Source organism: Etheostoma cragini, chromosome 15 (assembly GCF_013103735.1).
Source record: "Etheostoma cragini isolate CJK2018 chromosome 15, CSU_Ecrag_1.0, whole genome shotgun sequence".
Taxonomy (NCBI): domain Eukaryota; kingdom Metazoa; phylum Chordata; class Actinopteri; order Perciformes; family Percidae; genus Etheostoma; species Etheostoma cragini.
This window is the reverse complement of record NC_048421.1, coordinates 21524403-21596151: the sequence shown is the minus strand read 5'-3', so window position 1 is coordinate 21596151 and position 71749 is coordinate 21524403. Positions and strand designations below refer to the sequence as shown.

General features: G+C 39.8%; 3 protein-coding genes and 1 long non-coding RNA gene across 9 annotated transcripts in view; 2 read left to right on the top strand and 2 right to left on the bottom strand.

Annotated features, from left to right (window-relative positions):
• Positions 1-7360, bottom strand: part of LOC117957965 (NACHT, LRR and PYD domains-containing protein 3-like) — a 12700-nt gene extending 5340 nt beyond the window's left edge. For all 3 annotated transcript variants that reach the window (XM_034894119.1, XM_034894121.1, XM_034894120.1), the window contains exons 1-4: positions 7284-7360; positions 4514-4799; positions 4327-4419; positions 217-2083 (exon numbers count right to left, since the gene is read on the bottom strand). In XM_034894119.1, coding sequence (XP_034750010.1) covers positions 217-2083; positions 4327-4419; positions 4514-4793 — 2240 coding nt within the window. In that variant the 5' untranslated portion in view covers positions 4794-4799; positions 7284-7360. The remainder of the gene's footprint in view (positions 1-216; positions 2084-4326; positions 4420-4513; positions 4800-7283) is intronic.
• Positions 1-9129, top strand: part of LOC117957967 — a 12987-nt gene extending 3858 nt beyond the window's left edge. The window contains exons 2-3 of the long non-coding RNA XR_004659631.1: positions 4872-4881; positions 9013-9129. This is a non-coding gene — a long non-coding RNA (uncharacterized LOC117957967). The remainder of the gene's footprint in view (positions 1-4871; positions 4882-9012) is intronic.
• A 2856-nt stretch (positions 9130-11985) lies between these two features.
• LOC117958059 (oxysterol-binding protein-related protein 7-like) lies at positions 11986-40304 on the top strand. Of its 3 annotated transcripts, none has more exons than XM_034894302.1 (23): positions 11986-12110; positions 25578-25797; positions 26450-26593; positions 26792-26845; positions 26984-27097; positions 28099-28266; positions 28994-29135; positions 29308-29426; positions 29769-29858; positions 30002-30155; positions 30521-30654; positions 32004-32096; positions 33450-33630; positions 33718-33792; positions 34885-35099; positions 35198-35335; positions 35424-35487; positions 35574-35652; positions 36777-36921; positions 37017-37167; positions 37439-37565; positions 37664-37786; positions 40104-40304. In XM_034894302.1, the coding sequence occupies exons 2-23, from the start codon at positions 25630-25632 to the stop codon at positions 40210-40212; spliced, it is 2787 nt and encodes a 928-aa protein (XP_034750193.1). In that variant the 5' UTR covers positions 11986-12110; positions 25578-25629; the 3' UTR covers positions 40213-40304. The 3 variants fall into 3 exon arrangements, with proteins under 3 accessions (XP_034750193.1, XP_034750192.1, XP_034750194.1); XM_034894301.1 differs by lacking the exon at positions 11986-12110 and adding an exon at positions 23107-23371; XM_034894303.1 differs by lacking the exons at positions 11986-12110; positions 32004-32096 and adding an exon at positions 23107-23371.
• An 8212-nt stretch (positions 40305-48516) lies between these two features.
• The window catches only part of LOC117958060 (TANK-binding kinase 1-binding protein 1-like), a 25384-nt gene continuing 2151 nt past the window's right edge, over positions 48517-71749 (bottom strand). Inside the window, exons 2-14 of one of the 2 annotated variants that reach the window (XM_034894304.1) lie at positions 70801-70807; positions 64408-64645; positions 64013-64144; positions 59915-60019; positions 59313-59463; positions 55964-56157; positions 53592-53659; positions 53403-53509; positions 52712-52902; positions 52330-52611; positions 50725-50805; positions 50406-50633; positions 48517-49077 (exon numbers count right to left, since the gene is read on the bottom strand). In XM_034894304.1, the coding sequence (XP_034750195.1) occupies positions 48949-49077; positions 50406-50633; positions 50725-50805; positions 52330-52611; positions 52712-52902; positions 53403-53509; positions 53592-53659; positions 55964-56157; positions 59313-59463; positions 59915-60019; positions 64013-64144; positions 64408-64638 (1899 nt within the window). In that variant the 5' untranslated portion in view covers positions 64639-64645; positions 70801-70807 and the 3' untranslated portion in view covers positions 48517-48948. The remainder of the gene's footprint in view (positions 49078-50405; positions 50634-50724; positions 50806-52329; positions 52612-52711; positions 52903-53402; positions 53510-53591; positions 53660-55963; positions 56158-59312; positions 59464-59914; positions 60020-64012; positions 64145-64407; positions 64646-70800; positions 70808-71749) is intronic. The other variant, XM_034894305.1, reaches the window with a different exon arrangement.

Sequence of the window (71749 nt, the reverse complement as noted above, 5' to 3'; positions counted from 1 at the left end):
TTTTATTCAGCAGCAGTAAATGTGGTGCTTGCAGCAATAAACATGTGGACTATGAACAGGTTACAGTGCATTCCTTTTCATGGCTAAATGTATGAAGTGAACAGCCTGAGCTAGCAATGTAAACTGTGACCCTGCCAGGACTGTACAGTAAATAGCTATCTTCTGTCAGAAATTCATTTCATAAAGTTAAATATTTAATGTTGTCTATATACTTACAAGAATACATTAGAGTTCTTGACCACTGGCAGCAGCCTGAGGAGACCTTCTTCTGAAGCAGAGTACTTCCTGAGGTCGAACACATCCAGATCTTTTCCTGATGACAGTAAGATGAAGATAAGAGCTGACCACTGAGCAGAAGAGAGTTTGTCTGTGGAGAGACTTCCTGAACTTAGGTACTGTTGGATCTCTTCCACTAGAGAATTATCATTGAGCTCATTCAGACAGTGGAACAGGTTGATACATCTCTCTGGAGAAGGGTTCTCCCGGATCTTTTCCTTGATGTACTGCACTGTTTCCTGATTGGCTTCTGAAGTACTTATTGTCTGTTTCAGTAGGCCTTGTAGGCTATTCTGACTGCTCTCTAGGGAGAGACCCAGGAGGAAGCGGACGAACATGTCCAAGTGCCCATTTGGACTCTTTAAGGCCTTGTCAATAGCCATCCTTTGGACCTCTGCTATAGATGGTTTGCTGAAAAGCATCTGCACACTTTGGAACTTGAGTTGTTGTTGCACCATTACATTTTTGTTCTTGTTAATGAGTGACTGCACCACATAAACAGCTGCCAAGAACTCCTGAATACTCAGATGGACAAAGCTAAACATCTTATGCTCATCCTTGTCCTTCAAGCGGCGTTCCTTTTTGAAGATCTGCGTGAACACTCCTGAGTACACAGATGCTTCATTGAAATCAATGTCACTCTCTTTGAAATCTTTTTCATAGAAGATCTGGTTCCCTTTTTCCAATTGGTGATAAGCAAGTTTTGCGAGTGCCTGAATGTACTGAATGCTCTTCTCTGTGCCATACTTTTCTTTCGTCTGTCTGATGTGAAACATCAAGAATTCTGCGTACAACTCAGTCAGGGTCTTGGGCAGCTCTCCCTTGTCACTGGTTTTCAACACGTCCTCCAGAACTGTAGCAGTGATCCAGCAGAAGACTGGGATGTGGCACATAATGTGGAGGATCCGGGATGTCTTGACGTGAAAGAGGATTCTGCCACTAACCTCCTCATCTCTGAATCTCTTCCTGAAGTACTCATCCTTCTGTGGATCAGTAAACCCTCTCACCTCTGTCAAGATGTCAACAAAGTCAAGAGGGATCTGATTGGCAGCTGCCGGTCGTGTGGTTATCCAGAGGCGAGCAGAAGGCAGCAGTTCCCCCTTGATGAGGCTAGTCAGCAAGACTTCTACTCCAACTGCCTGTGTCACATCAATGGTAGGATTTTTGTCATCAGTAAAATTGAGCTGAAGGCGGCTTTCGTCCAACCCATCAAGCACAAACAGAAGTTTGAATTTACTCTTGTCATAGTTGGTGTTTCCTGAAGCCTGTAGTTTTGTGAATATGTAATTTAGATCCTCCTGCCGAATGTCTTTGGTTTCCAGAATGCATTTGTGAATGAGCTCGGCCAAACAAAAATGTCTGCCCTTCAGTAAATTCAGCTGGCGGAAGGTGAAGGGAAATGTGAGATGCACATCTTGATTGGCTCTTCCTTCAGCCCAGTCCAGGATGAATTTGTGTACAAGGAATGTTTTGCCGATTCCTGCAATCCCACTGGTCAGCACTGTTCTCACAGGTGTGTTTTTTCCAGAGGGGTGTGTGAAGATATCACTGGGTTGGATTGTTTGCCCTGTTCCCACTGGTTGTCTTGGTGCCATCTCAACCTGCCTGACCTCATGCTGCACACCGATGTTTACATTAATCCCATATGAGAGGGAGAGCTCTATGTAGATGTCATCTAGATGTTTTTTATCCATCCTTTCTGTCCACCCTTCTTGTGCACACATAAACCTGTCCTGGAGGTGTGATTGGAGTGTGCAACGATTTAATGCAATGAATTCTGGAGGGTCTGCTTCTGGCTCCAGCAAATCTATGCAGAACAAACAAACATGAAATTAAAACAAAAGTATCACTCTTTATATCAACAAACAGATCATGTTATATGGGTGAGGGAGACCGGTAACAAGGGAGGACCTAAAATGCAGACAGTTGAGGCAGCAGGATGACTTCAGTGGTCAGGCAGTTTGGGAAATTGTCTTATGTGTTCAGATGTGCCAGATGGGGACCCGGCTGTGCTCACATATGTGTTTCCACACTTGACACTTTAATGCTACCTGCCTGATCTGATAGTGATTGGAAATATTTAGCACAGACATAATGTTATTCCTGTGCAATAGGTGCATCCAAAATGGCACTTGTTCGAGAGAGAGTCATCTTCTTTTCTTTATATTTAAGTCTATTTAGTGGGAGACAAGAGTGTGTATTAGCTGGGCCCCAGCCTCTTGTTTTTATTGAAGACTAGCCACCAACAGAGCTAGTTCAGTAAAAAAAAAAAAAATTAATTTTATATACATTCTTCACATCCTTGATTCTATTTTCTCATGCATTGGTGTGTAAGTGACTAATGTTGACAGACATGAGCAAGAACACTGTAACAGGCAGCCTCAAACCAGGCTGCTATGTAATCCACTTTAGCATGGGGCTGGCCAAAAAAGATCCCAATGTGAGCCAGATCCAAGCTTGAAGCGTACAAACTTGACAGGTAATGCATCCTGGCATGATTGAATGACAAAAGTCGCAATGAAAAGACTGTATAACAACGGGCTAAGGAATCTAGGATCTGGGCCTGTGTGTAGAGGCTGATGAGGGAATGAGATGCAGATGAGGACAGGGGGCGGGGAAGGCCATGCAATATGCCTTTTCCCGACATGTTTTTTTGAAAACGGTAGAATAAAGTAAAGCATCCCCTGCTTTATTGTCTATTATTATTATTGTCCATAATTTACAAAGTGAACATACTGCTGTATTGAAGAAAACCTTTCTGAATAAGACCATGAAGTCATTCTTTTTGCAACCAGTACGCCCCCTGCTGGAAGATAGAATGTGGGTTTAAAGCCTCTGAACACCCATACAGGTGTTTTTAGTTGTTCTGGCTGATAAGACTCTGCTCAGGTTGAAGGTGGGTCAGAGCGTTAAACGGAACTTAGTAGATCCCAACTTCTTTCCACCAATAAGGATGATAAAGCTGGAACTTGTCTTGCGCTCACAGTCCACAATGTCCTTGAAAAGTACCAATCAGACAGACTAACTGAAAACACCTGTGTGGCTGTTCAAGGCCTTTAAGGCACTTGTACATTGGCTTCATTTTCAGACCCCAATTTTTTGTCCATTATTTTAACAGTCTATAGATGACCCAGGTAAAAGTCACCATTCTAACCAGCCAATGATCTTCAAAGAATGCAAAAAAAATAAATCAGCATTGATTTTGTATTGCAGTGTAGAGTTACTCATATTTTTATGTAAATAAATACATTATATTAATGTAATATAAACAAAAGTATAAAATGTTATTCATTCATACATAACCCTTGGATGATTTAGATGCTTACTATAAAACAATGTTAATGATGCTGCAAGTGTTACGCCTTTTTAAAGGGATAATACAACATTTTATGAAATAACACACACAGTAAGGGGCCTATTTAGACCAAAAGCGGCAACGGCACTGCTGTGCTCTGAAACCCATTGTTTCCAACAGGTTTTGTCATGACGGCAATTTGTTGTGTTGAGTAAATTTCCAACAAGCTTGTGATTCCACAGTGCTCAGGGGGCCATGGATGTGCACTATACCTAGTGATGAGCAGAGAGTGGCATTAATCTTATCATCTAACTTTCGCAAAGCAAATAATTATGTATTGATATACATAATAAGTTTTATAACATCAACATGCGTTCCCTCAGCTTGCCTATGGTCCCCCAGTTGCTAAAAATTACGATAGGTGTAAACCGAGCCCTGGGTACCCTGCTCTGCCTGTGAGAAAATGAAAGCTCATTTGGGCTGATCTGGGATTTTGCCCCTCATGAGGTCATGAGGGGCAAGATTTATATGTGCCGTAATAGCACATACAAAGGAAAGCTCATTGTGGGACTGGCTCTAGTGGCTGTAATTCTGCACCAAGTCTGAATTTTGGGCAAGAGACTTTAGATATGGTATCAGGGGACCACTAAGGTCTATTTAAAAGCATCTAAAGAGCACCACATATAGGGACCTTTAACTGCGCAGATTCGGATTCAGATGCTAATTAAAAATGCCTAAACTGAGAGGAGCTTTACCTTCAGTCTGGCTGTTGTTGGTGGAAGGGTGAGGAAGAGAAGCAGAACATGCTTCGCTGCTCTCTGAAATTCCTCCAGAAGCCTGCACAACTTCTGAGAGATGAAGAAAGAAAAAATTATCTTTGAAAACCTTCATTTTACACAAACTAGTAGTTTGGTTTGTTACATTGCAGATGTGATGACTTACGTTTGGGTCCTGGGCCAATGTTGGACAAATTCTGTACCAGATCATTCCTGTTGATCTTTGTTAACACTGTCTTGGTCACCTGCACAGACTGTTCATTGTAGGTCTGCACTATTAGGTCCAGTGTGTCCAGCTTGTCAGCCTTCTCTAGGCGGCACTTCGGGATGGCTGGCAAGTCTTCCAGGATTTCAGCCTGCTGTAGGAACCACTTGAAGATCTTTAGCTCCTCCTGTCCCAGATCGTCCAGTGTTTCCAAAAGCAGCTCTTTAATAGCCGCCATCATTGGTTCCTGTTTATTCAAAGGATGTTTTACGTCCAACAACAAGATGATCAAAAGGGAATCAATGGCATTGGACTAGAGTGTTTTTAATGTGTGGATTGTGTTTGTCACTGTAAGGCCAACGGTCAGCTGTAAGACACCTGCAAGGATTTTAGGCTATGTTGCTAAGATTGTGTACTGATTAAATATCTGTTGTTGTGTAGTCAAGTGGAGATTAAGAATGTATTTTGCTTTCTTTTTGCTTTGTCAAAATAAGTACATGTGTATTTTTCAGTTAAGTTCGCAAACTGGGACATTCCCTGTCTTCATTTACTATACTTTTATAAACTAGTAAAGTCCCTATTCTGACTTCAATGTAACTACTTCTTGAGTATGAAATAAGCAAGACCTGAATGCTTTGGGTACACTGTGGGTCAGGATGGCATAATAAGTGGTGCTGACAGCAAAAAGAGTGCTAACAACACCAAATTTCAAAGGGAGGGACTCACATTCACAAACATGATTGCGCGGTCAACCTGGCTACCATTGCAATGAATTATGAACTGTAAAAAATGGACAAAGCTTCCAGGTCTGAAAAGTTGTTGCAAAAAGAAGTCTTTTTCTATGGAGGTCTATGGGAAAATGACCCTTGGTTATCCATAATGAAATACATGATGTTGATTTAGTTAAATATGGTCCCATTTATTTTTAAAGAGCGGATAAAGCATGGGATGCTTTGAGGCATGGCTTCTTGCTGACCTGTCAATCATGACCCTCTTTACCAATTAGCTTATAACAACGCAATTGCGACAATAAACGACACTGGCTTGGTCGCATCAGCCTCTCCAGCTCTACTCCAAAAATCGAAATGTCCAGTTTCAAAAAACCAAGATGGCGATGGCCAAATTGCCCAACTCAAAACAGCAGTCCAAAAATCATTGGGTGACGTCACTGCTGCTACGTCTGTACAAAGATCCCCATTTCTTTCTCATGTTGACACTTTCCTCCCCCCTGTCTTCACCCTGTTTTTGCTTCCACCCTAATTACCTGAAAAAGTTCACCTGGTCACTCCTTCTCAGCCAGTCTTTTCTAAACCTTCATATGTGGTGGCAGCTGGTAAGATGTAGTTTGCGTTGCACTTTATTTCTTGATAATATGTCTGGCATTTGCATGAGAGCTTTCTTTATCAGCCTATTTTATGACGAACATGTAAGAATATTGACTCAGTTCTGATTTCTTTTGTTTCTTCCTAGATTTTCCAACCCATGTGCCTCTGTTCTGTTATACATCATTTTCTTCATTCAGTTTCATTAAATAAAACTTCTGTTGAATGCACGAAAACTTCTCTGTGGCTCAGTTCATGGATTCTGACCGATTCCTCATGACAATGGCAACCAACTCAAACTGAACTCTCCTTTGTCTTTTTTTTTTTTTCAAGTTTATGCAAAGGATAGACAAACTTTGATTACAAGACACATACAGTAAAGGGAGGGTAATTTTATTCTGTTTAGGACTACATTAATCCACTTGTTTGCTATGTTAATGTCTTGAATGCCCAGTTAACCACGTCACTGGCCTGAAAAAGTGTTTCATCAGCCAGCTTCACAAATCGATTACTGTCATTACATCTTCATACACATGGGCCTCTGTACGTGTGTACATATTCACTTTTTTACTTTATATCATATCCCTAAATCTCATTTGCACTCTCAGATTTAGATTCTGCTTTTACTTTAGTGTTATGTGTTTGTTTTTTTGTTTTTTATGAGCCGTGTTGGAGGTGCTTGAGACTTTTTATTGCATGAGACTACTTCTGTTGTGCACGTGACAAATGTGAACCTTGGTTGGGCGTAGTAAGGCATGTTCCTTATAACTGTCAGTGTGCAAGTGCTTTGTTTGCGGTTTACATGGGCAATTGCATTGCAGTGTTTCACATTACTTGTTTGTAATGGTTCAGTTTTATGTCAGCAAAATTTACATTTAGGGAAGTAAATCAAAAGGGAACTAAAGTCATTATTACAAAGTGTTAACTCAAATTTAGCAGTACATTTCACATTGTCTAATATAGGCTTTTACATGGTTGCAACTTAAAAGAAATTCTTAACACTATCAGCATATCTGCTGGACAGTCTAAGGTTAACACTGTACATGTCTTTCCACTGTGGAATCAGACAAACCCTAAATGTTTCGTAGAATTTGGGTGAACTTGAGTGAGCACTTTGCACAATATTAGTGGCAATGGTTTAAACACCCTTTCAGTCAAAATCAGAAATTCACTCATAAATTGGCCCACTTTGCGCTGTTGTCTCACATCTCACTAGTATTGTAACATGTCACACATTGTCTCCCTCATTCGTGTAACACCAAGAATAACATGAAAAATAAAAAATGGATTCAAAGGTTCTGTTTCCCAAAATCACAACTCAAATGAATATTTAAATACACATCTGCTCATGTCAACTTTATATAACTATAGAATAAATGTTAATTTGTTTATTAAACAAAACAACTTACACCCAAATGACAAGATTTTCATTCCTCATCTGTAGAGAAAATACGCTGCTGTTACTTCCTCAAAACCTCACTCTTTAGAGCAACAAGTTTAAAGTCTGAGGTAGACAAATACTAGTATTATTCCCTGAGTTCAGCCTTCTAGGCAATGTTTCCCTGCACGCTGTTTACAAGCCCTGCCCATATACTGTATAAAAAGTATTCAAAGTCTTGTAAATCTGCCATTTAGACAGGTACCTAACAATGTTATTATCTAAACCCTTAACCTAACATCTATCTTTTTGGACATTTTAGGCCATTATTGTATAGGACAGCTGAAGATGTGAGAAGGGGAATGACTTTCAGCAAAAGGCCGCATGTCAGAGTTTGAACCTGCAGCCGCTGTGACAAGGGCTGAGCCTTTGAATATGGGGCGCCTGCTCTACTGGTGAGCTATCCAGGCACCACAATCATCTCACTATCTTAAGTATTTAATTAGTATTTACCATTATTTATTATCTTGTTGAAGGGTACACAGAAGGGAGGACGTGTTGCCTGAGAGGCTTAATTCAGGGAATTACAAAAATGTGGAAGTTTTTTCTCTTTGTCCACCAGATGGGGAACTTTGTCTGAATCTTCTGCAGACTTAGCTTCCCTTTTATTCCTGTGGTGGACTTTTCAAACCTGAGAGCAATGTATTGTCACTGTCACATGCTTTCTTCTGTTAAAGAATTATGGTAATATTATACCCTTTAGGATGTGCTGTACTTGTAGAGTCATTGGGAGAAACAATACAATATTCTGAAACAGAAGAAAAGTTTTTTTTTGTATTTAACTCATAGTTAGTAGTTACAGTAAAATACTTGTACTTACACTATGAGAATTCTGTGTATATTCCAATCCATTTAGATTGAATTAGGTATTGATGATGCAAGCAACAATGGTAACTCCAGTGAAATTGTTTGAAACTAGTTAGTGAGGACAAGATTAGGACTGGATTTAAAGCTGATTCTGGTTTCCAACTTTGCCCCAGTTGTGTCTGTTAAAACATGGACAGAGACAACTTCTCTCTGTTGATGCTTTATTACAATCAAGCATCAGTACAAACATGGGCATGGATAGCTCTGCTATGGCTGTGTTTGTGTGTGGTTCTGCAAAGAATTAAATAACATTGCAAAGGCTACCAAACGAAATGCAGTCATATGCTGAATATGAAATAAATATGTTATTGTAAATAATAACAACAAACTCACCAATAATTACATTATTGTAATGCAGTTTAGCCTAACTGTTGCAAAAGTCCCAGATGACCTCCCAGTAGTCCTGATCATTCTCCTCTTATACCCGCCCAACAATGGCAGTATCACCAGAGAACTTCTGCATGTGTCAGCAGTTTGTGCCTGAAGTTCGCTGTACACAGGGTAAAGATAAAAGGGCCGAGCACTGTGCCCTGTGGTGCTTCTGTGCTGCTCATCACTACATCAGACTAACAGTCCTGGAGCCTCACATACTGTGGTCTGTCAGTGAGGTAACTGATGGTGGGGGTTAGCACCAGCTCCCAATAGCTTCCCCCAGAGCAGCGATGGTTGAATTGAATTACATGCACTGGAGAACTCAGAACCCCCAACCCTCCCCGTGTTCTCCAGGTGTGACAGATAGATAATGGCATCCTCCACCCATATGCCTGGCTGTTAAGCAAACTGTAGGGGACCCAGTTGTGAGTTAACCAAGGTTCTCAGGTTTTGCAATACAGTCCTCTCCAAGGTCTTCATCAGGTGAGAAGTTAAAGCTACCAGTCTGAAGTGGTTGATTTTCCTGGGATGCGCAGTTTTAGGTACTGGGACCATGCACAGTCTTCCACAGGACTGGAATTCGCTCCAGACTCAGTCTCAGGTTGAAGAATTGCAGGATGACTTCACGAGAAAAGGATGGGGGGAGGGGTGTGAAACACACATGAACAAGGAATCAAAAGCAGTGGACAGGTGTGAATTTGGGGATGCTGATGTCTCAGAAGCCCTAAGAGGGGACAAGGTGGTCCGCAGTGACCAGAGAGGAAAAGGTTGAGTCACTGACCGGTCTGAAATCTGATTGGAGGAAGGAGGAGAGGGGGTAGAATCAAAGTTATTGAAAAAAAGAATTGAATAACTATCTCTATCACGGTCACCAGAAACTAAGGCCCTCCCACTGTCTTTGTTTTGATAAGAGATTGTTTTCAGTCCCCTTCAGACAACCTTTGTGTTGTTTTTTGTTGTCACTTCCATACGGTTACTATACTAGATACCATATAGGAAAAACGTGATTAGTGGCTGTCGGACTGTCTGGAGAGGTCGGTGACTTGAGTCTGTTCGGTGTTTTCCATGCCAGTGTCAGTCGGAGGAGCCGTCGGCATCCGCTTTGTCCGTTTGGACTTGTTGAATCGGCCAGTGGGCAGTTGGACTAAATGACCAATCAGATTAGTGGAGTAGTAGCCCTTGACTAGCAAATCATAATTGTATTTTCTTCCGTTCAGCCAGTAATGACAACAATGATCCTTCTTGATTACTATCAACACTCTGTGATGAAAACAATGACTGATGACAGCATGCTCTGTTTTTTCTAGCTCTAAAAAGATGTTCGGTTGTCATTGTTTGGGCAACGATACAGATTACTGCCGCCTGCTGTTATGGGGACGTATTTCGTCTTGCGCATGCGCAGAACGTACGCTCAATTCAGCTGCTTCGGTGTGTTCCGAGCAATTTTTGGAGAGACGGGAGCCGACTGATCTGTCTAACTGCCTTTTCTGCCAACGGTCGGGCCATTGAGGAGGTGTGTCAGAGCCTTTACAGTGAAGTTACAGTCATTACTTGGCTGCAATGACAGAAACGCCAAGTACGCAGATGCAAAAGACTTGGAAACAGTGACCAATCAGAGCAGAGCTTTGGGCTTTTTCAGTAGAGGGGGGCTTAAAGATAGACGCTTAACAGAGTGTTTTCAACAGAGGGTGAATACACAAGAATGTGTCATTTGAATATTAAAACATTGTCTAGAAACACAAAATACAAGTATAAACCAAAAACCTAGCATGGTATGGCACCTTTAAGTAAGGTAAACCAGCCACGGAGTAATGTAATCTGATTATTGTGCCCCAAAGAGAAAATGAACTAACACATGCATACATCAGTCCAGATTTGTGGAGCTGATAGAGCAAAATACTGTAATTATAAATCAATAGGCTAAATATTTGGGGAAAATGTCCCATATGCTTCACTATATTTGCTTTCATTCTTATCTTTCATCACACGTCAATACAACCCTGTCTTCTGTCTTACTTAACTTACCACTTTTCGGTCTTTTCTCAACCTCGTATTAACCAGCCAAAGCCAGTACCTTTCTTAGGCCAATTATCCATGTGTTTCCAGGTAAAATATTTCTGCAGCTTCCATAAAGCTGAGATTCAACCCTCGTTCTATAACCTTTTTTATTTGTCTTTAATCTCTATCAAAATCAGTTTGGCCTATAAGAAATGTATCCACTGATATGAGATAATTTCTCCTTCCAACACATTAAAACATTTCATCAGATTTCAGTATTGAAGAAAAACAAATGTCCAAGTGTTTATGTGATCTGTATTTTTTTTTTATGTTTAACTCATAATTGAAGTTGTTAAATCAGTGAAGCAACACAATTGATAGGATTAGAAATTCGTTTTTCAATGCATTATCCCTAACCCTATTCCCCTGGTTGCTTTTTCAAATCAAAGTGGAGAAAAAAACTAAAATTGTGAGCTTTTAGGCCTCAGTACAAAAACAATTTTGGAGTGTGGTGTCATTTAATATCAGTTGTTTGTCAAAAACGTGGAGAAAACTGGCCTTTATCAAGTATGTAAAAACATGTTTGCTGTATGTTTCAGAGGTACTTTCTATTTAATGTTACTTTAAACTTCTGATCCACATTTTGGAAACCAATACAGTACTTTTTGTCCACTACTTAGTTTTTACAGGTAGGTGTTGATCCTGCCAGGCTCCAGGCCTTACACACCTCCACTGGTGCCCGTTCGGTTAGATGCAGGGCCATCAGCTGAAGACCATTGATTGATTGGATAACAACATAATGAGTAATTAAATAAATAAAGATAAATAATCACTGACTTTGCAAACCCATGGATTGCATTAAATTGTACAGGTGTACATTGGCCACCCTAGTTGTGTTTACATATAGCAATCAATAAAAAAAAAAATCCAAAGCAAGCTGAACAGAGATAATATCACTTCTTTTTATATCTGTCTGTCTTACATAAAGGCCATTTGTCTCTACATGAATGGCTTATGATGCGAAATCAATCCTGTAGCAGAAGTTGTCAGAATTTAACATTTAATATCATTACAACTTCAATGATAGTGGAAGTCATTGTTCTTATAGAATATTATTAGTGTATGTAGATTCAGAAACACTCAGGATGATGCAATAAAAAAAAAGATGATCTTAAAACATCTTTGTCTGATTTTGTCTTATTTCAAGTGTCATTTATTGTTTTGCCTTTTCCTTTGTCCTAGTTCTACCCTATTATGAGTGTTTAATGTTTTTTTTTAATTCAAACTCCGATGCTTATTGTTATAATTGTTGACAATGTAGGCTAATAGTGTTCCCCATTTGTTAATTTGAATTCCAAATTTTTTGTAAAAAAAAAAAAATGTTCCCATGATGCACCTGCCCTGCTAGTGCACCTGCAAAACTGTCATCTGTGCCACGCGCACGCACAGGTATCATTGCAGAACGCGGGCGGCAACCCACAAGGTCGGAGAGGGGTTCATTAGGTCAGCCGGTGGTTTCCAGTCGACAGGCCACTAACACGTTAAATTGCAATAAAAACAGGTGAGTTATTTTCACAAACTTAATCACAACATCATTTTACCTTAAGCGAAGTTGAATGGTTGATAGTCCTACGGTTTTTCCTTGTAAGCGAGAGAAAAGAGTTAATTTGGTGGTTTGGACGCAGGTTTTCTGGGTTCACGCCTAATAGCCTACGCTTCGTTTAGTTTGGAAGTAAAATAAGATGGCGAATGTTTCTAGCCTAGCTTTCTTTTTTAATTGGGACTGGCATGTTGGCGTTTAACGTTTTTTTTCCCCGTGTGAAACTAGCATAATGCCAAAAGTTTTAAGAGGTGGCTATGTCAGACATGTCTAAATCTTCTTATGGACTAAATGAAATGTCAGTGTTTTTCCACGTTGTTTCTATGGCGGTGTTTGGGGTGTTGTTTGCCTGAAACAAACCTGTTTAATAAGCCTCCTACCGACACACTAAATCCCGTGTGACTGGATGCTTTTCTCTTAACGAAAATTCCAGTTGGGAGTGTCGTCTTGTACGGCATATTTTTACGCTGCTGCTGAATTCTGAGAGATTTAGTATTACCCCGTTTTGTTTGTATTGCTAAACTTATTTTCAGAAACTTGCATTATAATCACAGAGCTAATGTCTATACGTATTTTTTTCACGAACACCCATTTACTTCAAAAACCCAGATGGTGGTTAAACAGTATCATTAATCTGAAGGTATTTCTAGTAACCTCAGATGCCCGTAAATATACACTTTTAACCAATTTCTCGAGTTTCTCGGCTGTGCTTCCTAACCAGTAGCTGGAAATTAGCTACACATTTCATTAAATCAATGTAACCATCAACGACGACTATGTCCCAATTGTAGCCTAGTATTTGATTTAGCGAGACGTGTGCATTTATGGCTGCCATCTTTGTTTAGACGAGGAAAAGAGGTGCAACTTTTTTTTTTTGTGCAAATATGATACATTCAGGTGGTTAGTTTTCTGGGTTTTACACTTGGTTACATATGGAGCTAGAACAGTGACAGTTGTCTTGAAATAAAATGTGTTACTAAAATATAAAACAGGCATTGAAGATCATTTTATAATATTATCCATTTTTTATTTTTTCAGTTTCAACTTTCTTCTTACTTCTACTTTCACTGGAGGGAGAGGAGGGAGTGATTTACATATGTCAACTATCAGGGTAAAATAAGTGACATGGAGAGAAAAAAAATCGGAAGATTGTTGTGGAAAAAAAAAACACATCAAAATGCAAAAGAAAATGTAATACCTGTTTTATTTTTAGTTGAACTTTCTTAAAAGCGAATGTTACTTTCAATGCCAAAACTTACTGTCAATGTTCCAGCTCCATAATTTGCCTATATGCCTTAAAGAGCATTGCACCAAAGCATCAGTGGCATGTAAATGCCATTACTAATCTAAAAAGTTGTGAGTTGTGTGTATTCCTCAAGAATGTGTACCGTAGGGTTTCTGTGGGGTCTTAAATTTCTAAATCAAAATTTTAAGGCCTTAAATTGTACATTTGCTGAATTTTGCTAATTTTAAACCGGTCTTCATTTTCCTACATCCATGTAACTCTACTTCTAATTCTTGTTGAAATGTGGATTTTGGGGCTTCATTTTGTTCTCTAAAACGGACATCACTGGCAACAGAATCAGACATACTTTATTGATCCCCGAAGGGAAACTCTGTGTTCAATTATGTAATGCTGTTTATAGATGCCTGGTAGGGCTGTGCATTTGAAGTATTGATACTGCAGTTCACTACCAAAACAATACTTCTTTTCAATACTTACTTAAAAAAAATACACAAGTTATTAACCTTTTGGTCTTCTATACATTTTCCCACCCATTGCAACAAGAATACAAAAGACATTGTAGATTATTGCAATTTTTTTATAAAAGCTCCCACAAAATAAGGCATTTTCTGTCGCAACAATCTCAAAAAGGCAGTGAAATCCCACAGCAACGGTTTGTTTGTTTTTTGCTGGTTTTTGAAACAGATATAACACAACTGTTTTTAAAATAATTATATGATCAATCATCAACCTTTAAAAAAAAAAAAAAATAAATAAATAATAAAAAAAAAATTATATGAATACAATGGTGTCATGCTAGTAAACCAGTGTATTTCTACCTAATAGGGCTTATTTACTTTGGTTTTAGTAAAGCATTAAAATTTAACAAAGAATGTTTCACATTTTATTTTCAATGTAGATGCACAAATTACAGCAGTAGGCGAGAATGATTTATTTCCAATTAGAGCTATTTATGTCATCTTTTAAAATTACTTTTTATTTTTTCATATTGCGATATGAAAAAAGAAAAAGTAATTTTGTAGTGTATTGCAGGGAAAAAAACATTGCAACGTCAGTTTTTTATTTTTTTTTATTTTTCCAATATTGTGGAGGCCTACTTTGCAGCCTTTTGTCCAAAAGGGTTTGAAAGAATATAATGGTAAGCGGTAACGTCAGTAACATACTTGAGCTGTTGCAGAGTTTTTCCTCCAAACTTAGCGTTATCGCTGCAATCACTGTAAATGCAAATGTCTGCTCCTGACTTGTTAACTGTAACGTTAAACAGGCCAACGTTGGCTAACTGGTAACGGTAACAAGCTAACAAACACTTAACAATGGTAATAAACAAAGTTGCTAGCAAGCTTACCAACTTTGGTTGTATTCCCCATTGCAACTGTTGTGCGGTCAGTGGCTGTGGTTTGCTAACTTTATTTAAGGTTCTAAAATGCAGCAATAAGTTATCCCACCAGAGGGAGCCATTGTACATTACTCTAACAGTCAATACTTGCGGTGACCGGCGTGCGTGTGGGCAATTGTTAGTTTTAAAAAGAACTGCGCACACTGCTACACATAACGTGCAGTCAGTTAACACTTTGTGTAGCAGAGCCTTTACGATTTATCAACAGTGACGATTCAAAGCATGGTTAATGGGGAAATTGGTTAACTGCTGCATCCCTATTGTAGTGTAGGCCATGAGATATTCACAAAAACCCCAAAAAGAAGTTCATGACCGACTTCTTTTGTCTCTTTTATACTGTATTGATACCCATATCATCAGGTCCTTTGGGAATTCATATCACCAGTTGTGTTGCCTGTCTTTTCTGAGAAGAGACTATAGGTTTTTTGTTTTAAGATTATTTTTATGGGGCATTTTAGGCCTTTATTCACAGGACAGCTGAAGGCAAGCACGGGAAAGAGAAGGAAGGACATGCAGCAAAGGACTGAGGCCCAGAGACTAGAGGTTTTGACTGCATCAAACACTTGAAAAAAAAAACACACCTAAAACTGTAGCAAACTTAAAGGGATCAGTCACATCTGGCCAAACAGCCTGTGCTGCTCTGGAACATTCCTGGAATGAGGGAGGCAGCAAAAGAGAGGATAGAAGTGGGCGAGAGAGAACCAGTCTCACATAGAAATAAAAGTGAAATATATGGTTTGGGACAGCACTGCTAGATTAGGTAGGGCTGCACAATTATGGCCAAAATGGCAATCTCGTCCAGTGCATGTCCTCGCAAGGAGCGGCTGAACATCGGAGCTCGGCTTCGCGGCTGAGACACAAATAAACTCGCTGTGTTGCATTAACTCTGAAACTTTCTCTTTGAGTCCCTCACATTTTGGGTTAGTCCATGCACGATTGTGTGGCATGCTGGTGCTGTATATTAACAAGTTCTTAAAACCTCAGCCCTCCATAACAGCAATGGGCCTCATATCCTAAGCAATAATGTCGACAATTCCCTCCGTGATATTAATTTTGCGTTTGGATGATAGAAGCTTAACATCCAGTGTCTGGGGAACGCTACCGTAGGTGCAGGAGGGTGCGCTAGTAGTTTATAAAATGATTATTAGACTATGAAGTATGCCAATTCTGATATGTTCATAAAGCCTACTCCAAACAGACAGGGCTACCTAACGCAGAAGAGTGAGCTTACCATTTTTAAGTGATATGCCATGTTTGAAGTTGAGCTGCTGATATGCAAACTGTTGCATGCAAACTAAACACTACCAATTGAATAAATATTCAGCAAACCACTAAACCGAGGCTTTCAAGTTCTTTCTTCAATCGGTCCCCAGTGGGCTGGGCTAATCAAAAAAAATGCCAGTCTAAATGGCCAGTTTTTGTTTGAGGTAGAAGATTGTGGGCCTTGTTCAGAATGAGGCTATTAATGCCTGAAAATATGCAACCCTTATTAATTTGAATGACGGCACAGCGTTGTGACTGGGATGTACAAAGGGTCTCTGGCAAAAGAATTCACTTGAACCTGGTTTGTTTTTTGGACAACCCTGAACTCAAACTTATGGATATTTTACTCAAGCTTGCTTGGTTAGCATTCAGCATTGGTGGCTGCTACTTGGCAAAGACAGAGTTTACTTAGGCGGAATTCCATTTCTTTATCTTGGCCCTTGAAACCAAGTGGTAAGGGCTAGGGGTGAAAACATACCCCTATGAAATTGGGCACCACTTGGTAACATCACCAAACAGTATTGATCTCAAACTTCCAAGATTCCGTATGTGTGTCCATATGTCAGTTGCGCGCATTTTGACAAGTGTCATATGATTATAATATCTAATTTAGTTATTTTATGTTCACTTTTGTGGTTCAGAGGCAGATGTTCTTATCTGTGTAGTACTTAGGTCCGTTTGCAATACATATGTGTGAACAAACACAGGGTTTGTTGTGTATCTGTTTCAGTTATCACAGTTTTGAATGTCATGTTCAGAAAAACATTTCAACAAATGTGTTTTTATTGCCCAATAAATAAACAACATAATAAACATAACAGGCAAATAAAATATATTACAGAACCAACTATTAGAACCATAAATTGCACACATAAAAATGCACTCAAATGTGTAAAACAAAAGACACAAGACCACAAACAAACTACATCTGTTCTGATATTCTAGACCAGTCTGATGCTTGTTGTTCAGTAACACTTCCCTCTCATTTCTTTCATCAGTGTCCCGTATCATAACCAACAACAATGCACAAGTGCTTGAACAGGAATTAATTACAAATGATTACAATACTACAGTACCAATGCAATAATGAATGGGTACAACATGAACACATGATTTAAGGAACTTTTGTTGTTTTAAGTTCAAAAGTGGATTGGATGTTGGGTTTTCCCTGGCGGCCCTGTGGTACAGGATATACTATGTAAAGCATTTAGTGCTGTCTCCAAAGCAAGTAGTGTTGTGCACTGATAGATTATCTGTTAATGGATAAAACTGTAGACATGCATTAAGTTAATTCAAGGCAGAGAAATGCAGGAGCGTTGTGCAAATCAACTTTAACGGTTAGCGGTTAGCGATTAGTGTTAGCAAAGCAAGCTAGCGATTTATTTTTTAATGTTTCAATTATGAACATGGTTGCAAGTGTATATACCACAAAACAAGACTGGCATAATTTTTGAATCAATTATTTAAGCCAAAAATACTTCCATTATGGGTCTCTCTGGTCGATGCGGCAGCCATTGTAAGCTCACGTCTTCGCTTGGTTTGAAGGGGTATACACCCTTTTCGTCTTAGTCTAGCCCTTATCAAAAAGAGTATTGGGACGGCACTAGGTCTAACGTGAATGCGCAAACCCTAAGGGGTAGTGGTAAGAGAGAAATGAGATTCAGCTTTAAACCAAGAATGTTCCAGAGTCACAACATTTCAGCTATTTTGGGCCAGTGAAAAGGTTGCCTTTCCCCAATTTCACTAGGCTCTGTTCCCAATTAATACCGTTTTGTTTAATTCTTAATTCCCCTGTAATGTTGTTGGTTATTGTTTTAATTTGTCACTTTATTATTTGACATAGTCCTGTTGAACAGGTTTCATAGGTTAATAGTGTAGGTTATGGTTCTGCCTGTGATGTAGGGAGTAGCTCAACTGCTCACCAATTTTAGGGGCGTGGATTACAGGTTTGCCTCTTGAGGTCTGTCCTGAAGGGAGGGGTTGGTTAATCCTAAAGTGAACAGTGAGTGAGATAGTTCTGCAGTAAAATGACATGTTCTTAATATTTGGAGTGCCTATTGTAGAGGCTATGTATTAATAGTAATGTTAGCACTAATGAATCTCTCCAAATGTAACAATGTCAGAAAACCTCTTCTGAAGTCATCAATCGAGACAGCACCATTGTTTCAAATCAATAGATTTGTGGCTGAAGATAATGGCCCCTTGAAACCTTTAGTGAGCTACAAGCAATGTGTTTACATACCAAATTCCATTACCGACCGATGACATTGTCTTGCAGTCGGTGAAAAGCAACTGCGCTGTTTGCGACTCAGAACTGTGGCCGCCTTGATCTTGTTAGGTTATCATTTCCGACGTGTGCATGACGTCAGAGCAAGTCGGGATCAAGTTGGACATGAATCTAACCGGCATGCATTGTGCGGCTATCGTCAGTGATAGATTCTGCGCAGACTTGACTCATCTCTAACAAGCCTAACATCAGATAGAGGACAGTTGGGGGAGGGGCATTGCACATGACTGACCGCATGGGGAAGAAGCTGGTTCTTAACCTGGATGTGTGCGAAAGGTTGTTGTGAAAACTCTGGCAAAATAGTAAAAGATTAAAGAACCTATAGCGTTGAGACCTTGGTAATAATTGCCTTCTTGAGTTCTGCATAGGGCTGTACCTGAATCCGAGTTAGTTTTTTTTTATGATATTATTTAGACCAGGGAAGACTCTTGAGCCTTTATGCTAGTAGTGGCACCACCAACCCAACCACAACAACAATGACGTGTTGTGCAATGTTGTATTCTCAGGAGCAAAGCTGGTTAGACTTGTCAACCTGTCTTTGACATTTTCTTTAATATTTTCCCGTTTTCAAAATCTTTTTTTCTTCCTCTAATTCACAAACATTATCATGCCATTGCAATTTGTTAGTCACAGTGAGATATGGCAATGCCAGTAAAGCAGAAGTGTGGTTACACTTTTCAAAACTTTAAACTTCACTTTACATAATACATTGAAGAGCAATTAAAAACAGACAAAAAAAGAATAATATGAATACAAGAATAAAAATGTTATAGTGAAGTGTAAGAAATGAATAATTTGCTTTTAATAAGTTGTAGAGTTGTGCCGATCTCATCGATATCGTGTGGAGAGCCGCCATCGTGATGCCACACCACCCACCCTGTCAGACACACTAATCCTAGTTGCGGGCGAGCGGAGTGTCTCGTCACACCCTTACTCACAAACCAAGCAAAGTTTGTTTCTTACTTGCTACCTGCTGGGTAACTTTTTGTAGGTTAGCTTTAAGGTAGACCATGTATACTAGCTTTAAGGTAGAATCATATAAATTTTGCTGTAGTAATGTCCCATGCAAATTGAGGGAATACCCTCATTAGTCATAACATTATTTGATTTATGATCTGTAATTAATGACTTATGATCCAAACCTTTTCACAAATGAGTTAAATTTTTAAGATAAACACTTGTAAGTTCTAAAAGTCCTGAGCTATGAGTTCACTTTAGGAACACTAAGTTAAAAATCCAGTTCACTCAATTTTTATACCTTTTTGTCCGGCAAAAATCATATAGAAAATATAGACGTGGTCTCCATGGCGTCAATCATAGGTTTCTGAAGAGCCAAAATAAAGCCCAAAGTGAGCGGCTCCTGGTGGCTTGTCTTTGCCATCTTAGCAGTGCCTTATGATTATCAGTCTAGTTATAGGAACTTCACATCGGGATTAAAACATATCAATTCACGTGACAAAACAGAACCAGTATTCTAGAAAGAAATCCCTGTCATTGTCCCTCATATGGGCGTACATCAACAATACAACAACACTGAGTTAGGAATGTTTTTTATATAAAGCTGTAATCCTACAACAATGTGTAGTGGAAAGCATGTAGTAAGTGTTTTGGCCCTCTTTCTGCTGCTCCTCCTTTGGTCTCAACATGCTGAAAATCTTCCAAGGACTAACCGGTTAGGCAACTAGGAAGTAATCTAAATGTTTCACAACCATGCCTCTGTTCAAAATTGCATACTCACATACTAGTCATACGCAAGGAATACCTGCATCGGATGCCTGGGTAGCTCACTTGGTGGAGTGCTCGCACATGTATATTGGTTCGCCTCCAACCTGCGGCCCGTTGTTGCACCGCATTCCCCTTTTTCTCTCCCTCTTCAAGTCTGGGCGGTACTGTCAATAATAAAGGCCTAAAAGAAGAAAAAGACATGGTTGGATTATATTAGCTAAAATTTCTGAGTATGCAACATGAGCCCACTGGATATATATTTAACGGCCTTAAAAGGCATTGCAGCTCCTCATACTGTCCAATGGCGGACTGCGGCAGATAGTTGAACTAATGAACCTTATGGATGAAATAATTACAAATTATAGCCAGTGACGTAAAGATACAGTAGATGAAAAACATCCAATGGCCAGGCGTTGCCAGCCCAAATATGTTGCGTTTATGTAACCTAGGCATATGTATTCCTTTCAGCACATTTTTTATAACAGTAATTTTTTTCAATTAAAACTGAAAGGGGAAGACTGCATCAGTTTAGGAATAAATTGTTTAATGGACGAATCGGTGATTAAAAAAATCTATTAAATCATGCCAAAATTTGCCACACGTGGGCTTATCACTTGCCCGCCTGCTGTAAGAGTTGAATTGTCTTAAACTTAAAATCAATGAACAAGAGATGATTCTTCAGTTTGTGTTCTTAAAATATAATCGCCCTCGTCTGTGGTATAACAATTCACACATTGTGTATTTTGGTAATGATTATTTCTCTTCTTACAATGCTCTGGGGTCTCATTTATAAAACTGTGCACAATCCTTACTAAAAGTGTACATACGGCCAAAACCAAAAATGGCGTACACCAAAAAAAAATCTGGTTTATAAAACCGTGCGCACGCATGTCTGTAATGTTCCCTTTATAAATTACAGTTTACCTACAAGTGTTAGTGTGTGAATCAGTCTCTTGTCCCGCCCTGTACACGCCCAATTTTAATCATAAATAGTCAATGCAAAGCACCTGCAAATGCTGAGTATGTTATTGACCCTAAAAAAACAAAAATCTCTCAGACTTGCAGTGAATTGGCAAAAATCAAATTATATTTTGGCCTGTTCTCGCACAGGCAAACCTGACTACACAGGCATTACAGCACACGGGAACAGCGCGTGTGTTTGTGTGTGTGTGTGTGTGTGTGTGTGTGTGTACACCCCAGATTTCCAGGTATGTGGTAAGATTTAACATGAACTATATTATATCCAAACAAGTCTTAGGAATAAAGTTAAAGATTATAATATTCATGTAAATACTTAGCTATAAGCCGCTGTATTTTGACTTGGATGACACGGTTCCAGTGCGTTGCCCTCTCTACTGAACCCAGTTCAGTACATAGATCCAAGAGCGCAGCTTGAGTTAATTAAATCGTCATATTAGCCAGTTGTCGTCATGGTCCCTGAAGTATCTTTCTCTTGATTCTTTCATTTGGTATTAGTTCTCCTGCCGCACCAGCCGTGCTATCATGCAACTTTACACACGGTGGGGGAGTGCAGTATTTTTTTTTTTACAACAACTTGTGATTGTTAACACCTTGCCAAAAGCACAGGATCAACTATATCCCCTACCCAGAGATGCAATTTGAAGACAAAAGTGTAAAAGGCAAATCCACTTTTCTTCATTGCAGGTTTTGTCATTAACTGTATTAAAGTTTGGACTGATAATGAGGACATTAAGTGTAACGATTGTGCGAGAGCTTAACGGCTGTATTTTCAGATTTTGACATTTGATTATGTATGCACAGACATTTAGTCATTTGGAGTGTTCGGTCGTTAACTAATGCTAGTGTATTTGATGCTTTCATACATGGAGTTGGGCCAACTCATCCTCCTGCGCTCCAATGTGACGGTGAAAGTGTTTATGGACCAATTATTAGTCAGTACAATTGAAAATAACACTGCTGGATTTATGATAACGTGGATGACATGGAGAGGAAAAATGTGTGTGAGGTGTCAATACTTGAAAATATTAAGAGTAATTATTATTCCCACGTTACAGTCTGACATCAGTTCACCCCCTTACCATCTGCGTTGCCAATTCCCATTGTCTGAAATGTGTGCACACGTGGGTCAGAGTTTGTGTGGACCGCACACTCTCTCATCAAGTTTTTATTTATTTTTTATTTTTATAATCACAACCTTTGCGTGGGAAGTGGTGTACGCACATTTTCAGCCCCATTTTGTGTGTATGCCACGTTCATAAATGAGACCCCTGGAGTCATTGGAAATGTTTAAATCACAAGTCAAACAGTCCTATGCCACCTAATTCTCCAAATAGTGTATTACTAAAATTAGTTAAGCATACTCTTTTCTTGATGATTTTAGAAGTCGAATACCAACGTTATGAATGAAACTTTAAAGCTGCAAATGATTCAGTACACCCCTAATGTTCTCATTGTCTATTAGTTACTGAATTTAAAGTTTAGAATACTTCTTTTCACCTCTGTCCAGAGGTAATGCTTTGTTGATGGTGAAAGTAAGACATGTGATTCTTGACTAGTTGACACAGTGCTGCTGCATGTAATAATCACCAATCTCTGTGAATTTAACACGACTGAGTTTTGTCCAGACACCGCAGCTTTACAGCAAATTTGACAAATAACCATTTTTTTCCGAAACTTCAAGCAATCACAACAGTCCCACGTGCCAGAACAAGTGGATGTAACGCGTACTTTGCCAAATTAATTTCCTTGTTTCTGATATGAGTCACATGAATGTGCCAGGCCAAGATGGGAAATTAACTCTTTACAATGTAAGCCTCAGGCAGTCACTGGCATCTGTTCAATTTCGAGTCATTCAATAAATACTTTTTGTCTTTCTAAATCAAGCACACAGTTGTTGCTACTGTTTGCCTTTTTGTAGGGCAGAATTGATTATTGAATGCAATTCAGAGCTTTTGTTTCTAGTGTACATCTGCTGACAACAAGTCGTCTACAATTCTAATCATCCTTGCTATGACAGAGCTGGCAGGCCTGTTTGGTCAGGTAGAGAGTGTTGCTCAACTTTCAGCCCCGCCCAGATACCCACTGGCTTTGATACGCACCAGTCTGACAAGCACATCATCAGTCAGGTGTGACATTGCTGTGTAACACAGGTTTAGATGCGGAAGGATTGTTCCTAGGCACATTTCATTTTGTGGTGTGATTTTTTTGTGACAAACATATTTTTTGAGGGGAGTTAATGCAGCTCTACAATTGTTCTCAAGGGAAAGTTAAAGGAGTTTCCTCTGTACCATTGGAGCTGCCGGTTAGACATCAGGCCAACAAAGGTGTGTTTCATTTCTTATTGTGTCACCAAGGCTTTCCTGATTCAAAGGTTGCTCTCATTAAGGTTTTATGTACTTTAATTTGCAACATTTTCATCTGTATTACCACTTTCTGTAGTTCACTTTTTCAGTTATATTCAGTGTACAAGTGGGTGATATAGATAAAAGCCTCTGTTGTATGACATTATACTTCCTGTAGGCCTACATTGAATTTTTTTTTTTTTGATTGACTGCAATCCCCTAATTAAATTTAAGATATTACGTACAAATTGTGTAGTAAGGTTAATTCATGTCATTAGATTTATATTGTCCAAATGTTGACTGAACAGCAATGTTGGTGTTGCTAAGTGAAAACGGTGTGTAGTTCCTTTTTGGCAACTTATAACCTAGTACTACTGAGTGTGTTCAGCTTTACAGACGTCACACATGTCTAATGAACGATACATTACACATTTTGCAATGTGCATCTCACATCCCTTTTTCATTCATTATGGCCACTACTAAACAGCGTGCCAAAATATGAACAATAACGTCACCATAATTGGACTTATTTACCTACGTTAGCTAATGCTGCGTCCGAAAAACCCAGCTGAAGGAACATTACACTTTTCCTTTTGGTTTAGAACAATATGCTTCCCCCCTTACCTGGAGGAAGTTTTTAAATCAGAACGTTTTATACAATGTGTCAATTTACACTCAATACAACATTGTCTACAGTGGGGAATCAGAGGCACTGCAGCGTCCTAGTAATTGGCACATTTGGGTGGGGATGCAGTTAATGAGCGTTGGCTGTGAAGCAACGGCGACACGTTGTTCTTGTCTGACCGGGATCCCGCAGGCAGGTATTTCAGCTCCGCCATTCGGGCTCGCCAAAGTATGAATGACAATTAGGTAAAATGATGATCAGAATTATATTGATATTGTGATCACGATTATTAGATTTTTACCTAAACAAATTTTATAGTCACATAGGCTATTTATAACTGCTTTCACATCCATATTGTTCTACATTCCTCGTATGTTGAAGTTGTATGTTGTACATACAGCTGCAACACATGTAAATGAAAATCATCTGAAATAATAGCCTAGGATAATAAAAAAAAATGAAATTGTCTCTGAGAAAGCTCCTTCACTTGTTTTCAACAATAACTGATTAAAAGAGCTAGCGAGAGAGGGGGCGGGGGGGGCGATGGGCATACTCAGAGTGACTGCTGACTCATTATGAAGGTGTCCAGCTGGCTCTCTCACATGCTGTTACGCTACAAAATGAAGTTGGTTGCATTCAATAACTTCTTCTGTATTCTCTAGTAGTAATAATAATAATAATAATAATAATAATGGTAAACCTTGAGACCGACTCTTTAACCGACTATCTGTCAAATTTTTCTCCCGTTACTCTGTCCTCTGTGACTGTCTACATCTAGAAACTAAGCTGCACGGTGCAGGGAACAACTCTGACTGGCTCATGATCAGACAGTGGATTACGGAGCTGTAGATGGGCTTTGCAAAAAAAAACTGTGTTCTATGAAATGACGCATTTAAAAAAAAAATTGAACGTGGGAATCCAAAATCAGGATTAAAATTTGATTAATTGTGCAGCCCCACTGACAATCCACTTGTTTTGGTGCATGTTGCCAATGGCATATGGATGATATTAGTTTCCAGGTGAAACTTGCACCTGTGAACTTTGGTTCCACATTACCTGCATCAACTGAATAACAGCCAATGATGATAGGCAAACATCTCTACTAACCGTTGCATCTGATCTATAAAAACAACTTGATGGGAGAATTTGAATTTTTAAGGTAATTGTGACCCGTGCATACAAGCCATGCTAGTTGAGTGACTTGCATAAGCATCCTTTTCATATGTAATACATATAAGCTGACCACTCAAATCAAATTTTGCTCAGTGTTTGAGCCACTGGTGTGCAATGGAGGGGCGCAGTGTGATGAAATTCTTTTTGGCTGTAGAAATCCATGATAGAAAAATAAATAATTGTAACAACTCATCAGTAGTTTATAATAGCAGCTTGAATGTAGAAATCTATGATTTAAAAAAAGCATAAAATTATTTTTGAGCATAGTGTCATCTTGTTTTGCAATAGACATGTTTGAAAGTGATTCCATTACAGTACATTTATTTAAATTTCTTTGTCTTCCTGATTGGTTTATCACTGTACTGTTGACACTTTTTGTTGACTTCTCAGTGCCGTGTACTTTGCCATGAGAGACAACCTGACCTGAAGGTCCTTTCACTTCATGCATCGCTTTCCTTATCACACTGCACCAATGGACCCTCAGGTGTGTCCGCCCCCTCTGAGCAGCAGCCAATCGGTGGTCAGTGGCCTCGAGAAATCCCCGGCCAGTACATTTAAACCTGGCCACTTGCGGAGCAACAGCACCGGCTCCTCCAAATATTCAAAACAGGTAACAAGACGGTGCAGAATCTGACTGTACTGTGGTGTTTTTAGTTTGGGGGGGTGAGTTAATGCAACACTCCGTACTGGCTGTATTAATCTCTATTTATTTTATTGTATCATTCCACATTGTTTTTTGTCTAGTTAATGTCCATAAGGCCGTTCCCTCTACAATTTGTATTTTTTTAGTAAAAGCGTGACAAAAGTAAAGATACTTCTACTGCTCAAAATCATGACTAGCTCATTATTTTGACCAGCTGTTTTTTTTTTTTGTTTCTTTCTCTTTACTTATAGGTGTCATAGGTTTCCTTTATGTCTGCCTATAAGCCTCCTTTATATAAAGGTTAAATAATGTACACTTAAAACTGACATTTGACAGAAAATGACTCTACATATTCAACTTTCATTTTCACACAATCAGAACAAACCACAGCTGAATGTAATGTCTTGGTAACTTTAGTCTATAGAGCATTAAATGCTGTTGAACAGTACATAGACAGATATTACATTTTGATAAGTTATTTGAGTTTTTAGTTTATGCATAATTGTCATATGTAAGAAATAATATCTAACTGAACTGCTATATACCAAAGGCCCAATGTTTGTACCTGTGTGTTCAAGTAATGTGGTGTATTTTTTGATTTTGTTTTTTCATTTGTCAGTCTCGTCACTGGGAGGTGATGGACGATTTACGGAATGTGGATAGGTCTTCAGCTTCCAGCTCTTCATTGGACCTCACTATCCCTGGGATCTGTGAGGGCTACTTGTTGAAGAGGAGGAAGTACCCACTCAAAGGCTGGCACAAGGTGAGCACAGCACATATTGGACAGCATCTTATGTTTTCTGCTTTTACCAAGGTTTTAATGAGATTGCTGTAAATACTTTTGGGATAAATTGATAGTCACGCTTTAGCAGAGCGGTTTTACCTTAACCAGTGCACATGCAATTCCAGTGTTTACTAGATTTTCTTTGTTTCTTTCTAACACTTAACTGTGATTTTTCAGAGATACTTCGTTTTAGAGAAAGGGATTCTCAAGTACTCAAAGACGCAGCAAGATGTAAGTCATGAACACAAATAGAGCTACCAAAACCACTTTCACACAGCAGTGATGGAACGTTGGCCACAAACTCTTCTATTGTGATTGTGCTCTCAACTGCTCTGCTTGAATTTTTATCATTTTCATTTTTTGTTTCAGATTCAGAGAGGAAAGCTCCATGGCTCTCTGGACGTCAGCCTGGCTGTCATGTCCGTCAACAAAAAGTCCAAAGGCATAGACCTGGATGCTGGGGACAACCTCTACCACCTGAAGGTAATCTGCACAACAGAGTTTAGAGAGATTTCATTAAAGACGCTTAGGGTTGGGTACCTAGACCCGGTGCTATAATAGCACTTTTACCTTAACGTCTGCCATCTACCGGCCCAAATGGCAATGCGGATTTCGGTGCTACTTAAATGCCTTTGCTACTCCCTGATGCTCCAAAACGGACATTGGCGGCAACAGAAACATTGCTGCATTTGAAGCTAGTTAAAACTAAGGTTAGACTTGTAATTAGGTAATGTTTACATTAGCCTGTTTGATAGTAACTTCCTTGAACAGGGTTAAAATGCTGACATCTTAACAATGTAGTGTGACTATATTTCACTGTAGAGGATTCCAACACCGGGGCATACAACAGCCTAGTTAAGTGAAGTTAAAAACACAAACTAGCTGCACTATGGCCCCTGCCAACTGTTTTCAGAAAAACAGAACAATGGTGCGTTTACCTGAAACTGGTAAGCCTCCTGGTGCATTCTAAGTTTTGTGAAATACCCATGTCCCATCTAGTGGTTGTTTTTGTTGTTTACCAGCAATTTACTGGTAAAATAAGTTATTACATTTCTACTAAATTTCAAATTTGACCACTTCGCCTTAACATTAAACACTTTGATGTCGACGACTATCATTTTGTGATTTTTTTTTTTCTTTCTTTTTTTTTTCTTTTTTCAGAACACAGTAGTTACTCAAAATTGATCATGGGTAAAATCTTAGACGAAGAAATCTTTATTGACCCTTTTGAGATGACTCCCGAGAGGAAATTGAAAATTCCAACAGCAGTTTTAGCAAGAGAATATATATATTTTTTTTAAATAGATAAAAAGGGCAGTATAAAAAACATAAATTTTTATCAAAGTGTAAGTGTTGAGTCTATAGGGTCCAAATGAAGTTTACTGCCAGACATTTGGATATTCTTTAGCCTGAAGTGTACTTAACATGTATTGCTTTCTTGTTGTTGCTCTTTCTTTCGCTCTCTCTCCTCTCCCCCTTGATAGGCAAAGAGCCATGACATCTTCTACATATGGTTGACCAAGCTCTGTGCCCATCGTGTATATAGGAAAAATGAAGCGATGAGTGTCCATCATGGCGTCCTCAACGCTCTCTCACTGAGCCCGAGCACCCTTCCAGCCATGGCCACATTTGCCCAGACGAACAGATCAATGGTCAGCAGGTCAACAGTTTCCACCTAAAGTTAATGTCACACATTTTATTATAAAGATTTAAAAAAACAAAAAACATTTTGAATACAATTTTGCTGACACAAACTGTGACTCCTCCACTGACTAAGTTGTTTCTGTGGTTTCCACCACAAATAATTGTGGTAGGAGGTTAGTTGTGTAGTGGCATCAGCTTTTTCCGTATTCTTATATATATTTCTATATTGTATGTTATTCATTTAACCAAAAATAGTGTTCTAACTTTCCACTTACAAAACTCAAATTAGTATTAGTAAGTAGGAAGAACTGGGGAACGGCTTCTACATGAAAATTCTTCCCGTAGGGAAATTTAGGTATCAGCCAAATTTACAAGAGGTCTAGGCTTTTAAATAACTTAATACTGATCAATCATTTTTTCAATTAATAGCTTACTTTTTCTTTATTTAGTTCTTAAATGCTTTTATGACCAGCTGTCAAAAAGTCAGGTCTTCTGTTTAAGACTACAGAAAATGGATATTTGCAGGTGAAATCTTGCATTTGTGAACTAGCAAATGTTAAGTATTTTGAATCCCTTTTGAAAATTGTAACTGATGAATTGGTTAATTAATTGTGTAATTGACAAACAATTGCAACATTTGAGAATGCTTTCTTGTTTAGAAGCAAAATAACTGAGCATGTAATTTTTTGGTCATTGGTATGAATTGCACTTTAACTCTGATGTTTGATTGTCCAGCCTACTTACTATGCCAGTTCAGCACCATTGTACAACCCAGAGATGGGAAGCCCCGCTCCTGCCGTCGGCTCTAACCCAGGGGTGAACAGCAAGGTGTCAGCGTGGCTGCAACAGACCGAGAACATCGATGCAACCTCCAACGGTGTGGCGCGTCTGTAATCTTGAGCTACAGAGTGAATCCTTGGTTCATATTTAATAGTGACCGACTCGTATATATTGTTACATAAACATCTGTCTTGATGGTTTTTTTCTACTTAAAACCTTTTGGCACATTCTTTAAAATCACTAAACTGTGACCTTTGACCCACTGTCAGACCTGGCTCGCTGTCAGACTGAGCTGACACAACTGGCTCAGCTCATCCAGCGACTCCATTGGCTGGAAGGTGGGCTGCCGATCACTAACAAAGACCTGGAGATGCGAATCAGCATGCAGGTGAATACTCCCAAGTCCGGTAACATCTGAATTTGTCTAACTCATTGTATTTCAGTGGACAAATACCAGTGGCCTGAGATGGTTTGTGTTATGTTCAATGCAAGCTAATTAGTTGTATAGCTTTTATGAATCAATTGACATAATGTTGATTTGAATAAGTTAATGTGACACCCATGGGATGTATCAAAGGCGGATGAGATATTTTTATTTTTACTATCATGTGGAGAATCTTTGAAGTATAGTATCAACAGTAGATGAATATATCAGTCTGCAAACACATGCATAATAGAAAAATGTAATGTATTTAGAGAGAAGCTAAAACCCTGTTGACCTCTGTTTTAGAATCTCTCTCTGGAGAAGCCCAAGAAGAAGATGGTGAAAGGGTTCGGTCACTCCAGGACTCTGTCCCGCGTTGAAGCCATGGGGGGAACGGTAGGACTAACTTTAGCTTTGTTTGCAGTGATGCATTTGATTTAAAAATATAGATAAATAAAAATTATGAAATAGTTGCATCAACAAGTTGAGTCCTTTTAGTTTGATATTATAACATTCCTCCTCCTTCTTGTCTTCTCCAGTTCACTTCCAGCCACCTGAGTTCCAACAACACTGGTTCAACAACATCTGTCAAGTCTGTCCCTGAATATGTCTACTCTCAGCTGTCCAACCCTCAGGTCACTTCACCTGAGGCCAAGAAGCTTCAACAGGACATCTGCACTGCTTCACACAGGGGTACAGCCCTCCCACCAAACAGCTGTATTTCTGTCAATTTCTAGTAATGGCTAGTTGTAAATGACACTTGTCTATTTTCCAGAAATGCTACATACCATGTCAGGTCATGGTTCAGAATTAGTTTCTTAAATGATTATGTGTCAATTCTGTAAGTTATTCATGTAAGCAAAACATAGTTTAGTCAAAAATAATTTGAGATAACACTGTAGGTTCTGGTTACTTTAATAAAACGAGAACTTTATTGTGCTTTTTGACATTACGTAATCTAAAAATGTAAAAGTATATACATTGATTACAGGTAACATGTGTTCATGAACTGGACTTTTTCTTTGTGATTCATAAAGTTTCTGTATGTTGTGTTACAGTTCATTGTTCTCTCAAGTCCATTTATGAGGTGTTGACCTTGGAGAGAGAGAGACTGAGGCAGGCCTGGACCAGCCCCGAACTGAGGCATAACACCTCAGAGCAGCTCGCTACGCTTTGCAGCACACTGTCAGAGGTAACACACATACACACACGGAGCATAGTTGGACTACATAGCAAACAAAAATCAAAGCGATCCTTGTTCTTCCTGAAGCAGTAAATTAGATGACAACAAATACTGTCACAACTGTGTCTTTCTTTCTTTCTCCGTCCCAGCTGTCCCAAACCTATTCTTCCCAAGTTAAAAAGCGAATTACTTGCACAAAATATTAGTATCGATGTAAAAAGACAATGGAAGCCAAGCCCTCATTGTCGGTTGGTGAGGTGCTGTGTGAAACTGAAGCAGGTTTGGGCTGTTTCTAGGCAGGCAAGGCATAAGTTATCACAGGCATGTCCCGAAGGAACACACCTTAAGTCTTTCTCTCCCTATTTCCGCACATACAAAGGCACAAAAACATGGTTGCTGTCACACTGAAACTAAGCAATCTTGTTAGTCAAGGGCCTTGCTAACTCCTGCTATCCAGCTGATGGTGCTTAGTAACCCTTGTTTGGTGTTGCAAAAGGTTCTTCTTAGCTGCCTGCTTGTTTTATGTTTATGCTGCATGTGACTATTTTCTAACCATCAGTTGCTATGACTTTGGACTTTATTTTTTTGTTGGTTGTCTGGCAGCTGGCTGTTACTCTGTTCTCACTGTGAGCAACACAAGCGGCAGCAGCATCATCATCAAGTTGATTTATTCTTGTTAATAATTCCGGTACAGAGAAGGACAAATTACTCTTATAGGACAACTGTGTAACCTGTGGATTGGGTGTTTTTGAAAGGGGCACATTCAGTGTGGCTTTAGAGGAGTTTTGTCAAGTTTGAGGAAATTATCATGATGTCTTTAAGGTTATCTCAGCTTGGAGACAAAAAAATGTAAATGGTGAGCTTGCACAAAGTTTAGCAGGTGGGGAAGGTTGGATTAAAAAAAAAAACACCATTGAGTTTCATTATATAGTGCTGACGTGTTTTCTGAGCATGAACCACATAAGCGACTTAAAGGTCAACATGTCTGCACCTCTGTTGCATCATATCTGACCATTTTAAATCATGCACACCCAAATTTATTGAAGGGAAATACTGGGATGCCCCCTAAAAAGACCTAATTAACAGTAGGTGGCAAACTAAGTTTACCTGCTAAACAAAAAGCCCCTAATTGAGCTATTCAAATACAATAGTAGCTGTAGACAAGACCATATATTCAGTTTTGTCCTCTGGCCCTGCTTAACAGTTGGACAAAGACACATTGAAGAAACTCTACATGCTTTGTGAGTGCCCTTGAGTCTGCGGGTCATTCTAACCATTTGTTTGATATTCTGTGTTTCCACTTCATGTGCCTTGCATGGCTGGTCTGTCTGTACGTGTGCATGTCCATGCATGTTTAGCTTGACATACAGTCCCATTTGACCAAAGTCCACTCGCTTTCCCTGTCCTCTGACTCTTCTGAGGAATCCTTCTGCACCGTCCAACCTGATCAGGTGTGTACTGTACGTTGTGTGTTTGTGTGTGAAAGACTCTTTTTGTACCGGTCTATTTCAATATCTTACTGTCACTCATTTGCATTCATTTTCATCCTGCATATGAAATTCATTAAACAATGTATAGAAAATGTTGATGCTTGCACAACCTTTCTTGGATAAAGTAATTCTTCCCTCATGAAACAGACTGTTGCCAAGTGAATGAAAATGAATGACAGTATCTTGTGGTGAATGTGGCTCAGTTTGGTCACTTCATGTTGTTCAGGCTGTACCCAAAAGCTGCACAGTGTGTAGATATTTTGTGTAGGTAACATGCACAAAATAGCACGTTTTGTTTTATGGTACATTAGGTAACTTTTATCAACATAACTTAAATAATAACTTAATGACTTTTTTTTTTAAATGGGGGTGCTACTTTTTAAATAGCCAGGTCAAAGGGTTATCCGTGTATTCATTCTGATTCATTCAGAGACCAGTGCCGTTAATACATAAACAACGCAACGGTCTGTGGTTGGTTCACATAACAGCTATACACACATGTGTTATCTAATCAGTTGAGACATTATAACTCGTTTACAAACAAGCACGGTAGTGGACGACACGCTAACGTACTGATGGTGCGTGGTTTTGTCTATGTTCTACACACCAGAAACATGTCTGACACGGCGCTTCTGCGGCTAGGTGACGCACAAGGAAGGTTATCTCTAAGCATAGCACCAACATGACAAAGTTATGTTTTATTGAAGGTGCCCTGCCACACACACATTTCATTACTTTGTGGTAATGTCAAAAGTTCTACCATGGACTCCGTAACACACACACACATATATATATTGTGTGCCTTGGTTACCTTGTTTCAAGCCATTCTAGTGTGGTATAGAAAGCCTGCAGGAAGAATCATCTCGATTTGTGTCATTTTATAATAAAATTTAACGAGCTAAGCTGCTTGACTCTGAATGGCTAACTGCTATCCAATGAGAGCCTGGCTATCAGCATCCTTTACGCAACCAGGCAAGCTCATGAATAGTAATGAGCTCAGGCAACATAACGTCAGACTGGCCAGCTTTTGTTATTGGTCTGATTTCATCTTACTTCTTTTCAGTGGCTAAAGCTGACAGAGGAGGCAGCAGCTCATTTTCACATTCACAACATAACACACACACACACACACACCTATGAACCTAACCTATTTCAAAAGATGCAAGTAAAAACGGTTTTGTGTGACAGGGCGCCTTAAGTGTTACCTACTGAATCTTTGTTGGTCTGGCTCTAACTCTCACATTGTACAAACTGTTCATTGGCAATATTAATATATAGTTTGAAGCACAACTTTTTCTTTGCGCTCCCCCATAGAAGACACCACCTAAAGGTCGTCCGTGTCATCGCGCGCCCTCAGTGGCAGAATCTATGGCAGAGTATTTTGATGCCAATGAGGTGATTGTGTGCGAGAGCTCATCAGAGGCAGAGGCTTCGGATGAGTCGGGCCTGAGTGACATCACCACCACCAGCAACTCTGAGCCTGAAGAGGGACATGGTGAGTGTCCCTACCATCCAGTAGTGTTTGGACCACACTGCCCCATTACCACTTAAAATAACAGACTTTCTCCTTTCTCCTCCTTAGCCGCTGCCACCCTTAACTACCGGGCCAGTCTGAACAGTGCTCCTGACAAACCCAGACCAGTGCCTACTAATACTGGTAACACCACCATTATGTTGCCACCATTATGTCTCATTCATATTGTTAAGGAGGGCTGTATGATGTATTTAATTTAATTTAACCCATCGTGATATCACTCTGTGCAATTACTTAGCAAAAAATGTGCAATTCAAGTAAACCAGTGTGCTATACGCGTGACATTCTAGTCTCTGTGTGCACTACACTCTCCATGTTGTTACACCCTTCACTTTACCAACAGTATTTACAACAGACGAAGCTGTCATGTTTTAAGAAGCTTTGTTTTTTTTGAGTTTACTGCAATCTCTCTTTACATTGTCTTTGCTATGTTTTTCTTCTCGCTTTTCCCTCACAAAGCCGCAACGTTTATCTAGGACACCGCTAACCGATTCCTCTCCCTTCTTGCTTGATCAACCACTTGCTGACGTCACTCTACTTAACGCACCTGCCATTCTTACTCTCACTTATGCTACCATCGTTACATCCACAAAAAATATGACCATTTAGTCTGTTTAGGCAGTACCACATGTCTTGGGACTGCTCCTGTGAGTATCAGAAGTGTAGAGGGCTTCAGAGTGTGCAGACTTTAAAAGAGGCTGTCCAAAGTATATTTTGTAACGTAATCACTATTTATTATATTACACCCATCTTAAACGTAAGTTTATATGGTCATACAAATTTATTTTAATAAGAATTTGTATTTTCTTATTTTATGTATTCCAGTTGTATGTAGGGCAAAGCTAAATGTCTTTACTGAAAATAGTTTTGTTTGATTTAATTTTGTAAAACATTATTTAAAAATCTTTAGTACACATTTTTTGTTTACATATTTCTGCTATTGCTTGACAAAATACGATCTAATTGACAGGGTCCCCTGGTTTAGAAAGGTTTGTGAACCACTACACTAAATATAGTCTCTGTCTTCCAGTGGACACACGGGTCATCTTTACATAGCAGTTCAATAAAGAAGCGCATGTTTAATTATGCCTTCGTTATATTTCCATATTGTTTTTGTGTAATGGATCTCATGTTGACCCACGTCTGTGTAGTTTAGTCTGATGAAAAGCCCTTTTTAATGCTTGACTTGTTTTCATTTACGTTGCTGTGATCCAGGTCGTCGCACTGCCATCCCTGCCCCAGCGATAGACAACAGCCACATTGGCATAATGACCATCCTGTACAACAACATCGGCAAGGACCTGTCCAGAGTTTCCATGCCTATCGCTCTAAATGAGCCACTTTCTTTGCTACAGAGACTGAGTGAAGAGCTGGAGTACTCTGAGCTGCTGGACATTGCCAACCGCACTGATGATCCATACGAAAGAATGGTGAGTTTGGTTTACTTGGATTCCTAACCAGCGGGAGCCGAGCTACAGTTGAGTTTAGCGGCGAGTTCAATGATTAAAAAAACAATGTATCTTTCCAGGTTTACTTGGCAGCGTTCTCCATCTCTGGATATGCCTGGGCATCCTGGAGGTATCGCAACAAACCCTTCAACCCAGTTCTGGGAGAAACTTACGAGAATCACAGAGAAGACCGAGGCTTCCACTACATCAGTGAGCAGGTAACCAGCCGAGAAGGATATAGCAACGTGCTGTCCAAATCTCAGTATCGGAGTTTATAACATGTAATGTTGCGTTATGTTCTTTCAGGTCAGCCATCACCCGCCCATCTCTGCCTGCCACGCAGACTCTGAAAACTTCACTTTCTGGCAAGGTAGGAGCTGCGTACCTAGATATGAGCACTGGATTCACCTGTTCCACATGAGTGGAGTCAAACCTAATGCTCTTTGTCTTTCTTAGATCAGAGATGGAAATATAAGTTTTGGGGGAAGTCAGTGGAGATCCTCTCTTCTGGACTGGTCAATGTTTCCCTGCCCAAGTAAGCCCCTACTTCATTTAACACCAGTCTCACAATGCAGCAGATAACTGCTAGATGTACAACAGTAGTAGGGCTGCACAATTAATCGAATTTTAATTAGGATCATGAAGCGTCATTTCATAGAACGCTCCGGGTTTTTTGGAAAGCCAATCTACCGCTCCGTGAAGCCGTCTGCTCCTGAGCCAGTCAGAGTAGTTCCCTGCACCCAGTGCAGCTTAGTTTCTAGATGTAGACAGTCAAAGAGGACAGAGTAACGGGAGGAAAACTCAACAGATAGCAGTCGGTTATACGTCGGTCTCAAGGTTTACCAGTTTACCCGTAAACGCAACATTTTGTCTCGTCTGTTGTTTTTCAGACAACAGCAGTGCTAGTAGCGTCTGTTAGCTCCTCTAGGACGCACCGGTGCTAATGTCCTCGCATCTGCTACTATGCTGTTTTTATTATTACAATTTTATTAACACAGCTTTATATTAAGTGTGAGGGGCAAACCTGTATTTGTACCAGTGTTTCCGCTAGTAGCTCTACTATCACGGCCACCACGGCGAAGAACACAGAAGAAGTTATTGAATTCAACTAACTTCAGTTGGTAGAGTAACAGCGTGTGAGACGGAGCTGCTGGACCTGGGCCGGAGATGTGACCCATTGCGAGAATATCATTGTTCATAAAAATGCAGCGTAGAGAAGATACAGACGTTTCATACACACGGCGTGTGTATCCGCCGTTCTACCCGTGCTGGACCCGTTTATAATGAGTAAGCAGTCTCTCCGTGAGTAGCGTCCATCACACTCCTTCTCGCAGTTATAAACCGCCAATGTGACGATAAAATTAGTTTTGGTTAAAATCAACAAAAAATCGTGAGAATAATCACGATCAAAATTTTTATCAAAAATAATCGTAATTATAATTTTGGCCATAATCGTGCAGCCGTAAACAGTAGCATACATTAGTAACTTCTAGTTGAATTGTGTACAACTGCCTATACAATACCAAGCAAAGCCTACGGTAAATGGTTCATATTAACATAAGAGGTTGTAGTAGACCAATTAAAGAATATTGTTATCTAACTTATTGGTAAACCTGTCGAAGTTGGGTTTAACATTGCATCAATTTTGTTTGTGTATAGGTATGGTGATCACTATGAATGGAACAAGGCAGTGACTTGTATTCACAACGTGCTGAGTCCAGACCGCTCGTTGGAGCACTATGGTGAGATACTCATCAAAAACACAAAGAGCGACGTCTGCACCTGCAAGGTCACCTTCGTTAAGGTCAGTGCACGCACGCACGCACGCACGCACACACACACACACACACACACACACACACACACCCCTACCCTGAGCCTTTTCTCCCCATATTCCAGTCTCGCTACTGGAGTTCAGACAACAGTAAGAACGAGGTGCAGGGTGTGGTTCTGGACCGGGCTGGAGAGGTGGTTCATCGTTTTGGAGGACTCTGGCATGAGGGCATTTTCTGTGATACCTTGTCTACACCAAAGTGCATCTGGAAGCCCAGTGAGTAACATCAACTGCATTCTGAGCATTGGAAAAAGTTCTTGAAATCAGAGACAAATTCAGGATGGTGCCATAATGTGATTTAGTATACGCTGACTTTCAACCTGATCCCCCACTGATCTCGTAGTGTTGTAAGATACTAAAAGGATTTGGGTGCATTTCAATGGCAGAGGCATTGTTTGCAAATGTAAAAAGTTGTGTTGACCGCAAATCCTACTAAAATTTCCTAATGTCTCAAGGCTTGATATGCATGATGTCACTTCCTGTTTAGATGTGCAGCCTGAAAACCACGCCCAGTTTTATGGCTTCTCACGATACGCCATAGAGCTAAACGAACTGACGCCTGGCCTGAAAGAAGTCCTCCCTTATACAGATACACGCTTTAGACCAGACCAGAGGTACAGACCTTGTGTTTATTCCTTTGAATGGAAAGATTTGTTATAGTACCATCCATGTTGGCTAGTTGTTGAATCCCTCCCTCTTTTCTCTCCATCAGGCTCCTGGAGGAGGGGAAGGTAGCAGAAGCGGAGAAAAAGAAGGAAGCGATAGAGGAGAAGCAGAGAGAGAGGAGGAAGGAGATGGCCAAGAGAGGGGAGGAGCACATCCCCAGATTCTTCAGGTGAGCTCCTCTACTTTTACACAGATATACACAACCAGATGTTGCCTCAACTCACGATCGACAGAAGTAAATACCAGGATAAAGCCTGATATCCCTCCTACTGCTCTGTGTGTTGCTGCGTCGAGCCAGTAAGCAAGAAAATGTGAAGTTTTGCAGTTGGATGTGCAACAGGGCATGTGGCTCAGGTGTTAAGCAGTCGCCTACCAGTCTGTTGGGTTGATGGTTTAATCCATGGCCATCCTTATGTGTCCTTGTACAAGACACCCCAAATTGCTCCCTATGTTGTGCAATCAGTGTAAATTAGGGCTGTTAGAACAAATTCTGAAAGTCAAATATATATTTGAATAGTGTAAAAAAAAAAAATATATATATATATATATATATATATATACACATACATTTGAAAGTGATTTTTATAAATAGGTTGGCGAACGTTAGCCAATCTACCTCTTTTCAAGTCTGATGAACCACAAGTTACGGTGTTACGAGAACAGAAGGCATTGTGAGCTAACGTTAAGTACCAAGTAACGTTGGTACAGGGTGGAGTGATAGGCTGCGGCTGGATGTCGGAAGGAGAATGGGAAATAGTTTTAACAAGACTTTAAAATTGACATCCACCGGGCCAAAATGTATGTCATCAATAGTTAGCTCTTTCTGGTTTCCTTCCTGCTTATCTGGGAGTTTCATGTAGTCCGCTTAAGTTAATATAAAATGCCCTACAGGTGTCAGAAAGAAATATATGAAGTCTAATCTTACTCTAACAGCTGTATTCTCATTAATGTGACAATTTTCAACAAAGGTAGCTTGTAAATCAATAAAATTGTAGTGACAGCCCTGTTTGGCTTTATCAGTGCTGTAAGTATTGTGGCTAACACTATTGTTACTTAAATAAATATTACGGCTGCTTTCAGAGTTTACTATATCTGCATCCATGTCGTCAACGTAAGACCTGTGGCGTTAGTGCTCCTTTATGTTCCTTAATTTTATTGAATAAGATATCGGTACGTTACACACAAAGCTAACTGGCTATAGTTGGCTTGTACATATGCTAGTGGACATTAGAAACGTAAACACTGCACTCACTACAACGGTGCGTTTCTAATTCTCATGATTTGATTTGGCCAAAGTCTCTATATAAACACCGTTGGCCAGACTGATGTAGGTAGTCCCTCTAGTGGAGAGAACGTGTAACAACAACCACATGCTTATAGTAGCATTGCCAGTAGCATAAACCTGAGCCTTGTAGTACATATTTGTAACGGGCTGATTTTGAGCATTTAATATTTGAATATTTAAAAAATAACTAATGGAATTTGAATGGTATTATAGGGAGAGACTGACATTTCTAGTGTAAATGTGTGAATGTTTATCTGATGGCTCCTTGTATGGCTGCCTCGGCCACATTGTATGAATGTTGATTGTACTATGTTAAAACACTTTGAATATCCGTTAAGACTAGAAAAGCTCTATATTAGAACTGTCAATTTACATGCCTGCTTGGTTCTGTTAGTGAATGAATGCTAAGACTTGCAATTAAGTTTATGCCCTTAAGATAGATGGATGGATGGATGGATGACGTTATTGTCATTACACATGTACACTTACAAGGCAACAAAATACCGTTTGGAGAAATGCCTCCGGGCCACTGCTAATTCAAGCGCCGCCACACGCACTCTCTGAAAGGATTCATACAGACAGCAACATAATATACAATACAACATCACAACGTAATGCACAAGACAACACACAGTTCATGTGGTCACATGAAGGAATTTTTTGAGAGGGTGTGAGAAACACAACAAATGGAGACAGACGGATACGGGGGTGGTGGTGGGGGGGGGGGGCGGTTGGGGGGTGTGGGTGTGTCGGTGTGTGTGGGGTTGTGAACAAAAGCACATGACAATAGACTGCTAAGATCAAATTATGTTTAACAATGTGTCCAGCTAATTTAAAGCGCTCACAGTACTATATTGTGTGAACAGTTAACTTCATTTAATATTGTAAGTGGCGCTTTCTTTTGCGAGGTGCAAATGTTCCACCAAAACAAATTCCTTCCCGAGACTATTTAGCAGAGGCACAAAGATTGTGATTGGTTTAAAGAAATGCAAACAACCAAAGCGTGTTCTCGTATCCTAGAATGTATCTGTGGTGTAGCCAGATCTTACTCAAATGCGCTGTTGAGGTCTGGTAATGCAAGACTGTTTGTTTTGTTTTTTACAATTTATATTTTCTAAAATGTGGAGCTATTCCTTTTTAAATGTTTAAAAATATTGTTTTATAGACAGTTTTTAAAACGGTTCTCTTTTGTTCATCTCAGTAAATCTGTGGATGAGGCGGGCAGAGAGGTGTGGCTGTCCAACAAAACTTACTGGAAGCTCCGCAAAGAACCCGGCTTCGCCAAGACTGAAAACCTGGACCTGTGGTAGAACATGACACTTGGCTTAATGCTGAAAAAGGAAACTAACTGGTGCAAAACACATTGCAATCTGATAAAGATGAATAATGGACCCTTCAATTAGTAAAAATGATTAATTGTACCCATGTTAGTCCAGGAATATATGCATGAATTAACGTTAACAAAGATCCAGAGGTTGGCTGCCATAGTGGAGTAGAGCAGCTGAAGGAACAAATTAAGGTGGATTTAGATCGCTTGATGTCCTTCCAGCCTTTGGCCTATCTTTTACTATGATGCAGACCTTAAATATAATCCATGATTCACAGCAAATGTTAATTTGAAATCCAGTTTTTGAAACTCTAATCGCAGCCCTTAAAAAAATAGTTTCCGTCAGGGAGAGGGTTTTCTCTGTATAGAGTGTTTTGTGTCATTAATGGGGCAAATGTCAGATACGTTGTACTTCTGTTAGTTTTAATGTCGATATTAATATCTTTAGTAATTTTCATTTTTATGACCGTTGTGATGAGTTCAGAAATCAATATTTTTAGAAGCTTGCTTCCTGTGGAGGGATCCAGAACACTGAGGGCTAACCTGGTCCGTGTGGGGTGTATTACAGGTGAAATGGCGCTGTCCTGCTTTCTTTCTCAGTGGGTCTTACTGTATAAACTTGACCATTTGAAAACTCTGTATTAGATTTTCTGTTTATTATTGACACATTGGTGATGCATAGTTTTTCTAGTTTATTTTGTTGATGAAATCCAGCAGTCCTGTTAGCCCCCCTCTGGCCTGTATGATTTGTTGATGTCCAAAATGACGAGACAAACAAAGATCGTGCCTTTTGGACCTTTACGTTCTTAGTTGATGCAATGAAGTATTTTTATTGATGTTTCAACAATGGATTTTAATAAGAAAAAGAGATTACTGTTAAACACCCAGTCAAATATTTTTTAAGTTTCAAATAAAGGGTACCAAAATCAATGCTCCTTTTTTGCCTTTTTTCTCTCTCGACAGTTTCTGTAATGTTTGCTAAGAAGTGCAATGGATTTCTGCTCAAAATTTTTCTGAACATATTTACTTATTTTGAAGTGATGTCACTGTACAGAAGATGCTTCAAAACGCAGACTTGTTTATCAGTTTTTCCTTTCAGAATGACCTTAACTATGATGACCATTTAAATTTGGTATTTAACTGTAAAATTGTGAAATTTAAGAACTCAATTTTTTTCCCAGTCATTTTGGCAATTGCTTATTGAGCAATTTCATAGACGTGACAAATTCTTAGTCAAGTTTGAAATGGCGATAAAAATGGAATAACACTACGCACTATTCTGTATAGACAATTCTGTATTGGTCGATTATCAAGCCTCTGAAGAGGAACAATGTGGATTCCGATGGAGTGCGTACTTCAAGTAGGGAATGAGTCCTTACCCCAAGGGAAGGAGTTTAAATACCTTGGGGTCTTGCTTACTCCATCTACAGGTCAATTTTCATTCCTACTCTCACCTTAAGTCCTAAAGGCTGGGTCGTTGAAATGGGTTTTTCCTCATGAGGGGGCTGGCATCTCGCCTAGAGACAGGAAGAGAAGCTCAGTCCGTGCGGAACTGTGTAGAGCTGCTGCTCCCCTGCGTCAAAAGGAGCCAGTTGAGGTGGTTTGGGTAGCTGGCAGGATGCCTCCTAGGCGCCTCCCTAGGGAGGTGTTCTGGCTTGTCGAGCTGGGAGGAGGCCTCGGTGAAGACCCAGGACAAGGTGGAGGGATTACATCTCCAACCTGGCCTGGGAACGCCTCGGGATCCCCCAGTTAATGTGGCTCGGGAAAGGGAAGTTTGCTGCTGCCCCTTCAACCCTCCCCCAGATAAGGTACAAAGATGGATGGAAATCTGATGGCAGCTATAAACCAGACAAATGGCACTTTTTAACCATTTCATTTGTGAAAGAAGGGAGAGTTCCTTGGATTTGACAGGTTTCTCTCTAGAGTTAATTTATTATATAATTATTATATACAATGTTATATTTATTTACTTTGCCCTGCTGTGCTGGCAGACATCTCCTTAGGTGAACATCTTCACAGCCACATGTGTGTAGTGTTCAATGTAGCACACTTGTAGATACAAAAGCAGGTTTCAGGCTTTAGGCCCCAACCACACTGCTCACTTTCTGGATTGACTCCAATTGTCTATGAGATCAGATCTTTAAATTACTTTCACATCTATTTTTCTTTCATAACTTAATGATATTAAAGGTATGCTAAGAAGTTTTAATGTAATACAATAGTATAATTTCAAATCCTTAACATTTTCATGAAATCAAACCCTGTTTTTAAATTTGTCTGCCTTTTTCTCAGAAAGGGCCATTCAATGTTTTATATTACGTAATCATCCCTCTGTAGTTTTATTAAGAGGTCATGTCCACCATAACCACGTTGCTTTCAAGACACACACACACACACACACACACAAAGAGGAAACGTAACAGCATGTAATCCAGTGTTACTGTTTATAATTTTATTTTATTAATATCAGCCTTACTCTTTACTGTTCACTCTCCTTATTAAGTTTGCTAGACCGACATGTCATACTGCTGCTGCTTCAGTTTTTTTGGGGCGGAAGGGCAGTCCACAAAACAGGTGACATACAATACATTCATAGGAGTTAACAGAACTGAAGTAGACAAACAAAAAATTAGGTATAACAATATTTTAGTTATGAATATGCAAACCAGTTGGTGTTACTAAGGGTGGTCAGGGAACCTACGTATGAGTGTGTGTGTGTGTATGGTTAGTAATTGAAAATGAAGAGATGAGAGAAGGACGACAAAGCAAATAAAAATAAATAAATCCAAACTAAAGATACATATAAACAATTTTAAATAAGTTAGCAACTCTGGTGACCTTCCCTGGACCTATGAGGGTAATTGGGCTCAGGCCGGGTTAAACTAGCTGTGCCCAGACCCTCAGGACTGGTCGGGGGGGTATTTGCTGGCACTGGTGAGACATTTTAAAACTTAAACCTTGACCATAATTGAAAGGGGAAGTAGTGAGAAAATACGTTTTCCAAAAATAACCAAGACATTCCTGTTCATCTGTTCAGTATGCTCAAGAAACAGGCCTATTGTGTTGGTGAATGACAAGTGTTTTTTTTTATTTTATTTCAAACCTCTCACATTAAAAATCAGTTCTAACCTTGTTTAGCTACAGCTCCTCCAAGAAACCAATGTCTCCAATCACCAAACCATGATGCCAAAGTACACAGTGCCATGTGAAGCCAGCACACAAACTAACAAGCTGACCAGTTCAGACAGGCGGGTTGATAAACGTCTAAAACATGCAGGCGAGGAGTCCAAAGCTAAATGGATGGTTAGGTATAAAATGGCTACCTTGTAACCCTGGGGGCTGGACCTCCCAACCTTTGGGTCTGAAGGGAAGCTCTGATCTCAGCAAGCTGTTGCCCAGGGGATGACACTTAAAAATGTACAGCATTAAATATAAAATATAAAGGACTGGATAGAAAATGCATGATTGTAAACTACTGTCGAAATTCAGTCGTCATTGTTTAAGACAACATTGAGATGCCTGTAATTTATTTTCACAAAGCTCAATGAATGACAAACTAATGTTTAAAAATGCTCAATTTTGCATTGGCTGTTAGGCGTCAATGAGCACCCAATTCAAAAATCTGCAGTGACCTCAAAATATTGATGAACCACAAAGATTTAGTTCGGAAGAAATGTAAGTATTTGTTAGTAATACTGTACTGAATGCAGTAAATCACCTGATGGGTAAATTTGTGGACAGTGTGGAGATGAAGTTCCCCAAATTTCAGTGTCAAATCAAATAACTACTAATGGGGAAGGAGCGGTTTAAGACTTTTTAGCAGTTTTATGAAAAAAATAGAGAGATGGACTTTAAAATTGCTACTGGATAAAAGCAATTTAAATGTTCTGCTATATTGATGCAACAGTTTGACGACGTTAAGTAGTGTGACTTTGTAGCATGGACTTTGTTGATTTGCAATTAATTATGAAAGTGTAGGATTTTAGATGGCTGCCATAGGGCCAATATCAGAACTATTAGCAGACAAATTAGACTGATTAATTCTAAGCAAAGAAAATGTGTCTTTCCGGTTGATGGATTGCATGGCAAGGTTGTGTGGTTTTTAGTGGTTCCTACCGTAATTCCAAGCTGAAAAAAGTGTCAGTCGGGTACAAAGTGCCGCGTGAGCACGGGTTTTTATGACTGTCAACATAGCCAACATCTAAAGGGGGGGGGGGCTGTGGCTCAGTGGCAGAGTGGTTGCCTGCCAATCGGAAGGTTTGTGGTTCGATCCCCGCCCCTGCAGTCATTGTCGAAGTGTCCTTGGGCAAGGCACTGAACCCCTAGTTGCCCCCGGTGCTGCGCATCGGAGTGTGAATGTTTATCTGATGAGCAGGTGGCACCTTGTACGGCAGCCCCGGCCACAGTGTGTGAATGGTGAATGTTCCCTGTAGATGTAAAAGCGCTTTGAGCAGTTGTTAAGACTGGAAAAGCGCTATATAAATACAGCACATTTAAAGTTAGCTACTCCGCCGTGCTGTGGAGGAATGTCTAGCTTTGTGAGATTAGTTGACACTGTCGTAGATGCCGCGATCTCAGCTTGGCAACCTCCGTGAATTTTAAGTCCGAGGAGGAGAGGCTGGGGAAGAAGACTCTCCGGTATTTTGAGTTTGGACTGTAACTATTTTAAACGCTAGCTGTCAGTATTACATATTGCAGCTTTTCATATACTTTTTCTCACCATAATGCATCAAATCCTGGAGGCCTAACAAACATGCTGAATACATGTCCCTGCTCATGAAAAATTTGCAGTGCAGATTTCTTTTTAATATTATTAATGTCCACAATGTCTTGCTGGCCCTCTTCTTCTTTTACCGCCTTGGTTGGCCATGTTTCTTGGTGCGCTGCCGCCACCAACTATTAATAGAATAAGTGGAAGACTCATGTTCATACTTGTATTTTGGGTTTCTACTAGAACATGTTTACATGCTTTAAAAACATGCAATAAAAACATTATTTTCCTAATACTGTTTGTCTGAATATGCCTGTATTAGCGCATGTCTCTTTAAGGCCCCATCCCGATAAAAGCCTGCTCTGATTGGTCCACGTTTCCGGGTCTTCAATGTCTGCTCTCTCTAACTCTCTGCACAGACATTGCAGTCGGGGAATGACTGTTACAGCACTGTAGCTTCACTTTCTACCTATATATAGAGTATATACAGTTATGACTTCACAACCGTACAGAAGTCCTGATGGCTCATGTGAAGGCACCGTTTCTGAATACGGGCTGTTTGCATGTCTCTGTGGATTTATAAACTTTCACAGTATTTAAATAGCACTTAGACCTGATTTATAATCAACAAACCTTGAAATCTCATTTTTTACAATATGAGACCTTTAAGAGTTAGCCTACTTGTCATTGCAACATTGTAAACATTTAGTTTATGTCATCTTTCCTGAAATGACCTATATGTACATATACAATAGGTCACATGATGAACTGAACTCCATGACTCCATGAGCAAACTTCTTTTGCTGACATACTCAATGAGCTGTGGTTTAAAACTGCAGAAAAAGTAAGTAATTGGACTCTGAGGTTCAATTTGTTTGTAAAACTAAATTTGTCACGCAATTTTTAAGATTTATGTCTTTAGTGAAATTTAATGGGCTTATGGGTTCAGTATGTTTCAAACAAACTACTTTTAGAATTGTCTTGTTTAAAAAGTCATGTGTTTAGAAAAGGGCATCGGACAAATGGGGATAACAGCATTGATGGTGATTCACATGGTTGTTCACATGACCTTCACACATCTGGTCATTCATTGAGGGAATTGTGAGTTGATGTTGTAAAGTTACAGAACTTTTTGATGTATTCTCTTGCTAAGCACCAAAAAAGGGCTTGTTTCATCATTAAAGAGTTTCACTAAAGGGAGACATTGTGCTGATGAGCAGCTAGAGCACCAATGGACTCCATGCAGGGTTTTGTTCCTGAAGGATTATAACTTTGTAGTTAGCCCCAAAAAGTACTTGCTGAGATCTTGGAACATAGCAAATAAAAATGTCCAACAGGGAGATTAGTGAGTAAAATCAAAACCAAGCTACAAAAAATAAAACTCAAGTTGAAATAAATCATAGTTATGTTTTAAGACTGATGTTGATTCACATGGTAGAAAACCAGAGCTCAGACCGCTGCACTGTAAATGGAGCCCATGTTCAAGCGAGGCAGCTACAGTACATAGCACCCAAAGTAAGAGAGCCAACTGATTGCTCTCAAACATTACCATAAAAAGCAGAAGTATTTTCAGAGAGGGTTAAAGTGACAAAGATGATAGCCCTAAGCTCTTATTTGTACTGTATGTACAATATAGCAGTGTAATGTTGTACATACACTTTGTACAACAATCATGTCCACATTTTTAATTTGGGACAACACATACCAGTAGAGTAATTCTACTGTGATACAGAACACTTTGCATGCATTCTCATTGATATACTGAATGCAGTAATAACAAGAACCACAGATGTGATGTGTGTCACAAGTGACACATTAAGAGTCCAAATCCAGGACAGATGGGCCATTGGAAATGCATCATCTCCAGCTGTTTGTCTTTGCAGATGTTGTAATCCCTTGTCCCTTTACCAGCCGGAGACCGATCCCCACACTGAGGCTAATGAAGTGGGTAGCATTACACAAGCACAGATCATCTGATTTTAAGTGATAATGTTTTGTTTGTAAAGGAGTCTGTGTGGTTTGAGTCACACAGCCATGTTAAGATTGCAACCTAAAAACGAAAGTCCTTTATCTAATAGCTTTGTCAGAGATTTTTCCCTCCACCCCAATGCAATGAAGGTGATTAGAAATAAAGCAACAGCAGCAATTTCCCTCAGAAACCATGTCCCTGTTAATGTGAATAACCAACACGTTCCATACAGAACTTGTTGTTATGAGCATTGCTGATGTTAGCATTTAGCTCAAGGCAGCGTGACAGTTACAACAGATTTACATGTTGTCTTTGGATTCAACAGCCAAGTGTGTGTTCAGACACAACCAAGGGTTCTGGTGATGTGTCCTTGAGCAAGACCTTGAACCTTTGACCGGCTGCTCATCACACTGTAAATCCACCTGAATGAGTCAAAAGTATAATAGATCCCTTACTTGTTCTGCTAAATAAGTTTGGCTTTCATCCTTGAAACAATAACAGCTAGGAGTCATAAGATCAGTTTGTCTGTCAATTATCTGCCCATACTTTCTTAACATGAGTCTTTTTTGCAGTAGCCCAGATGCAACGGAAGTAATGACATCTGTCATATTTCTTATGGCTTTACTTTCTTATTACCATGAATAACCTGTGGAGCTGCATTTCTCCAAAAACTAAATAGATTTGAATTCCGCTGTGAAATGTAAAGTCCAACTGGATGGTGAAACATGTTCTTGCAAATGTATTTCTATAGATCGACACAACTTAGATGATAGGCAGAAATGTCATGTATGAGTATGAAAAACTAATGATTAGACTTCTTACCTCTAATAATGGGATTTAATGTAATAAATATGATAGTTTCAAATAATGACAATATATTAATTCACATGAGATATGCCATACACTATGAGGTCATTTAGATTCTATCATAAATATTTATTTAAAATGATGAGACTCATATTTATAAGAAATTAGAGTATTTTTCCTCCTTAACTTGGGAACCTGAGATGTGCTACCTTTTCTTTAATTTTTGGAATATGTCTTATTGGATTTTGGGTTTACTCCCACCACCGAGAATCTTTATTGTTGAAGTGCAACCTCCTTTTTCAACTAACTATAAGAAATTTTCCAATATTTTTTGAAATATCGAGTCAGTACCTCCTGATCATAAGCGTTCAACTGACAAAGGTTTTCATAATTATGAGTCACATAGTTATTAAACAGTTGTCCAGAAAGGTCAGAACTTTTCTCACTTAGTACTCATAAGAATAATAAGAATAAGAATAAAATTTCACATAATTATAAGAGGAAAAAACAATGAAAAGACAAGGAAATGATAATGAATGACAACAATAAATTAGATATATCATTGTAATTTTTCCTATGATCATAAAATACTAAGTCCTAATGACAAGATAATAAGTAACAATTATGAGGAAAAAAACATTTTACAATGAAAATAAAAAGTATGTGTACTGGTATGCACTTTCATTATCACACTGAGAGATGGCAGTAGGTGCTTTCTTGCTGTATTTCTTAATTTTTCAGTATGTTTTACCACTGGAGCATTTTAGGCTTACAGTTAGTTTACATAAAGTTTGTTTTTTAACTCCACTAGCTAGTGGATTGGCCTCTTATACTCTCATCATTGTCCAGACTTCTATGCTTCTATCATTTTACTAACTATATTATTTATTCGGCCTTTCTTTAACCTCTGAATCTGTCAGATGTTTCGAGCATGGCTTCCTGCGTCCAGGGCTCCTGTCTCTGTGTTGAGATATACAACACTGTTCACTTTCTACATCTGCTATTTTTTTTAGCAATCAGGTCTATGTGCAAATTAAGAGTTTGGTTGTGAAAGAAAAACACCATTTGATACAGAAATGTTGATATGGAAATTTGTCAGAGAGGTAAGTTTCATAGAAATAAGCATGCAGGCTTATCAAACCATACCTGGTTAAACCTAAATAGTAAACCATCAAGATGGTTCTGGTGTCCATCTTCGATGACCTGGAAGTAAAATGCTCGATATAAAATAGTCAGATCTTGCTGTTCTCCAAATGGGAGTCAATGTGTTTGATGAGTGCGTCGTCAGGGTAACCAGTTGGGAAAGTCAGCTGACACAGAGGACAGCTACGGACAGCACTCTCTTCTGACTCCATCCATAGCTGCAGACAGAGCGAGACAAAGCTGTCAAATTACTGAACCTCAAATTATGGCAAAATCACATAATCTAATCTTAGTTTTAATCTGAATTTACAGGCTTTGTAATCCATTAGAGCAATGCCAATTTGTTCAAAGTTGACAAGAACAGATGTATTTTAAAGCTGTTTTAATCAAGATTTTAAGATTTTATGTATAACGTGAAAATCAATCAATCAATCAACATTTATTTATATAGCACTTTACATTAACTAACAGTGGTCCAACGTGCTTTACATCAACCAAGGATAAACAAACACAACATTCCATAAAAGACAAGCTAAAAAAAAAACATGAGGCATAGAAAACAGTAAAACAGATAAAGTTGCCTAAAATCATCAGAAGAAGAGGGAAGTTCTAAGTTTTGATTTAAAATGAATAACATCTGTTATAGTCCAAATGTCAGGGGGGAGCTTGTTCCAGAGTTTTGGGCTAGCAACAGCGAAGACCTGATTGCCCCACTGTTTGTATCTCAACCTTGGGACTTCTAAAGTCCGAGATATCTGAAGACCGAAACAGACGATTTTGCCCACCCAAAGTTAAAAGTTTGGACAAATACTCCGGGGCAAGGCCATTCAAGGCTTTGAAAACAAACAATACAATTTTAAAATCAATTCCAAAATGCACCGGAAGCCAGTGTAGTGTAAAAAAAAAATGGGAGTGATGTGTGCACTTCTAGAAGTATTTGTCAAAAAGCGAGCAGCAGCATTTTGCACAAGCTGAAGATGTGAGATGGATGTTTGATTTAGACCAACGTAAAGAGCGTTGCAATAATCTAGAACTATTAAAGGCATAAATAGTCTTTTCCGAACGTGCCTGTTAAGAAAAGGCTTTACTTTAGCCAGGAGACAAATAAAAATGTGTTGTTTGTAGTGATAAATGCACAGACATTAATAAACTCTGCAGTCTACTTTATGGAGCATTTTAGCCTCTTTTGTCTTATAATATCCTTTTTTATGCAGATGACACAGTCTTCTATTAATTGGCTCCTCTTAAACTCAAGCTATATCAAGACTGCAATCTGCTTTTAACATTCTCCAGATATTTGTATAATCTCATGATTATAATGAATGCTGACAAGATTATTTTTTTTTCCGTTGTGCATCTCCCAGCCAACCATACACTAATGGTAAGTGTTGCATTTAGTGTGTTTGGTCTTCTCGTTGTTTTGTGTTCTATACCACATTTCTTTTTTTCCCCTCCTTTTAATTGTCTTTTGGCTGCCGCAGTAGAGCTAGTTTCCCCACAAGGACTGCAGCGAATCATTTAGTTCTCATCGTTGATTTCTACTCACGTTAATGGAGGGCCATGACTGAGCATGTTCAGTGTTCATGTAGGGAGGCAGATGGCAGGACAGGGTGGCAGGGCCCTCAGGAGATGAGAAGGATGGATGGTGGGGCTGTTTCCTAGGAGATGGGAATGAGGGGTGTAGGGGCTGCTCCCTAGGCGATGATGGGCCAATCCCAATTGCGCCAAGCGTCCGAGGCGGGCTTGCTGCCGGCGATAGATACGAACACACATCCTGTAAATGTACACAACACATATCTTCCAAATTAATAACCCAGTGTTTAAGTCGCAGGAGAAGCCACACACATTGTTATCATTGTCCTCACCTCTTCGTCATCAGAGGACTGTGGGGGTGTCACCAGTGGGGTGGGCTCAGGCGGGTCATCAAGGCGACAGAAGTGATGTACCTGGATGAAAGGATGGGCAGGGGAGAACATGGTGATAACTGCTACAGTTTAAAGGATTCTAGAATAGTGTGTTTCTGGACATATAGTGTAACATTGCATGAAACAGTATGTGGTCACATGTTATGGCACACATAATTTTTTAAGGAAGCTTAAAAAGTAAAAAAAAAAAAAAAATGCTATTGTCAAGTTTTATAGTTAATTTCTGGAAACGTTATGGCAATTTGGTTTGGTAACCTGACAACTGCTAAAAAAATGGATTAGAAAGAATTATGGCAATACACTGGCAATAAACTCAAATCATTAATACAACTATACAATCTCCAATGACAAACATTTGTAGCCGAATGAGTCATTCTGAAGATGTCAGTGACTTTGGAAACTAGTTATTTTACTGTGTAGTGTTAATAAATATTCATACCTTACATTCATCCACTTTATTCTAGTGCATAATTACATCCAGACAAGTGCAATAATTAGTTATTCTAGTGCAATAACATCAAAGTGACATTGTATTAATTTATTTATTTAACTTCTTTTAGAACACAGCTGGCTGTGGTTTGTTTTGGTCAGGTTGTTTCATTTCGTTTTGTTTCTCCGTCTTTAAACGCACCCTAACAAATGTCATGTTAAAGTCCCTGTTGATTGGATCCCTCAGGTCGCCGTAGAAGTGCAGTACCCAAGGAAAGAAGTAAGGAAAAGGATGTAGAGGAGTGTTAATAGTATGTCTATTTTTGGATTGCCCGCTCCCACAAGATTAGTGTTAGGTCCCACGGGATCCAAATCCCAATGCTGTCCTCTAACCCCGATCACCTTTAAATCTGGTCGGAGCAATCAGATCTCAATGAGTCCACAATGTGTACATTCCCATCTGTACTTAGAAATGTACACTTGTGATCGGATCACTAAGGACGGATTTTAAAAATGTGGTTTTAGTTCAGTGTGTTGGCATGCTAACACTGGTTACAGTAATTAGCACTGATCACTAAAGCCCTATTCATACTAGTACTATTAGTCATTTGAACTGCGGAGGTTGTCTTAATCCTGTGCAAATCTGCCATTTGTCAACAAAAAATTCCACTGCAAACACAGATGTCATGTGATAATACTTGTACTATGCGAATCGGAACCTCAGTGATATGGAGTCACATTGGCTATTAAAATGAAAGTTTTGACATAACCTTGAGATCATTTGTGGGGATAATGTCATTAAAGTTAAGTCAAATACACACTTTACTTATCGTAACGTTGTGGGGGTTAATTTCTAAATCACATAAGGTCTCCTGGTAATACTAGTCCCTTGTAAATAGGGCTTAAATCTATTTCATTCTGAGATTTTCTCACCAGTCTTTGATCATTAAGGATATTTTTTATAGATATTTGCTATATCTGTGAGACAGTGGTAGTATGAGTGAGGTTGTTATCTATGAGAACACATCAGATTACTAAAGTCATTTTCAACGCAGACTGTTAACAAAAAGAAAAGTCACTGATCTAATATAAGTAAATGAAAGCTGTGAGTCTCACCTCAGCAGCCAGAGGGAAGCCCAGGTCCAGGGCACAGTGACGTGGACTGCTGCTCAGACTGCTACCACCACATCTCTCTCCTCCCCCGCCTCCTCCTCTCTCCCCTCCAGCACCATGAGCCGAGGCCGGTCTGACCAGGCCAACCAAAGAGGTACGTAGCTGAGATTTGGTTTGGCCGTAACCCTGCATCTCCCGAAGGAGGGGCCTCGGTTTGGGGAGGGTGGATACTGGATCTCTCCTTAGCTGAGCTGCGGATCTATGGATACCTGACGGGTCAGATACCTGGAAAAAGAATTTGCATATGCAGTAAATCTGTAGTTTCACACGGAAACACACAGTCTAATTTTCCCACTAAGTTACACCAAAATCTTTCCAGCCTCACCTCCGAGTAACTACGGCGACCCTGGAACTTTGCTCGTAGACGGCTGCAGGTTGGCTGATGGGAGTAGGAGGCGGGGCCATTGCTTGCGGACAGAGGAGGAGAGGGGTTGGGGAGGTGCCGGTCAGGGGAAGGGGAAGGGCGCTGGGTGGAGGTTGGAGAGAGACGCTGAGGAGTAGCGGTAAGACGAGATACTGGAGGAAGAAGAGAGAAAGAGAGAGAATCATGAAATTATTTAGGCTTTGTCTCTACTACACCTGCACCCCCTTTGTAATAAAATGTTTGAATTTAAAATGTCAGATCTATAAGCACCACTGTTTGAGTTAGTTTGGTTATATCACTTGACGTATATTAATAAACTAGCCTCATAAATAAAAAGCCCCAAATGCTTCTTTTAGGGGTTGTGTTTGAATTTGTTTGAATTGACATGGTTGCAATGACTGAGCGTTGTAGAGAAGCTTGTCACTGATAAGACGTAGATTTCTTCCATCAGTCTATCATGTAAAACCATCCAATAAGAAAACAACAGAAATAATAATTGACATTTCTAGTTCTGTTTTCATTAGCTGCCAGCTGCCTGAATACAACACATTTAAAGAAAAGTAAGAGGTTTCTGATCTGTGTACATACAATGGCACAACATATGTAATGATAACATGACGTCCATAAACCAAGAAGCCAGTCAGCTGCCTACCAGGCTCCTGTGAGACAAGTCGCAGGATGTCACTCTGTTTCACAGCCAAATTGCGAACACGACCCAACTCCTCAGTTAGCTCTGTGTAGGCTAATGCTAGGTTCACCCTGCAAGACAAAGAGAGCGACTGATGAAATAAAAACATAAAAATGACAAACACTATGGACTGGTTTTAAAAGTAAGACTCACTGTTCATCCCCGGCTTTCTTTATCCACTCTACGTCACAGTGCTCACAGTGTGTGGACAGGTCCCGTGGCTGACAGAGACACAGAGCTGTGGTTAGGTCTGTAGCACTTCACAACTTGTCTCATACATTTTCATTTAATGCTTTTATCTTAGTACATTCCTCTGCTAGTGTTTAAATTGAATATCGGAATATTGGAGCTACTGAGGGAAGTCTGAGGACATTGAGCCCAACATGGTCTAGCAGTGCACATCACATGGAGGGGGCATGTTTGAGGACGCTGATTTAACCCAGAATTGCAATTATGTGAAGGATTCATCCAGGATATTAAAAAAAATGAGAAGCTGGAAGCTTAAAGCAGCAACACAACACACAAGGGCTGCGAACCACACAATGAAAGAAAGAAACAATTTGAAACATGGCTTTATGTATATACACCTTGACACCTTGAACTGTAACACAGAGAGCGGGCTTGTGAGGTCCAAACGGAACAGCGGATGCTGGAAAGTGGACCCAGGGGCTGAGGTCACTACCGACACAGCACAACACCTCTTAGGTAGATAGGTATACACTCATCCAGACCAGCTCAGGTCTCATTCTCACTAATTGCAAACACGCACGGAGAAGAGACTATATATTTAATGTTATGAGCTAGGTTGTCGTTGTCATTTGTTCTATGAGCCCAGGTTAGCTTAGCTCTTTGTAACAACAGTCGAAGATTTGCAGCCACTGGTATTGGTTAATTTCAGTGTGTGGCGAAAATCAATTTGCAGAAATGTGGAGCTTGTGAAAAAGTAAATCCTGTGAAGATTAAATTTAATGCATTTTGAGAGGGTATCTAATTTAACAACTCTTCTTGGTACTCTACTGAAAGCAGCTTTGACCTCTGTGGAATAATAGTCAGCTGATGTGATGAGCCATTGAGTAAAATCAAACCGTTAATGGATAAAGCTGGTCTTTTTTTGTATTTTTCATATTATCAGGCATATCACCATGGCAAACATGAAAATCCTGGTTATGAACATGTTTTTGAAGTATCCCAAAGTTTTTTTTTGTTTAAGCATGTGTACACCACATCCCATTTTCAGAAACTCGAATAGCTGGAGTACTCCAACAGAAACTACTTAAACAGACTGACTGATCTGCAGCCATGTGACATAACAGACACACACAATTGGGGCAGCCAAAGCATCTCACTTTTGGAGCAATAACGAATGTCTATGTTAACACACACCATGACAAGTCAAAATATTCATACATTTTGGAATTTTTTGAATTGAATTTACATCATTAGATTACAGATTATAATTATTGTACATTATGTTTCTGTGGCTCTCTGCCTAATGGTTGTTAAAGACGTAAATAAATCGTAAATAGTGCCTTTTCAGTGGCGGATTAAGCCATATGTCGGGCTCTAGTCAGTATTTGTGGCTTCATGACAAGGTATGTGGGATTGAGTCAACATAAAATGGGATCACCCAGTGCACCAGTGTGGTTCATGGATGTGTTTTACCAACAATAGAGCTCTATGGCACAGAGGAAGAAGATACATCAGGCTGTGATACACAACTATACAGTTTAGTAGATACATTCACTGTTGGTTTAACGCTTAACATGGGATGTGTTGATAATAAGAAGATTATAGAATAGTGCTACCATTACACTCCAACTGCACCAGCTGGAAGAGTTTTGAGACCATCCTCACCTAACGATGGTGATGTTTCTGCTGCGATTCTATTGGGCGGCTGTGGCTACGTGGTAAAGCGGTTGGCTACCAATTGGAAGGTTGGTGGTTCCATGTTGAAATGTCCTTGGGCAAGACAATGAACCCCGATGCTGCGTCATTGGAGTGTGAGTGTGTATCTGATGAGCAGGTGGCACCTTGTACGGCAGCCTCGGCCACAGTGTATGAATGTGTGTGAATGGTGAATGGTTCCTGTACCATGTAAAAGCGCTTTGAGTAGTTGTTCAAAGTAGAAAAGCGCTATATAAAATACAGCACAGCACATATAACTGTCAAACCCAACCACACTAAATTGTGAGAGACACCATGCATTATCGAATAGGCTGGCTTGGTTATTATTATTTTATAGCAGTTCTCTTGCTTTGGATTCATTGGTCTACATTCTACAATTGCTAATTTGTTGCCAAATTTTACAATTTAATTCATAAATTAAAAACCTATGTATTTTAGTTTCATTGCATTTTGTCATTTCATGCCCTACCCTCCTTATAGGAATTACCTTATACAATAAATAAAAAATGCATCCTCTGTACAATGGCCTTCAAATGTGACAAAATGGAGGTTGCGGTAGATATAATGAATCTGAAAGTATCACAGATGTAAAGATCCAGTCTTTTAAGGATTAGGCCTACCTGTCTTTGTGCTTCCTGTAGCTGGGCTATCTCCTGCTGCAACCTCTGGAACTCGGCCCTCAGCTCCTTCTCCCTCTGACAGGCTCCCTCGGCTTGGTGCCTTGCCCCCTCCAACTCGGCCTCCAGGCGCTGCAGCTTCAGGTCTGACAGGGCGTCCAGACTGTGGGAGCTCTGAAGCGTCGGACCGCGGCCCTCTGACAAAACCACACAACACGACACACAACAGCCTTAATCTGTTTCATCTGTTCTCCATGTTTTTTTTCTTATAAGTCACTAGTCTAGACAATGATCAGTAGAGGAATCAAATATAAATCCTAAATCATCAATTTTTACATACATGGTAACCTTTTTTTGGAGTATTTTTTACTAGGAATGTCCAGATCGGCTTTATTTACATAAGTAATAACTAAGTAAGCAAAGTGATTACAATTAATTAGTCTTGTCTCTCAACACCAAAACTGTTTTCTTTAGGATCCCAGCAAACCCTGAACGAAAAGATAAACAGTTTCAAGTTCCCCGGTGGACAACGAAAACGACTTAGTCAATCTTAGATTTTCGTCTCGTGCTCCAGGGAATAACAGCCTGTAAGTATAGTTAAGAAGTATAGAGAATTTGAGTAATCCACTTCTGTAAAACAGATAAATAAAGGTCTTTTCACACGAGAGCTTTTGTCTCACCTTGTAATATATTTTAAATGAGAAGGGAGTGGGCTGGTGTGGGGCATAGGTAATCGGAAGGTGTATGTCCATTATTAGCAAAGACAGTCAAAGAAGTGGACCAACACATCCCTGTTTCTTGACGGAGACCAGTGAAGGAAAATAGAAGCACTTTCCGGTGATGGCTAATCGTTAGCCTATTTAACAAAAATGTCTGCTAAGGAGCTATAACAAGAGCTACAAGGCAATGGAGCCTTTTAAACATTGTTGTGCTTCTTTAGAAGTAAAGAATGCACAAACAGATTCTTGAAATGCTTCAGATGTAAAGTTATTCACTGTCAAAGTGGTGCCAAAATGAATGGCAGTCAATGGGATACTTACGGCAGGTGATGGCTTTATAGCATTAAAATGGCGCCGTAGGAGCTACGCTTAAAGAGGTGAGGCTTACCCCCTTGATTGTCAGCAGCACTTCCCCGCTTACCATTGATTTCTATGGGAGCGGCCGTGCAATGCATTCTGGTAGCTGACTTTGGAGAAGGAAGGTGTCGAGTCACCCGCTCCCCATTTGCATTAAGTTGAATCCAGCTAACTTTATGCAAAAGAGAAGCGCCTCTCAAAAGCTGACGAAAACCATTTAAACTCTGCTCTGTCGATCTGAAATGAAGACAGATTCAGCAACTGCATAGCTTATTTCTTGCTTAAAATGTTTTGGTATAAATCAAACTGTGATTAGGAATATAGGATACAACAGTCAACTAATGTCATTCAGTTGTACCAGCAGGGATACAGTAGTGCACAGAGTCCCCATGGTCACCAAACTTTTACTTGCGGAGCGTTGTGTGCCCGTCTGTTCACATTAGGCAAAGGCAAAGTGGCTTTATTTGGATAGCACATTTCAGCAACAGGGCAATTCAAAGTACTTTGCACAATAACAGTTAAAAAAATAAAAACATAAAACACAAGAACACATCAGGAGCACAGTGAGACCGCAGATCCAAGCACCTATGTTATTGTTATGCTGGGTTTCTACTAGTCTATACTCCACCGTATGTCTTTCATTTTGGCAGGATGTCCGTTACCTTCCGCTTTCTTTGTGTTGGCATTTTAACCTCGGTCGATGTATGAGGACTATGGTTAACTGCTCCTCAGATCTCTGCAGGGTAAATCCAGACAGCTAGCTAGACTATCTGTCCAATCTGAGTGATCTGTTGCACGACTAAAACAACCTTTGAACGTGCACATGTCCTACCCAAACAAGTTCCTTCCTAAGCTTAGCACCTCCCAAGACAATAGTTATTGGTTTAAATAAATGCCAATTAGCAGAGAACCTTTTTCTTCCATCCCGGAATACGGTATGGACTTGCCCGACCCTCCTCCGCAGCGTGGTGGAGGAAGGTCTGGGAAGAACAGCGGTAAGACCGAGTTTCGCTGACGGTGGCCAAAGTGCCCGGATCTTCACCACTGTCCCCACTCTCCCAAAGTTGACTCAGAGTCAACAAACAAAACCCTGTGATACCTTTTTAAACCCGTAAGTTGCATTAAATGTGGTCGTGCACCTCTGAATCTTTGTAACTAGCGTGCACTGCACGTTCCATTTCAACATGGTGAGCTTGGAAAACATTTTGAGCAGGTTTGCATAACCTGCATAACCATCTGTACAGACCACAGGAAAGAGAGACACAACCCCTTAGGAAAGAAGATATATTTTACTTGAGGGTGTAGAAAAACATGAGAGACCCCTTTGTCAAAGCTAAAAAACTGTCTCATGGAAAGAGTGTTCGTAACATTGAGAGACAATGTTTATAATTAAAATAAACAAATGCAATGTGTGGCGCAAAGTTGGTGTTTACCATGGATGTACTGTTGCCAGGCAGCTTGCTTTCCTTTACTTCCACTCTCTATTTCCGCTCTACTACTTCTTGCCTATTCACAGATTATTATGTTTGTATTCCCCCTGGTGTCTTGGAAAACTCTGCAATAATCAATGTGTTGAGCATAAAGGTCTCTATGCGTGCTCGCAGCTCATCCACCATCTACTAGGCCCACGCCATGTCTTAAACAAATACAAAGAAAGCTTTATACTACATGGCGTTTTATTCGAAAATACAAACAAGTACAACAACCTCGACCTTCATTTTCCAAGTTTGTACTGTAGCAAAGCAGCTAAACTAGCTTTATGTTACAATAAAATACGAGTCTGATCTTATATTCTTCATTATCATACTGAGACCTGTTAACATAAACCTCTGTCTTTCACCTTACTTTTATGAATGTTTTATTGTGCATATTTAAGACCTTCAGAATTTTAAACTCAGCTTAAAGACAATCCGCCAGGGACAGCATTTTTAACCAACTCAAAATAACTATAAGCTTGTAGCATAGGAAATCTGCATGAATGGTTGCATTTTAGCCGACAAAATAGACGGTTGCCAGTCTGAAATAAAGGACCGACTGTTACAAAATGTACTACAAATTGGTACAGTGGTAAATCTGCCAAAGATGTGCTTGATACAGGTGTGACGGTAACTACAAGGGCAGAAATAAGTAAAAGGTTGATTGTAATTTTTGTGTTTTTAACTCTGAAACGGGGCACCTGACTGTTTAATCTAGTAGTATTAACTACTAATACTTTACTAATACTTGCAATACTATTATGAGTGGTAGTGCTTTCTGGTCATCCAAACCGAACTCACCTCTGGGTACGTTCAGGCTGGCGTGGAGTTGAGAATGATGTGCGTCTTTGCTGCGGAGTTGAGCACTGAGTTTCTGAAGGGAGGTTTCTCTCTGTCTGACAGCTGACTCCAGACTGCAGATCTGCTCCACATGCTGCTCTGCCAGAGTCGTCTGACACACACACAAACACATGGGTGAAACTGAAACCCAAATTGCTGCTCAACATTTTACCATGGAACATTATGTATGTGTGTGTGTGTGTAAATGTAATTGGACTGTTCTTATTTAGCGCTTTTTCTAGTCTCAACGACGACTCAAAGCTCTTTTACAAAGTACAGGAACCATTCACCATTCACACACATTCACACACTGTGCCCAAGGCTGCCGTACAAGGCGCCACCTGCTCATCAGATAAACACTCACACATATTTACACTCCAATGGCGCAGCATTGCGGGCAACTTGGGGTTCAGTGTCTTCCCCGAGGACACTTTGACCCGGGCCAGGGATCAAACCCCTAACCTTCCAATTGGCAGGCGACCACTGTAGTGTTGTGTGTGTATATGTGTATGTGTGTGTGTGTGTGTGTGTGTGTATGTATGTGTGTGTGGGGGGGTGTTTACCATCTTGTCTAGGTCTCTCTGGACATTGCTTTTCTCCAAGTGAATCTTCTCATAAGCCTGGATGACTTCCTCCAACCTCTCCTCTCTTTCCTTACTCTTCTGGAGCTGAGACAGAGAGAGGGGGAAGAATCATTAGCTCATTAGCTGAGCTTATTTAATGCACCTGTGCCATCATGGCTGCCTTTGGTGTTGTCGCCTGTCTGTTGATACATGTGACCATTTTGGTGAGTAGATTGAAACCCTGGGTTATGCTTTAAGACTTACACATTTTGATGCAGTTTAACTGTCTGACAGGAATCAGTAGGAATAACCAGTAGTAAGTGATGATGGCTACTGAAAGTAAAAGTCATTGCACATTACTGATGAACCTGTTTTTAATGTTCAAATGTTTTCTAACTCGTAGGTTGTCATTTCATTTTTAACAAACTTTGACTTCAGTTAACAAACCTGTGCAGCCTTTGAATAACTGAGTATTATTTAAGATAGATAGGTAAGTAAAGCATATTTTAGGGTGAAGGTCCCCAGGTGGTGTTGTAGAATAGTTAGATTCTGATGGTGGTTGCTCCTGTGGAGCCACTGCACCTTGCCACATTATGGCATTGTTGGCAGGATTTCTGTAAAAGCAGAGACGTGTGTTTTTTGTTGTTGTTTTTTTTTCCTTTTTTTGTTGATTGACTTTTTTCAGTATTTGTTAATGCATTGCAAATTTTAGTAGTTAGTATTTAATATTGGCGAAACAGCAGTTGAGCGTGTAGTTAATCTTATTTTTGGGGACAGGACAGCTAAAAACCTGAAAGGGAAGAGAGAGGGGATTGACATGCAGCAAAGGGCCGCAGTTCGGAGTTGAACTGCGGCCTGCTGTGTTGAACGGTAAACCTCTACATATGGGCGCCTGCTCTACCAACTGAGCTATCCGGGTGCCCTGCTCTGCTCTTTTTTGATTTGGCCTCTGTCTCACAGAACCCTAGCCAACTCCAACAATCCCTGCAACAGTGTCACCGGCCCCATGTAAGAGCACCCCTTGAGCACTCAAGTCGATTAAAAGTCAAGAAAAAAGGGCTTCAGAACTTGTTAACTTTGACTATGTCATCAAGAACAGGTGTTGTAAGAGGAATGGCAATGCGGATGCCCTCTCTTGGCAACACTCAACCAGTACATCCACCACTGACCACCTGGCTCCTAGCACTCTTGTTTATGAGTTCATGCAGCAAAATGTTCCATGTCACTCATACTCTAATCTCCATGTCCTGCAGAAAACAGATGCCAACATACATGACTTCCTGGCATTTTGGACCAGAAAGAAGAGGCCGGATGCTAGAGAAAGATGCAAGATGTCAAATAAAAGGAAACTCTGGCATTGATCAATCAATGGGATTGCATTGTGGAGCAAAGATGGGGTGCTTTATTGCAAGTTCTTCTCCCCAGAGTGTGATGAGGTTTTCTAGCTGGTTTTGCCTTTGTCACTTAAGAGTCCGGTCTTTTAATTACCTGCACCATGAGGACGGCCATCAGGGTGTGGAACAAACTATTAACTTGGTGTGGCCGAGATCTTACTGGCCCGTTATCCACCTAGATGTGAAGCGCTGGTGTCAAGCGTGTGAAAGGTGCCAGGTAGCAAAGGACACACAGTCGCCAACTCGTACGTATATGGGCCACCTCCTTGCTGCACTCCCGAACTATATCCTTGCTGTGGACTTTACGCTGCTAAAGCCCTCCAAGAATAGGCAGGAGAATGTGCTAGTAATCACTGATGCCTTCTCAAAGTACACCCGGGCAGTTCCCACCCATGACCAGTGGGCATCAGCCGTGGCTAAGGTACTGGTAAACGAGTGGTTCTGCCAATTTGGTGTTCCCAGCCTTATTAGAAATGTTGAGAGTGCACTGATCTAACAGCTTTGCAGCTTGCATGGCATTAACAATTCCCATTCTACCCCTTACCACCAGGTTGGGAATGGTCAATGTGAACGTTTCAATCGCACCTTGCACAACCTTTTACGTACCTTGCCCACAACCAGGAAGAGAGATCCTGGCTGCCTAAAGTAATCTTTTCGTACAACACCCACACCGCATAAATCTACTGGTGAGTCCCCTTTCTTTTTGATGATTGGATGAGGTCTCCTTTTACTGGTTGACTTCCTGATAGGAAAGATCCAAGTTCCAGAAGAGGGCAGTACTCACAATTAGATTGTGGAGCACCAGGCCCGGCTCCAGATGGAATTTGAAGGAGCCAAGCGGCACCTGCAAGTGGCTGCTAACCAACAAAAGGTACGTAGGTCACAATCAAAAGATGATGCTCTCCTGCAAGATGGACAGCTGGTCTGTCTTAAGAATGTAGGAGTCAGGGGCCGCATCCTGTGCAGCCTTTGTATAACTTGGTATTAGTAAGGGTAAAAGTAAGGCCCACATTGGTGTGAAAAGTCCCCAGTTGCCAGATGTACAAAGTGTATAAATTAGCTTACAAGACAATCTGGCAAAGGATTTAGGGAGACCGTGGCTGAAAGAGGAATCCTGACATGGCTTGATTGCCCCAGTAATTGTTTGCAGGTGATCACTCTGGCTGGAGACCAACATCGAAGCCACAACATAACAGGAGTACTTGGGCAGGCTTTGACAAAAGGTACTTTTATTGGATTGGTATCTGGTGACTTTCGAAGTTATTTGAGTTCAGTTTGAGAGGATTTGTGACATGTCACGTTATCCCGCTGCATGTAGCCCTTGAAGATGGGTATACTGTGGTAGAAAGAATTGACATGGTCAGGTCAGAAATACTACTATACTAAAGAAGCCCAAAGTATGCCAAGAAAATATCCCCCAGTCTCAAATGTAAAGAGTTTGAGACCTATGCCATGCTTGAAGACAATGCTACTGTCCACTGCTGCGTCTTACCTTGAGTGTGATATTACCTATTTATATTTAAGTATTAAACATTACTAAAATAGTCAAGTAACAGAAATATTGCATATCTCTTATTGTAACCTTTTTAAATATGAATTTAAAGCTAGGGCTGATGGCAACTGTTTTGAATTTCAAGATTTTCCCTTCAGATTATTCATTAAGATGTTTCCAATGCTGGTTTGAACTTCAGCGCATAGTTTTGACCATGGTTTAATGCAAAAATTATGATTTTTTTTTTCAAGTTTAAAAAGCAGTTGAACAGGTATTTACAGTATGACGTTTTAATGTAGAGCTGTCCCTTTCCAATACAAATCACTACTCTCTCTCCCCCATACAGATCAGTGTTCAAACTGAACAGGGATCAGACAATTGCCACAACAGCTCAGTTACATACAATCGTATGTGTTAAAATCACTGAAGCTGTTTTCTTCCTGTCCCTTGAGTGAATTCTGTGTGAACTTTATCAGGATGCAGTATCCTGGAGCCATGAAATAACTGGCCTTTAAAAATTGAAATCTGCCTGCTTCTATGGGAATTTAACATAGGGGTATGTATATTTATGCCGCCTGTATTTTCAGGAAGAACATTTATTTATCCACATTACATTATTCATTCACAAAGAAAATTGGTGTCCTTAAAAGGTTGAATTGTCCTTGTCTTTTTTGAATTAAGCTATTAAGTCCGATTTCCAAAAATTGTTTTTTATTCCTTCTTTTTAATCAACTTTAGCATGGGTGTGTAAACTTCCTCAAGCCACTTTAGATTGACAGTGTTACCCAACTGCAATTGTTGTTTTGTCCCGTTTTTGCTAATAATGCGTCGGGAAACAGTGGCCTCCCGGTCGAGGCCTTTATGCTGACTAGAGCTGGTTTGCAAACGTGTATCACACGGAGGAAGATTCACTAGGGTCAGGGAATCAGGGATTGGTTGCTTTTTTCTGGCTCTCTGATTTGACCAATTATGTTGGCTATAAAACTGAGGCTAGGACCTCCTACCTCATTAATGGACACAGAAATACAGAAATAAATGAAGGTGAACAAAAATGTAGAAATAAATGTAAAGCATTAATTCAGTTATTATTGTATTTATTTATACATGTATTTACTCATTTATGAATTAGTTTGAGACTTAAATCATGTTCTATCCTCCATACTTCTACACTTGATTCTTTCATATTCCCAGATTTCTACAATGACACAGTACCTCATGAGTGAGAGAGTTGATCCTCTGTTGTAGGTTGGTGGTCTCTGATTGGATTACACTGGTATCCTTGATGATGGGATCACAGGAACAGCACAGTATCCGTTCCTCTCCAAACTCACTGATCATAGGAAACTGAGAGGAGAGGAGATTGACTTTCAAGAAAATAATACAGTCATGTTTTACAAGTCTGGAGCTCGTTGATAAAAATCGAACAATAAAAGGTGATGTAGTTGTTGGAGTGGTAGGTTTTCTTTACAAGTTGTGGATAAATGTCTACTGTGTTTTACTATTGTAGTTTCTGGGATCTCTTACTACCCTTGTGTCCCTTATTACAGGCACAAATGGAAATAAAGTGAGTTGTGAGTGTGTTTGTGTGTGTGCGCGCTGCTCTCCACCTTGACCTCGTAGTGTTTCAGCTTCCTCTTGATGCTGCTGTTCTCCCTCTCCAGACTAGCCAGCCGGGTCTTAATGTCATGATAGGCAGCAGCCAGGGCCAATCCTGATGCTGGGTACATGTCTTCTGGCAGCCGATCAGCCGACCAGCTGATCCCGGAAACAGCCACATCATCTCTCAGCCCCTCTCCTCCCAGCAGCCCCAGCTCTCCTCTGCGGAATAGATCCATCATCAGTTAGCTGTAGAAGTGGGGAAAAAATGTTCTAGTTGATCTCTGGGAAAACATTTTGGGAAAACAGGCAGTAAGGCTAGTAGCCATGTCAGCCAGTAAGTCACATTGCACTCTTCACCTCACACAACAGGGACACTAATGGCAACAAATCTGCCAAGCCCCATGTCCTGGCAAAGGTTTGCTGTTTACCATCTGCTGCTGTAAATTACATTGTTTGTTCCCTGGCCCCCTGTCTCTTACTGGCAGTTTTGCACTTTGACATTGCCCTGTTGTATTACTGTTTACAATCCTCATAGAGCGGACAAGTTACGTGATCGACTAGACGGAGATGGCGGCTTAGGCGTGGCTCCAAGCCCGACTTTGCCAAATTGTTGATACATATGGTTCCAACTTCGGTGTTTTACCACTGGATATTGATATAGTTACTTAAGTCGGAATGGCAAACACAAAAGCTACCTCAAACCACATTTAACTCAGATTCAGTCTCAGATTCAACAGGTGGGGGTCGACAATGATGCGCCAACTGCTGTCCTTGTTCAACTAGCATCTTTGATTACAAGCCTTGGCTCTCTCAGATTGGACATGAACGACCGAAGAACTACCATTGAAAGCAACTCAAGTATTCTTGACAGCCCTGGCAACGCTTTTTGGGAGATGGAGGTGAATCTGGCAGACATGGAGGACAGAAACAGAGCATGCAACATCTGCATCGTCTGACTAAAAGGGGCTAGAAGGTGCTTATGCTATCCAGTATCTCTCATGCTCGCTGCCTAAGTGGCTCCCAAATCTAGCAGATATTCAGATAGAGCGGACTGAATGCTACTTGTTACTTCCAATGGCATTATCTGACCATAAAGGGCTCCTTTGCGCCGCGGCCCTTGGCCAGTTATCTCAACGTGCGGCTGAATGGTGCTTCAATACTGCTTTACTAAAAAATAAATCCTATATCACTCAGTTGATTGCTGAGTTCCAGATATTTGCATGAATTATTTTGGCTGTGTAAAAGACCCCATAATATTGTGGGACTCAATAAAAGGTTTTATTAGGAACATTACCATACTATTCTGTGCTAATGCGCGCAAAGCTATGTCACTGAAACTGCAAAACCTTGAAGCTGAGGTAACCAGACTAGACAGACACATTGTTACAAAATGATGTTACTGATTAAATAGCTTTAGAACCATCATTAGTCAAGAAATAAATAAACAACATTCTGAAACAGAAGTCTTAATTTCTAATTCACAGAACAAGACACCGCTATTACTTTCAGCGTGTGAGACCTAGTCACCTTCTCGCTAGATTGAGATCCAGTGATCATTTTGCAGTTATTCCCGCTATTAAATCTTCAGATGGTAATATTAGAACCAACCTTGTTGAAATAAATGACATATTTCCATACACATTGTGCCATTTTTTTACATACCAACTTTTATCTGTACATTGTGAAATGTTTGTTTACCTTGTTCAGCTTTGTTGTCCTTGTTTTTAACCATATGTCTATTCCTTTGTGTTTACTTTGATAGCAACAAAGAGCTGGAGTCCAATTCCCTTTATGTGTTGACACTACTTGGCCATTAAAGCTGATTCTGATTCTGCTGGCTTGACTGACAGCACGTGGTGGTAGCATCCTTTTTGCGTAACCTACTTTCCTATTTTCCAGATCTAAACAATCAACAAGATGGCAGTAAGCAGATTCCAAATTATAGATGTTCAAATGTCTCTTCAAAAACCTAAACATTTGTGAAGTCACAGATGTGTCTGTGTCTTTTTATTATCTATATGGATGATACAAGGTCTGACAATATAAGATTAAGACAGCATATAGCCAATCTGCAAGACCTCATGTCTTGAGATGCTAAGATGAGCCAGAAGATCTGAGCAGCTAGATGGAACGTGCAGCTCTGCAGTGTATTAATATTTCATAGATGAGCATCGTTTAACAACAGCCATACCTCTTCCTTAATGGCGTGAAATATGTGTCTCACTTTGTACACTTTTGGGAATTGATGGGGTGGGTATGTGAGTTAATATGACAGGGCTGTGGGGGAACCTCAGACCAGAAAGGTTGGAAAGCACTGATATACAGTATTTTATATTATTGACCAACTGGTATATTACAAACATGCCTAAATAGTTGTGTTGATCATAAAACCATTTTGTTATTTGAATTACAATAACATATCTCCTAGTGTGACTAATTTCATCCTTCACAAGCAATCTAACATTAGCCCAGCATGGATAAAGTCTATGCATCAAACATGTCACCTGAATACACCTATCATGTCACAGTAAAGCCACATTAAAAAAGTTTTTAAAACTGGTTACATAGTTATCATGTTTTATTAACCTTGATTCTCAGGATCAAAATCAGCTTTATTCGCCAGGTATGTGAACACATACGAGGATTTTGTGGTGTGTGGTGATCATGTAGTGAGTGTGTGTGTGTGTGTGGAGTGTGTGTATGTGTATGTGGTTGTGTGAGGCGTCAGACTAGCTATCTATAGCCAACGCTAACATTGACTAATTTATGTCAAAAGCAGTAGCTAACGAACATTTATTGCCAAGATATGGTTTCATTTTCAATATATTTAAAAATAAATAATACCATATAATACTACTATATACTAACGTTACCATTCACAGTGCAAACTTATGAGAACACTTCAAAATTCTTACAACACCTCTCTGTAAATGTTGATGGACTGTATTAATATAGTGCTTTTCTAATCTTAAAGATTACTCAAAGTGCTTCTACATAGTACAGGAACCATTCACCATTCATACACTGGCACACACTGTGGCCGAGGCTAGCGTACAAGGTGCCGCCTCAGATCGGGGGCAAGTATGGGGTTCGGTGCCTTGCCCAAGGACACTTCAACATGAACCACCAACTTTCTACCATTGAGCCACAGCCGCCCTCTGGTCTACAGTAAAACCATATCTTGGCAGTAGTTAGCTAATGTTTCTGCTTTTTGAGATAAATTAGCCTTAGCAACAGATAGCTCCTTTGCAAGCTAATATATCAGCAGAATGAAGGTGAATAAAACACGCTAATGTAACCAAAGTATTAAAAACTACAACATGTGGCTATAGTGTGACATGTAGGTAGGTATCTAAGGTTACAGACCCCTGTAAAGCATCTTTTAAAAATAAAGTGCTTGCCAGCTGACTGATAACATTTTCTGTGCTGATGCCTTTAAGGGGCTGAGTTTAATGTAGTCAGACAGTAATTGGGCACAGATCAGGAATAATTATGGAGATAATTGACAGCCCTGTCTGATGCCACGGTTTGGGTTAAATCTAGGATTTAATTCAGCAGTTTGCGTTCCTATACAAGGATTGGATAGCTAAACAGATATTTTGTAACCCAAAACCGAATTTCTCCAAGGCCTGGAATATAAATATGTGTTTGACAAATGCCTTACAGAAATCTAGGAACAGAATCAAACTGGCATCACTACAAAAGTCAGCATAGTGAATAAGGTCAAATACATCAGTCTGATGTTATTAGCAATATGTCTATTTTTAATTAAGCCAATTTGAGTTTAGTCAATAATATGGTCCAGCACACCTTTGATCTTTTTGGCAAACATCTGAGTGAGGATTTTCTAATCATTATTAAGCAGGCAAATTGGCCGCCAATTTTCAATGAGCAGTGAGTTTTTCTTAGGTTTTGGAAAAAGGGTTACAAGTCCTTGAGATATAGTTGGAGAAATTTTTTTTTCAATGATCTATAGATACCATGAAGGAAAAGCACTAACTGATCTTCAAAAGCAATATAAAATTTCAACACCTGGAGATTTATTGAGTTTTAGGTGTATTATGTGAAGCCGTACTTCCTTTTTATGTCATTGGACTGTCTAAAAATTATTGTTAATCAATCTCAGAAGAGTTTGTTTCTGTGATAAAACCCAAAAAGGTGTTAGCTGATATCTTGCTGTACTGAGATTTGTACAATTTGCATGTAAAAAGTGGAACATAAAGTAGCTATCTTTTTATGATCATCCGTAATAACACCATTGATATTAAGTTTTGTAAAAGAATTGTATTTACATCAAAACCTTTCTAATGAGAAAAAATATGTTTCTCATCCTCCAGTCATCTTCTCCTTGATCTCACAAAAGCTCCCGCTTTCATTCAGTATATTTCCTTAAGCCTAGTTTGCAATGACAACAAATCTTGTAAGTAACTAGCTGATACATTTGTAGGTGAGATTTTATTGGGCACAGTCATTCTAGTAATTTGTGTTTCCTCCCATATTCTAGAATTAGACAAAGAGGACCCAAATCTCTATTTAGCAACCTCAAATTTAAAGAGGTCCCAATTCATGAAAAGCATTTATCAATTGAGGCCTCAAACAGAAATTGTTTGAGGATCTTTTTGATCACAACATCATGTTGCAGAACACAATTATTCAGTTTCCAAATAAGTGCCTCTAATTGAGTGAATAGAGTCTGATTTAGCAAGATTACAAGATTTGTAACAACACAGCTCTATGGTCTGTTAATGGAGGCATAGGTATTACATTCATGTTATTCACATCTAAACAATAAAAAATTAACCATTAATCAATGCGTGACATGGAGGTGCAGGCCTAATTGTTCCACGTATAAAGTTTGGCATGTGGTTTTGAACCTTTTATGTATCTGTCAATTGAGAATTGTGCATAAATAGCTGCAAACCAAAAGCGGCAAAGTTGTTTCTACTCGCTCCGTCAAGCAAAATGTTAAAATCCCCACCCAGAAAAATAGAATATTAAGGTATTTGGATTACCAGTGTGTAAACCCATCTTTCTAAGACATCAAACAAAAAGTAATTTTCAGATAAGATTAGCACGCTCATTGATTAGGCCAGCAACAATATTCTGCAACTCAGCCTGTGTTATGCAGCTTTTCATTCTCTTTTTCTCTGATGTGGTTGGAGAGTCAGGGTCTGAGTCTGGCCAAGGTGACAGTGTAGTTTTTTATTTAAACAGACACCCCCCTATTTGTAACATTCTAACTAATTAACACAGACTTATTCACGCTATTACTTTTCAAACTCAGTAGATGGCTCATGCGCAGCTCAGATATGAATAAGCTTTGCTGTGAGCAACCATAGACAGTTAAAGAAATGGACCAACAGATCCTGTTGTTCTGGAAAGAGACCAGTGAAGGAAAATAGAAGCACTTTTCCGGTGATGGCTAGGCGTTACTGCGCTGCCTCCAAATAAGCTTGGCGACGTAGTTGTGACGTTTTACAACGTTTGGGTTTTACTCCTAATTTCCTCCCTTGTCGCCTTATGTTACTTCCTGTCTTGTGTCTGTTCTGTTTCCTGTTTTATTTTGATAGTCCGTTTCTCTGTATAGTCTTGTCTGGTTTTACTGCCTGCTGTGTTTTCTAGCCTGTCTGATTGTCCTGCCCCACCCTGATGTGTTTCTCCTTCTGTATCTCCTGTCCTTTGTTTGCTCTTTACCTCTTGTATTTAACCTCTGTGTTCCCTTTGTCTTTTGTCAGATCCTTTTGTGTGTTCCTGTCGGTGTGTTCAGCGTTTAAATCTTCCCTGCGATCCATCTTCCCTGCAATCCGTGTTCCTGTTTTTGGTGTTCTTTTTTTTCACCCTGGACATAGGATCTCTTTTGACATTTCCCTGTTTTCTTTTAAATAAACTTCAACATCAACTCTCTCCTGCCTGCCAGCCTGCCTGTCTCTGCAGTGGGGTCTTCAATTTCCTTTGCTGTCAAAATATTCCTTTACAACAGCCACACATGTATGAATGCACAAATCCCTGTAGTGAAGTACATTGTTTAATAATCAAAAAGTGAAGCATAGTTATATAACAGAATAACTTGAGTTGAAGTTAGCAATCAAACGTAAATAAATGTAAATCATGCATGATGCATTTCTTTTATTTTTTATTATTTCCTTTTTTGTTGTTTCATGCAGCTTCTTCTTTTGTGGTTGCAAGTCGCAATTAATAAGTAAAAGAACTGCAATGTGTCGGAGAGCCACGAACTGAGCTCACAAGACTATCAAACTGAAGTCAAAGGTGAAGCCATGTGCTTAGTTTGCGGAGAACAGATCGCTGAGTTAAAGGATTATAATTTGAATCACCACCACTTCTAATACTACTACAAAACATGCAGAGAAATACAACTTGACTGATGTAAAGTGGGAAAGGACATCTTTGCTAAAGCTTTGCTAGTTAAACTGCAAAATCAACAAGGCTTTTTTACCAAGCGTTGCACATCCAGGGATGCAGAAGACCAGTTTTGTGATATCCCACAGAATCGCCAAAAACCGTAAGCAATTTTATGAAGAAGAATTTATTAAAAAGTGTTTGGTGGACTCTGCTCCGCTAATATGCCCAGAGAAAAAAGAGGCGTTTGAGAATATGCCGCTTTCCAGGCAAACAGTAACGAGAAGGCTTGAGGACATCGGGGGGACCTTGGAGATTCAGCTGCAAAGCAAAGCAGACAATTTAGAACTTTTCTCCTTGGCTCTGGATGAAAGCTGTGATGTCTACGACACAGCCCAGTTACTAGTTTTTTTACATGGGATAACGAAAGACTTTGAGATAACAGAGGCTCTGGCAGCAATGTGGTCAATGAAAGGGATGACGACGGGGAGGGATTTGTTCACTGAGGTAAATGCATGTTTTTGACAAAATGGAACAAACTGGTATGTACTACAACCAATTCAATTCAATTGGATTTTATTTATAGTATCAATTCATAAAAAGTGTTATCTCAAGACATTTTAAAGATAGAGTAGGTCTAGACCACACTCCATAATTTACAAGAACCCAACAGTTCTAGTAGTTTCTTCCAGAGCAAGCAACAGTGCAACAGTGGCAAGGAAAAACTCCCTTTGAGGCAGAAACCTGGGACAGACCCAGGCTCTTGGTAGATGGTGTATGACGACCAGTTGGGGTTAGAATGAAGAGTGGCAGAAACAGTTACAAAAAAGGAGTTTGTAGTAGTTCTTTGTAGCAGTTCATGGCACAGCAGGACAATGGTTGTCTGCATCTGACAGGAAAAATTAAAAAAGTCACTGAAATGAACATGCATTGTATTATACATCAGCAGGTGTTGTTTAAGTCAGTGCTTAAATTGAACCATGATCTTGATGT

Coding starts and splice junctions, on each gene's coding strand:
- LOC117958059 (XM_034894302.1), top strand. CDS start 25,630: ATGCATCGCTTTCCTTATCACACTGCACCAATGGACCCTCAGGTGTGT. Junction 37,168..37,438: donor AAAGTGCATCTGGAAGCCCA/GTGAGTAACATC, acceptor CTTCCTGTTTAG/ATGTGCAGCCTGAAAACCAC. Junction 37,566..37,663: donor CGCTTTAGACCAGACCAGAG/GTACAGACCTTG, acceptor TCTCTCCATCAG/GCTCCTGGAGGAGGGGAAGG.